We start from the raw sequence: 63,372 nt of genomic DNA, 5'->3' as shown, positions 1-63,372 counted from the left end.
AGGATAAGTTTATACTTTATACAACCTAGAGAGTGATTTTGTAATTCATTTTATTATTACACATGTTGTATCTTTTTTGCATGGTTATTACTGTAATTATGTTGCTTATTGAATCCAAAATCAATCATGGCCATTCGTTGGCTTTGATCTTGGCATCCTCTTCCAATCTTGGCCATAAGTTTTGAGCATTCTTCAAATTATTATATCTACACATAGGTGATTTTTGGCATTCTATCTCATTAAATTTGTCATACTATTTAATGTAATACATGTTTATATTCCCAATAAATTTAACGTTTTACATTTAAATATTAGTTAAGGTGTGATTTTTATTAACATTTATTTTTCGTATTCCATTATACTAGTGTTTTTTACCCGCGCGTTGCACGGGGAATTTGTTTATTGTATTTGAAACATCAATCAATATTTTAAATTATAAAAAATTTAAGATACTAAGAATGTAAGAACAATCATAATAAAGATGTAGATATTTAAAGAACATAAATTCAGACATTCAATTCTAGTGCTTTGTAAGCATATACTGAATTAACTAATATAAAGTGGCCAAAAAGATAAACTATCATTAAGACTTATTTTAGCTTCTAGATGTTGCATAAAAATTATATCAAAACTTATTTCTATATGCTCGTTCCCCTCGTATGAACTTTTAATTCTTTAAACATAAATAAATATAAATTATATATGTACTAATGTTTTCTAATCTCCGCACAAAAACATTTATCACCAAATTGAGAGTTGCCCAAAATTAAAAACATGATATTGTGCTGTATAATATTGAAATTATATCAAAACTTATTTCTCTATTAATTTTTGCATGCTCGTTCCCCTTGTATGAACTTTTAATTCTTTAAACATAGATAATTATAAATAATATCTGTACTAATATTTTCTAATCTCCGCACAAATATTTTTATCATCAAATTATCAAACAATTAATTATATTTACATCTAAAGTTGGTTTTAAAAACTAAAAAAATTACTGAAAAGGTATTAAAATTAATTTTTATGTTAGTTTTAACATGGAATTATTTGTATGCGAATATATTAATAGTTCTCTAGTCGTCGCACGACACATAATTTTAAATGTTACACTGACATTAGTTTATGGAGCATAAGCCATAAATTACATACATGGAAGTGAAGAGAGATTTTCCATGACATAATTCACTTTCAAGCAGTGGCAGGTGTGACTTGTCCATGCTTAGTCACCCCTGAATTTAGGAATGTCTCAAGAAAAAAAATTGAAACAGTGTGAGACTTGAAGGAGAGGAGGGAGGGGAAGGTTGAGTTGAGAGGAATGGGTGATCTCTATGTTGTTTGCGTTTCTCTTTCAGATTCAGTAGACATTCTTTTGAACCTCTGTGTTATACACTAACAATTGAAATTAGAAATAGATATTAGAGTTTTGTTACATATGGACCTTTTTTATTAGACGTGAAAGCTACTGGGTTGCACTTTTTTTGACATTAGAGTTGCACCTCTTTCCAACATAGTAATAAAAAATATAAAAGAATAGTTTTAACTTATACGAAGCATTTGATAGCATTTTTTGTGTTAATTTTTAAACAATCCTTTAAAACTGTTTGAAATCAATTTGAATTTGTGATATTTAAGGTAAATATAAATTTAACTTCTCAGTTAAAATTTGGTAATTACTTAATATCAATTTTTGTAATCTACTATATAATTTTTTTAAATGATATATTTAATTTATAGCGGCTATACCGGTCAGACCACAATTCAACTACGATTGATCTAATGAACGGTGAACCAATTCCCTCACCGATTTGATCAACGGTCCAGTTTTAATAACCTTGTTAATCAGTCTGATTATATGAGATTAAATTTGTGGTTCTTGTGTTTTGCTTGTAAAAAAAAGTTATAAAAATTATGCACACAAACTGTTTGTAAAATGTCCCCTTTAAGTTTTGGCCTTCAACAAAGGAGTTTTTTCTTAGGTTGGGCTGCTACTTCAATCTTATTTTGTTTTTTTTTTTTTTGCACATTCTTTAGTTGATAACAATTGAAATTTTCTTGCAAATTATGTTCTTTTATATCTTAGTCCCCCCTTTCCGCCCCAACTTTCAAGTCAAATAATATACACCATTAAGCTACCATTTAATAGTTAGATTGTCCTAATATTATGATGCACCACCGACTAATAAACTTGAAAGAAAAGAGCTAAGTTATTCTGACACAAAAACACAGTTCAGTGAAAATTTGTCTTTTAATAAAAAAGTATGGATTAAATATAAAATATGATACAAAACCTTCTATATTCTACAACTAAAAGAAACTACTCACTACAAATACCATAACAACTTTTCTTTGGACTTTGAGATGGGATCAATCCCCCATTCTCCCAAAACTTTCTTTCACCAGAAAAATAAAGTTTGCAGACCAAAGATCCAACCCAAGGACAATGATGATGATAGCATTTAAAAATTATCACAATACTTGACCAGACTCAACTTCCTTAATGCAAAGCAACAAAAAAAAAAAACCAGGGCCGCATAAGATGAATTAGTTTCAATTGCAAAATTCAGATAAGGGACATTTGAACAAATATATCAAAAGATGACGAGGAAAATAATATAATTACTGAATTTTCGGATTTTTATTTAATTAAGGATTTTAAGATAAATTAAGATAAAATCAAGAAATAAACAACTTAAATCCCAATCAAATCTAAAATTTAAAAAGGTAACAAATAAAGATAGATAAAAACTAAAAAAATCTGGCAAATCACAATAAAAACTCATAAAATCCTGAATTAAGATGAGAGACGTTAGAGAGAGAGGCTATGGTGGAGTACCACCACGGTCGCTGCCGCCGGCTAGGCAGCCATGGCAAAGGTGGACAGGGTGGCAGAATTATTCTAGGCAGCCATCAATGGGGAGATCAGGACGACAGATGATGAAGGAATGAGGGCACCCTCATCGCTGGGCAGCAAGTAGACATGAACGTAACATATTGCAACGTTCAAGCAATTATGGTGGATCCAGGGGGAGGTTTCAAAAGCAGCAGCCGCAGCGAAGATCCCAGCATGGGGAGAAGAAGGAAGACGATCAACGGAGGCCAGCTCAGGCAATGGGTTCGTTTTCAGTGTTTGTTGATGGCCTTAGTGATAAAGTTACAGTAGCAAAATTGCGTGCAATTGCTGGGAAAGCTGGGAGAGTTCGGGATGTTTTCATTCAACAGCGAAAGAAATATGATCGATGTTACTGTTTTGGATTTGTCCGTTTTCAAAATGATGAAGAAGCATGGGGGGCGATTAGAATGTTACATGGCTTGAGGGTGGAAGGAAATTTCATTGTTGTCCAGAAGGCGAGGTTTCAGCGACCAGCAAGGATGTCAAAGGTACCATCGCCGGGACGAAATAAGTATGAAATTCAGGGGAAGGTATGGCGACCAAAACAACATCAGGTGCGTGAACAGGAACAGGTGGGACTGCAGAAAAATCAAACAGTCAAGGTAGAGAGCAATTCACGACATCAGGAGGGTTCTCGCTTGATTTTTAGTGCGGCACAGTTGGATGAGGACTGGGTGCAACGATGTGCTCAGGCAAGAACACTTGAAACATTGCCAGTGGATGTTCTACAAGAATCATTCAGTTGGATTGGCCTGTACAATTTTCGCCTAATTCCATTGGGAGCAAATGAAGTGCTACTTGAGTTTGAAAATAGAGATGAAACGCAGGAGACAATTTCAGAATGTCGGTCTTTCTTGGAACAGAAATTGGCAGATATCAGACCTTGTACAATACTCACTTTTGGTGTTGCGCATTTTGTCTGGATTCGGATTTGGCAGGTTCCATTGGGTCTATGGACTGAGGATTTCTTCACTCAGGTTGGTAACAGATTAGGGTCTTATGTATCTTCTGATGCAGCAACGTTGAATCGGCATCGGGCAGATTATGCACGAATATTAGTTCGTATGCATCATCCTTTATTGAATTGCTTTACAATGTCTGTTGATATGAATGGGACTTCATGCATTGTTATGATTGAGAAGGATGCTAGCACGTATGATTACGGCAAGATGGAAAGCATGCCAACAACGCCGGTAAAGGTTTATAATTCAGAGGATGATGATGTTTCTGAGGACGAAGAACCTGAGGGTACTGTGGATACAACCATCGGTTTTGTGGTTGAGAAGGGTTACGAATCAGCAGTGGATGTGGATTCGGAAGACGAAAAAGAAGATGGTAGAGATGAAGGGCCGGTGGTACAGTCGCTCCCGGCGACGGAGACGTTCACGGTGGAGATGGCTGATGATGATGGTCAACGTGATTGTCTGTTGGGAGAGCCAGTGACGTCAGCAGGCTTAGGAAAGTTTCAAAATTTAAATTCAAACGTGCAGCCATCAAGACCAAGAGAGGAAGAAGGAAAACAGTTACAAGATTTAATTGATTCTGGTTATTCAATGGAGGAGATTGAGATATGGAAAAAGTCTTTAATTACTCAGGAAAAAACTGATGAGGATATTCAAATCTTGAGTAAAGAGCAACAAAATCATGCCAAAGATTTTGCCCAAAATTGTGTTGTTACTGGTTACTCTTTCAATACTCAAGATATGTTTCTGAATTCAAATTTTAATTGGCAACCATGGGACCCACGAAATTTTCATCAACAGAATCATGTAGGGACGTGTTTGGCTTCCCCAACAGCTTATCAAAACTCTTTTTTCATTAATCAGGGGGTGCCTTGTTTGGATAAATCTATTTTTGCAATTAAGGAGTTTGGAAACACAGAAACAATTTCACGCCAACAACAACAGGGTTTCGTTCGTACATCTCCTCACCAAATAATTAGGCAAGAGACGCATACAGCAAGTTTTTCCTCCCCTGCATGTGTTGTGAAGAGAGAAACGTTTGTTCAGCAACAAGGTGCGTCTCATGACTGCGACGAAACGACTACTCCTGTGTTGCCAGTACTGATTTCTACCCCAAATACAAATTCTTCACGAAAAAGCAGCTCTCAACGGGGTCGCCCTAAAGGTAGTAAGAACAAGCCTCAGCCGATGCCCGTTGATTTCTTGGAACCAGTTCCGGGAGAAGATGGTGTCACGACACGGGCACAGCGAACATGGCTGCTTGGAAAACAGCTGGGTTTGAAGCCAAGAGGTTCAGAAGCTTTGATGCTTAGAGGTTTAGAAGCTCAGATACGACAAAACCATCCTCATCTCCGTTGAGATACCTGGGCTTGTGGCTTACTTGGAACGTCTTTGGTTTAAGAGGTTTGACAAAGAGGGATGCAGTAAAGAAGACTATCTTGCATTGGAAAAAAACCAAGTTGGTGTAGTTTTGTTTTTTGGTTTTTATGCAGGCATGTAGGGGATTAAGGTTGCAGGTGCTGTCAAATATTTGTTGCTGTTATGTTGCTAGTGCTGTAGGTTTACTGGTGCTGGTGCTGATTGGTTTATTTGCTGCTGTTATGTTGCTGTTATATTTGGTTGTTGTTGCTGTTGTCACGAATTTGCTGTTGCTGTTGGCAGAAATTGTTTTTAATTTGGGTTGATGTTGCTGTTGCGAAAATTCATGGTTATTGCTGTCGGAAATTTACTGTCACGAAGTGGGGGGAATGAGGAGTTGGAGAAATTTGTGTTTTGACTTCGGACCAACAGTGACTCATCTTTTCTTACAATGTCCAAAGGTCGGGAATTTATGGATGGAGATTCTTGATAGGGAGGGGCAGCTATGGGTGGCTAATATCTTAAGGGAAGGGAAAGGGGAAGGGGATGCTTTGGCAAAGGAAGGATGTTTCCTTTTGGAGCCACTATGGTGGTATGCTGATTAAACCATGGGTTAAAACCAAGCTTGTGTGGTTTGATTTTATGGTTTTTATACAGCCATGTGGGGGATTAACGTTGCTGGTGATGTTATTTTATTTGCTGCTGTGGATGTTGCTGTCAAATACATGCTGTTGTTGTAGGTTTACTGTTGCTGGTGCTGTTGGTTTACTTGCTGCTGTTTTTATTGCTGTTATTTTGGCTGATGTTGCTGTTGTCACGAATTTGCTGTTGCTGTTGGCAGAAACTCTTGTTATTTTGGGCTGCTGTTGCTGTTACGAAAATTCATGTTTATTGCTGCCGGAAATTTACTATCACGAAATGGCTGTTGTTTGTGGGCTGGAGCTGTGTGTAATTTGCAATTGTTGCTATTGGTGGCTGTCCTATATGTTTTATGGGTGTCGTGAGGAGTACTTTCAAGTGCTTTCAGGGTAGTGGCGACTAAATGTACTGTTTATTTGTAAGGGGGCAAAATTGGCTATCCTAAGGATGTGGTACTCTTTTTCCTTGCTAGGCTTTTTTCCCTCTGGGTTTTTCTTAGCAAGGTTTTAATGAGGCTCATGCTTAGGATTATGTTCTTAGCCGTTTGCGGGGAAGTTGCCAGGGGATGATTTACTACCTTTGTTTGTTAGAAAAGTTTTAATGAGGCTCATGCTTAGGATTATGTTCTTGGCTGTTTTGCGGGGAAGTTGCCAGGGGATGGCTTTATAGCTTCGTTTGTTTAGCTATCCATGTTTTGAGTAGTAGTGTGCTTGTATTTTGTCTCAGCCTTGAGGATCTTTACTCATGGTTGCTTTATTATTAATAATATCATTTCAATTTTCAAAAAAAAAAATTAAAAATCCGAAAATTCAACAAAAATACCATAAAAATTAATTAATACTCTAAAAATAAATAATAAGATAAAATCATGAAATAAACAACCTAAATCCTAATCAAATCTAAAATTAAAAAATGTACTAAATAAATATAGATAAAAACTATCAAAATATAGCAAATCACAATAAAAACTCATAAAATCCTAAATTAATTAAAAATCTGAAAATTCAATAAAAATATCATAAAAATTAATTAATACTCTAAAAATAAATCAAAAATAAATTAAGATAAAATCAAGAAATAAAAAACATAAATCCTAATCAAGTATAAAATTTAAAAATGTATTTTTTTTATGAAAATTAACCTGAGAATGACACGTGGAATTTTTTTTTATAAACAACCTAAATCCTAATCAAATCTAAAATTTAAAAAGGTACTAAATAAATATAGATAAAAACTATCAAAATCTAGCAAATCACAATAAAAACTCATAAAATCCTGAATTAATTAAAAATCCGAAAATTCAATAAAAAATACCATAAAAATTAATTAATATTCTAAAAATAAATAAAAAGTAAATTAAGATAAAATTAAGAAATAAACAACCTAAATCCTAATCAAATCTAAAATTTAAAAATGTATTTTTTTATGAGAATTAACCTGAGAATGACACGTGGAATTTTTTTTATGTGAATTAACGTGAGAATGACACGTCTCTAAGAATTAACATGAGAATGACACGTCACTAAATCAGCCTGATAGAAGTTCTTCTTTTCTAATATATATTGATATTGATTGATATTGATATTGATATTGATTAATCAACAATGCTTTAACAAGCATGCACAGTTATTTTAAAAAATATTTTTATTTATTATGTGATTTTTGTGCATGATACAAATATGTTATTTTATTTATCACATAGTTTTATTTATTCTAAATTTTTAGAATTTTTATATGTATTTTTTTTCCCTTCCAATTTCGCCATTTGTCCAATCAAATATTTATATTTGTATACATTTTTCAAAAACAAAAAACATATTTTTAATTCATCTCTTATGAAATTGATTTCAAATTTTGAGAAAATAAATTTTTGATGTATAAAAAAAAATTGAGAACACTTTAATGATTTTATGACTTAAAAAAAATTATTGATCTTTTAATATTCTAATTGTTTCAACTTTTCTAAATTAATGATTCATGATTGAGTCCCCGCCTACACCTGTACCTTGGTTGGAAGCCTTGATGGGACGTGATAAGGTGAATGGTATCTCGAGAGTTCTTGGTTCAAGAGAGGGTGGCGATCCCAAGGAGGAAGCAATCGTGCAAGTCTCTTTCTAGGGTGACCATTATCAGAGGGATGTTTGATTCAAGGTGGTCTGGTCGGTGAGAGCGTGGTCGTCATTCAATTAATAGTCAAAGGGTAGCCAGAAGGGTAAAACAATACTTCAATAAATAAGTATTCATGAGTGCTAATTTTTGTGTGGTTATTTTTGTAAATTTGTGAATAATTGGATAAGAATCAATTTTAGTTGTCGATTGGTTTTAATCTTCAACGTTTATTCATTTGCATGGAATCCCAACATATGTTGATTCTCACTCACCGTTTTTTTCTCTCGCTCGATTGTGTTCCCCTCAGTTTTCCATTCTCGCTCTGTAATTGTCTTATCTCCTCGAAATGTGGCTGCGGCGATTACCACTCTGATGACATCCTCCCCTGGCTCGCTATTAACAATTCATGCCATGATTGTCGCCACGAATGGCCCTCAAAAGAAAACTGATTGAGCTGGGGGGTTTGAATAGATGTGAGGCATTTTGGAAATTACGCACTTTAAATGATGGTAGGAATAGATAGGGGGTCTGAATAACAATTCCCTAAGGTTTAAGCTATATGCTACCTCAGATAGCTTATTGAAAAACTTTAAGCTACTGAAATAAGTTCTTTTACCAAACACTTTTAAAGAGCTTTTAAGATGGTCAAATAAACGTTAACCAAGCTAAAATGACATGTCAAACATAGTCTTACACCCATAAGTTAATTACTTCACTCAATTGGATCGGCAACCTATGGAAGCAAATAATTTCTCATTTGCATGTTAAAATAAAATAAAAATTATGGAATATAATTTATTTTTTATTTAATTATGTAAATTTGAATATTTGTTATATAAAAATAAGAACTTTTCAGAACTTAACAGTTTTCTCTTTGTTTTTTTTCTTTCTTTCGTGTCTCTGTTTTTGTTGTTATTTTTCTTTTTATAATTTGCTTAGGATCTATAGCATGTGGATCTCTTCTTTCAAACAAAAATACAAAAATTCATACCATATATACGTTAATTGGTTCAATCAATTGGATCACCAAGCTAGGAAAATAAGGAATGAAAATTATTGAATGGATGAATATGTAATATAGTATGTGACTCATATCATGTAATAGTTATAATCATCACGAGGTGGCTAGCTATATATAGAGTTTAAGACATTCACCGTTCGTGTAAACAAATTTTATACCGTCATTCAATTGTATTCTGCCACATCATAAAATATATTTTTATTTTAATTAAAATTAAAATTTAAAATTATTATTCATCCTACGTATTCATAAAGAGTTGGCTACAATATATAATCACAAATTGCATTGTAGAAAATTACCATATGATCCACAAACCCTACACTTAAAACTGAAGAAGATCCATCTCTATATTTTCAATCAAATAATGTGTTAGAGACTAAAAACATATTTAAGGATTAAAAACATATTTAAGCTTTAATTTAAATATATTTTATTTTTAATCACTCTCTCTCAATATACCAGATTATGATTCATATTGTTGTATACGAACCAAAAATTCATCCAACAAGAATATACAAGGAGTTCTGATCTCTATGTCACTATATATATGACTCACGATACCGTGTCTAATTATGAGAAAGTTTGAAATGCAGAATGATAACTTCAAATAGTAGACCATGATTAACAATTATCCTTATGTTTCATAGTTCACTTATTTATGTTAGGAATTTTTTTTTTAATTTATAGTATTATAGCAGGGAATCTTTTATCTTGATTTTATCAACACACAAAGTAAGAGACCTTTTGGATTGATTTTCCAACAATATACATAGAAATGACATGTAATATGAGTGAAAAACTACACGTTAAATATTTGAGATTTAGTGTAAATGTGTCATGAATACACCGTTATACTAATTCTTTAGGATTAGAAACGAACAATATAAAAAATACTTGATATACTCATCCGTTATTAGCATTTACGAACCATGCATATCTATCTCCACGTCATATCCTAGCATGCAAACAATGAAACAAAGGACCACATGCATGGCTATATAAGCAGATCGATGGTATCTTCCTAATTCTTCAATCATAACATTCATTCCTATACAAGACAATAATGAGTTTGAAGGTTTCTTCCATAGATACTTTCTCTTTTTTTTTTTCTACTTGTTCTTCCCTTTATTGAATTTCTAGCTTTTGAAAAAGGAAAGGATGAGAGTCACAATGTTTATGGCACTAGTATTTTGATTGGTGACACTGTAGTTGTGAGCAAAGATGGAAGTGATAACTTCAACAATATCAACCAAGCTGTGGCTGCTGCACCAAATAACAGTGGTGTAGGAAATGGCTATTTCTTGATTAATATCAAAGAAGAAGTGTATGAAGAATATGTGTCAATCCCCGTGAATAAGCTGTATCTCATGATGGTTGGACAAGGAATCAACCAAACAGTCATTACTGGCAACCGCAACTATATTGGTGGATTTGGTCCATATGACTCTGCAACATTTGGTAAGAAAATACAATTTATATATATACTTTCCTTCTTTCTTTGTACATATATAAATATGCTTTTATATTATATACGAGAAGAAAAATATCATTAAATAAAAAAACATGTCATAATCCAACTTTTTGCATGTGTGTTTTGTAGTTGTGGCCGCAATGGGATTTGTAGCGGTTAATATCACATTCCTAAACACTGCTGGACCAAACAACCGACATGCAGTTGCATTAAAAAATGAAGCATATATGTCCACCTTCTACCGTTGCATCTTTGATGGGTACCAAGATACTCTTTATGTACATGCTTCAAAACAATTCTATAGAGAATGTGACATATATGGAACAATCGATCTCATATTTGGAGAAAAAGCTAAGATTGTTTTGCAAAACTGCAACATATATTCACATCTTCCTTTAAATGGACAGTTTCAATGCCATTGCTGCTCAGGGAAGAACATCCCTAGATATCGACTCAAACATTTCCATTCACAATTGCACTATTAAACATGTTAATGACCTAGCTTCAAACATTGAAAGTATGAAAACCTACTTCGGAAGGCCTTGGAGGATGAATTCGAGAACTGTTGTGATGCAATCCTTCTTGGACACTCTAATAGACCCCGCTGGTTTGTCTCCATGGAACGATAGAAATTTCACACTCTCTACGTTGTATTTTGCAAGTATGACAATAGAGGACCTGGGGCAAACACTTTCAATAGAGTTACATGGTCTGGTTACCATGCCATAAATGCTATTGATGCTGTAAATTTTACTGTGGCCAATCTTCTACAAGGCGATGATTGGTTGCCTCAAACTAGAGTGCTTTACATTCCTCGACTTATATGAATTATTTAATTTTATTTAATTGGCAATTGGTACGTATATAGCATTAATTTACGAATAATATATGAAATTTTCTACAATTTTAGCGTAGGCTCTGTGGACCACATTGTAATTTTATGCAATGCAATTTTTGATCATTCTAGCCAATCTTTATGAATAATATGAATTCTAAAATGAATTGTTTTAATAGTAGATTCTTGACTGATATATAATCAGCTCGTGATGATTAGATATATTACAATATATAAGTCACATGCTATAGTACATATTCATCCATTGATCACTAACTCTATTTCTTTATTTTCCTAGCTTTCTGATCTTATGTATTGAACCAATTAACATTTATATATGGTATGAATTTTCTTGTCAACATGTGTGTGTGTGTGCGCCCCCGCGCGCGCGTGTGTGTGTGTGAATTTTCTTATCAACATGTGTGTGTGCGCGTGCGCACGTGTGTGTGTGCACGTGCGCACGTGCGTGTGCGTGCAGGTGTGGGTGCGTGTGGGTGTGTGTGGGGTAAGAACTTTGTTTTTTTATTTTTTGTCTGAAAGAAGGGATATCACGTGCTATAGTTCCTAACCAAATTATAAAAAGAAAATTGAACCCCTAATAAAGTTAATTAAGAGTTTGATCCTTAGAAACCTCTATTTTTAAAAAGTATTTGGTATTTTACCACACTAATTAGGTTGTACAATAATTTTCTTAGCTTAAAGAAGATACTTATATAGTTAAAACAAAAATAAACAATGAGGTAATTAGTTGCTTCGTAAGTTTTAAAATGGGTTCACTTTGAACCCAAGTTTTTTAAGCCAAATAATAGTATTAAAGAAGTACTAGGTGCACTTCAAACCAAAGAAAATACAAAAGATAAATATATACAGAGGATAGGAGAGGAACAGAGAAAATAACAAAAACCAAAGAGAAAGAAATAGCCACTATAAAGATGAGAAATAATAAGGATTTTATTATTGTTATACAAAACAGTTTTCATATACTGACTTACGTGATTTGTACTGATTATAACCCCAGTTGATGTGAAAATAGTGTGTGAATAAAACTATGACATAGATGATACTGTATGACGTCTTCCCCCATCATTTGTGGTAAGATGAGGTTTTGTTTTTCTCAATCTACATGAGAGGATTGTTCTCATGATTTACTTTATTTATCAAATAAAATCCAAGATTAATTATTATTTTTTTCATTCTGGAATTGTTCTCATGATTTACTTTGTTTTTCATTTGTTTTACACGTACAATTTTTTCCTTGACTTCATCACTTTGTCTTGTGGGCTAAATCAAGCTTGATATATTTGACAATTTTGCATTCACCGGCCATTTATAATAATAAGATACTCATATATGCCCAATGGTGCTTCTTTTCTTTGTCATCCTTTTACGGTCAAGATCCAAACAAGATTATATATAAAAAAGAACTTTAGTCAAATACCAAAAACACTTTTTAACCATACCTTTTTAAAAATAAAAACTGTTTTTAATAGCCAATTTAAGTTACTCTAATATCAATATCATTCATGTCAAATTATTGCTTTATACGGTTTTAAAAAAAATTCCCTTTTGAAATAAGTCGCATTTTTAAGATGAAAACAAAAAACGTTTAAATAATTAAATACGTGAATCCCCTTTTCCTTGGTTTTAAAATAATTTCAAATTTTAAAATGATAAAAAAAGGTATAAAAATTTAATTGCTTTTTAAATTCGGTAGCCAAGTTTTATATAAGGAAAAATATTTTCGAAATTAATTATTTATTTCCTTCCATTTCCTTATATAAACCACTTAATTATATTAATTTCCTTATTTAAAATCATAAAAGACATTAAATACTTTATGCAATAAATGTTATTTTCGTTTTTTTTAAATAAGGAAATTTAATATAATTAAATAAATTTTAATGCATTGACAATTTATTTAAGGAAAATATTTTCGAAATTAATTATTTATTTCCTTCAATTTCCTTATATAAACCACTTAATTATAGTAATTTCCTTATTTAAAATCATAAAAAACATTAAATGCTTTATGGAATAACTGTTATTTTACTTTTTTTCAAATAAGAAAATTGAAAATATTGAAATTTTTTTAATGAATTGACTATTTATTTAAGAAAAATATTTTCCAAATTAATTATTTATTTATTTCAATTTCCTTATATTAACCATTTAATTATATTAATTTCCTTATTTAAAATCATAAAAGACATTAAATGCTTTATGGAATAAATGCTATTTTCGTTTTTTTTAAATAAGGAAATTTAAAATAGTTAAATAAATTTTAATACATTTACTATTTATTTAAGGAAATATTTTCTAAATTAATTATTTATTTCCTTCAATTTCCTTATATAAACCACTTAATTATATTAATTTCCTAATTTAAAATCAGAAAAAGTATTAAATGCTTCACTTGTTTCCTAATTAATTGCTATTTTGTGGCGAAAGGATTGCTTCACTTGTTTGAGGAGGGTTCTTGGTAACAGATATATCATTCTTTTCTTGCGATCAGTGGGTACTTTGGAGGAATGGGTGGTGTGTAATGTTTATGGACCACATGATGTCATAAATCGTGGGGCGATGTTTGAGGAAATTGGGGAAGTCCTGGCGGTTGTGGTGGGTAAGGTGGTGGTGGGGGGAGATTTCAACACTATTTTAAATGATGGTGAGAGGCGTGGAGCTGGGGGTGTAACAGTGGGGGATCCAAGCTTTAAGGAATTTGTCCAAGATAATTATCTCATTGATCTGCCTCAACAAAATGGGGATTTTACATGAGGTTCCACTCGGGGAGATGGATTGTGGAGTCGTTTGGATCGATGGCTGGTGAATGAGGATGCTATTCTGAATTTCGATGGAATCACTCAAGTAGCCAACGACTGGGGGCAATCTGACCATAGGGCGGTATCTCTGTGTTGGGGCGGAAAGGACTTTGGACCAAAACCTTTTACATTTTATAATTACTGGTTGATGGAAGCGGGTTTTAAGGAGATGGTGGAGCAATGGTGGGACTCTAATGTTGTCATAGGCTGGTCCGGCTATGTTCTGATGCGAAAGCTCAAGGGTTTGAGGGGGAAGATTAGGGACTGGTGTAGAACAAGAGGAGCTTGGGGGTCGGCGAAGATTGTTAGCTTGGAACAAAAAGTTCATGATCTTATGGTTATTATGGAACGTGATGGGGTGACGGAGGAGCTGCGGAAGGAGCGGCTGATGACTCTAAATGACCTTTGGAAGGAGTACAGACTTGAGGAGAGTATGTGGCTCCAGAAATCAAGGATGAAATGGGTCAAGGAAGGTGATAGGAATACACGATTTTTCCATCGAGTTTGTAAGGAAAAAGCATCTAGTAGGAGTCTAGTGAATTTGCGTGTTGATAATCAGGTATGTGAGGAACCTGGGATGATAAAACAAGCAGTTTTTGATCATTTCCAAGCTTTTTTCAAGGCTGGTGCAAGGGGCAGTTTGCGGCTCACCGGTGAGGGATTTTGCAAAGTAACACCGGAAGATAAAATCTTGTTAGAAGTGGCTTTCATTGAGGAAGAGGTGTGGGCAGCGGTGATGGCCTGTGATGGTAATCGGGCACCTGGGCCGGATGGGTTTAATTTTACCTTTTTTAGGGAATTTTGGTCGCTAATCAAGGACGATATAATGCGGTTGTTTGCTGAATTCTATGACTTCGGGAAGCTGGTTAAGGGATTAAATGCTGGGTTTATTGCTTTGATACCGAAGAAGAACATTCCAGAAGAGGTAGCTGATTATAGACCTATCAGTTTAATTGGTAGTGTTTATAAGTTGATCGCCAAAGTTTTGACAGCACGGTTACAGCAAGTGATGCAATATCTTTTATTGCCCAATCAGTTCTCTTTTACAAAAGGTCGGCAGATAGCGGATTGTATTTTAATAGGCAACGAGGTGGTGGACTCTTTGACTCGACAAGATGCTAGTGGGTTTTTGCTAAAACTGGATTTCGCAAAGGCATATGACAATATAGAGTGGAATTTTCTTTTGGATATGCTGGAGGACTTGGGTTTTGGTGTGAGGTGGCGATCTTGGATACACTCATGCATTACTTCAGCGACACTTGCGGTCTTAGTGAATGGGTCTCCAACAGAATTTTTTGCCATAGAAAAGGGTTTGCGTCAGGGTGACCCGTTGTCTCCGCTATTATTTAATTTATGTGTTCATGGGCTGTCCATTATGTGGTCCAGATTAGCTACACAAGACAGGCCGTGTGGTGTTAGGCTTGGACCGGGGTTGTGTCTTAATCATCTGCAGTTTGCGGATGATACTCTGGCTTTTTGTGAGAATGATGGAGCACAGCTGGAGGAGATGTTTGATGTTCTAATGGTGTTTCTGTGGGGTTCGGGTTTAAAATTGAATTACTCAAAATCAGTTTTGGTTGGGTGCAATGTGGCAATGGATTCAGTTCAGCGTTTGGCTATAGTTCTGGGAGTGGAGGTTGGGACCTTACCCCTGCAATATCTGGGATCAGTTCTGGGTGGTGATCCAAGGCGAAAAATATTTTGGGCACCGGTGATCGAAAAGGTGCGTCTAGCATTGGGGGCTTGGGGTTCAAACTCAGTATCGCTGAGTGGTAGGTTGGTTGTGCTACGTGCGGTGGCGAGTGCGGTACCATTGTATCATATGGCGGTGTATAAAGCTCCACTTGGTGTTGTTACTGACATTGAGAAATTAATGAGAGGCTTCTTGTGGGGGAGAGTTGGAGGGGGAAGGAGGATAGCATGGGTGGCATGGGAACAAGTTTGTAAAGGAAGAGATATTGGTGGGTTAGGAGTTGGATTTTTGAAAATTAGAAATAAAGCTATGTTGCTTAAATGGGCTTGGAGATTTGGTGTTGAACATGATATGCTATGGCAGAAGGTGGTATGTGCAAAATATGGTATTAGTGTGAATCCACTGGTGCTACACAGGGCATGCATGCAATCCCGTTCCTTCTCCAGGTATTTTTTTGATATTATTCACGTGCTGCTTGAAGATACAGTTTTGGGCAGGAATTTTCGCGACCAGTGCTTTTGTGTTGTGGGTTCGGGCAACCGTATCAACTTCTGGCATGATTCTTGGGCTACAACAAAAGCCCTAGCACTCTTGTATCCAAGGTTGTATGCTATGGTTTTGCACAAGCATGCGCTTGTGTCGGAGTTAGGGAGTTTTTCAGGTGGGACATGGAATTGGCAGATTGAGTTTCGAAGGAATTTTTTTGACTGGGAGGTGCAGTTGTTTGATGAATTTTTGGCGAGGATCAAGGCTGTCGTTCCAGCCATGGATGAGGATCATTTGTTATGGCTTGGGGACCAAAATGGTTATTATTCTGTTAAGGTTTTTTGTATGCAGGTTGAGCTTCAGCTGTATGGAGCACCAACGTGGGTGGTCCCGGCGTATGTGCGCAAGATCGTTCCGCCAAAGGTCGTTCTGTTTTTATGGCAAGCAGCAGAAAACAAAATTGCCGTGCTTGATAATTTACATAGACGTGGTGTAGCGGTGGATGCAGAAGCGGCGTGTGCAATTTGTGGGCAAGCGTCAGAATCTGTTGCACATCTTCTACTTCACTGTGATTTTATGTGGGGACTCTGGTCTCGTGTGCTGTGTAGGGAGGGTGTGGCTTGGTGTGTTCCAGCGACGGTGTTAGGGCTGCTGCAGGAGTGGGAGACTTTGCGGAGTGAGTCGGATGTGGGGTTATGGAAGGTGGTGCCGTATGCACTCACCTGGTCTACATGGTTAGCAAGGAATGGTTTGATTTTCAAAGGGGAGGAGGTAGCTGTGGAAGCTGTTTGGGACATCCATTTAACTAGAATTTTCTGGTGGTTAAAAGCCTCTAACCAAGATTGCCCTTATACGTTGTATGATTTCATAGTACAATTTAGGGAGGTAAGGGTAAGTCGACGCCGGAGGCAATCAAGAGTGGTTGAGTGGGTTTGCCCGCCGGTTGGGTTCGTCAAATTCAACGTGGATGGGGCGGCCAGGGGTGCACCAGGGCCTGGAGGCATTGGCGGAGTAGTCCGGGATTCGAATGGAACAATTATTGGTTATTTTTCCATGAAAGTAGGTACTGTTTTTGCGCATGAGGCAGAGATAAAGGCCATAAGAATGGCTCTGAAATTTTGTAAAGAATTTGGAGTCCGACAGGTTCTTATTGAGAGCGATTCAACGCTTGCAGTGGGATGGGTGAATCGACGATCATTGAGGCCATGGAAGCTGCTCTCGGACCTGCATGTCATTGATCTTTTGAAACCTGAGGTGGAATGTGTTGATGTTTATCATGTGTATCGTGAGGTGAATGTACAAGCTGATTTTTTGGCAAAATCTGGTTGTGATAGGGAGGAGGATTTAAGGGTATATTGTTCAGCATGAGTGTGTGCATTGTGGTGATTGGCTACTGTGAGAATTTTTTTTAAGGTGGCAGGTAGCAGTACATGGGTAGCAGAGTTTTAGAATGGCTTTTGATATGAGTGCTAACTTGGCTAGCTTGTGAGGTGTGTACTCTTTTTCCTTGTTGGGTTTTTTCCCATTGGGTTTTGCTCACAAGGTTTTAATGAGGCACTCTCTCAAGTTGTTTTCTAGCTTAGTTAGTTAGCTCCTGTGTCATGAGGTCAAGTTGTGATTTGTATCTTGACATGAGGGCCATCTCTCTTTGTCATCTTTGTTTTTGGTTTAATAATACGAGCTCTCCTTTTCTTTCCAAAAAAAAAAAAGTATTAAATGCTTGATTGAATAAATGCTACTTTCATTTTTTTTAAATAAGGAAATTTAAAATAATTAAATAAATTTTAATGCATTGACTATTTATTTAAGGAAAATATTTTCGAAATTAATTATTTATTTCCTTCAATTTCCTTATATAAACCACTTAATTATATTAATTTCCATATTTAAAATCATAAAAGATACCAAATGCTATTTTCCTTTTTTTTAAATAAGGAAATTTAAAATAATAAAATAAATATTAATGCCTTGACTATTTATTTTAGGAAAATATTTTCAAAATTAATTATTTATTTCCTTCAATTTTCTTATATAAATCACTTAATTATATTAACTTCCTTATTTAAAATCATAAAAGACATTAAATGCTTTATGAAATAAGTGTTATTTTCGTTTTTTTTAAATAAGGAAATTTAAAATAGTTAAATAAATGCATTGACTATTTATTTAAGGAAAATATTTTCAAAATTAATTATTTATTTCTTTCAATTTTCCTTATATAAACCACTTAATTATATTAATTTCCTTATTTAAAATCATAAAAGACATTAAATGTTTTATGTAATAAATGTTATTTTCGTTTTTTATTCAAATAAGGAAATTTAAAATAATTAAATAAATTTTAATTCATTGACTATATATTTATGGAAAATATTTTCGAAATTAATTATTTTTTTCCTTCAATTTAGTTATATTAACCACTTAATTATATTAATTTCCATATTTAAAATTATAAAAGACATTAAATGCTTTATGGAATAAATGCCATTTTCATTTTTTTTCAAATAAGGAAATTTAAAATAATTAAATAAATTTAATGTATTGACTAATTATTTAAGGAAAATATTATTCAAAATTAATTGACTAATTCCTTCTATTTCCTTATATAAAACAATTAATGACGTGAAACGCGTTTTCTTTCTTTTAAAATAATTTCCATTTTCAAACTAGATAAAAAAACATTTAAATAATTAATTACGTATTAAATAATCGATTTCCTTATATTAAAAACTTAATGACATGAATCCCCTTTTCCTTGATTGTAAAATAATTTCAAATTTTAAAATTATAAAAAAAGATAAAAATATTCAAAAAAAATTTAAATTCGGTAGCTAAGTTTTATGTAAGGAAATTAATTTTCAAAATTATTTATTTATTTCCTTCAATTTCCTTATATAAATTACTTAATTATATTAATTTCCTTATATGAAATTTAACTGAACTTCCGGGATGATACTTGGTTCAATCAAATTAATGATTTTCTTATAAGTCGCTTACCCTACTCTTTTATCCGATTACCCGATGTCCTAAACCTAGATGTAATTTGAGTTTTAACTAAAGTTGGAAGAGTTTAAGAATTCAATGTTCACGAAAAGGTCGAGAAGATCGTTCAATTTGAGCTTTCTGCAGCAGGGTAACCGTATTGACCTTGATGTGAAAATAATTTCAATCCTTTTTCAGACCGAAAAGCCTAATGTATTTCATTATTTGATTTTGTAGAGCCAAAATAGAATGTGCTTTGATAAGGAACTTTGTAGATGAATACATTGATTTCGTCTCCACTGGTCGTGCACACGGAGCAGTAGTTTTGATCCAGCTTGGGAAAGTAAAGACGCACCCACGTATGTTGCGTGTACAATTTTTCATTGCTAAATTATTGTTTTCAAATTTACTATTTAGTTATTTCTTAATTTATAAAATATATGTTGTCCACCGATGTAGGCACTACTGACAGATATATAGCTGCAATATTTGGTCCAACCAGAACTTTTTATCGAGCAGATATTTGAAGAAAGATTTAATGGTGAAGTAGCGCTCCCATATCGTTGTCTTCAACTTAACAGAATGAAGACCCAATTGTCTTCATAAATTCCAGCAAATTTAGCATTTGAGTTGTAGTGAAATTTTGATGAACTTTGTTTCTGTTCTTCACTATGATAAATCTAATTCATTTGTCAGTACTATTATGAAGATCTGTTTCGTTTCTTAAGGAGTGCATCACACAGACTTGAACTAATTTTTTTTTAGACATTGATAAAAACAATGATTAGTATAGCTCAATCATTTTTTATAAAAACAATACATAGTCACGCATTTAATGGTTTTTTTCTATATTAAATTTTAGTTAATTAATAATAACACGCATTTACAATTTTTTAAATTCAAAATGTTAAATCAAGGTCTTTATCAAACTTTAATTTATAGAAACAAAAAAATATTTTAATTCTTGAATGTTTTTTACTATTATTTGTTAAAAAGGGAAATAACATTATTGTAATTACATTACAATTAATTTTGTAACCAGTTTCAAAACAAAATGTGTAACCAAAAAAAATAACGTTCACTTACATTCAAGAAGGTCGTAAACTGTAAAAAAAAAATTGACGTTCGTTTTAATGCGTAACAAAATTAATTCTGATAATTTGTTACAAATATTACAAATTTACTGCATTATTAAGTAGTTACATTGAATTAATTACATTGACAAGCATCTTCAGTCTAATGGGAAGTTTCTAAAAGAATTTACATGTTTCTTGGATATTGATTTTTCCGAAGTTATCCAATTCACACCCTAAATAATTCTGTATTTTATGAAATTTGTATGACGGTAAAATTTATGAGGCATCACAAATTTACATAAATTAGCCAAATGTGATTGACGACATTAATTAATTTGCTTGACAACTCTATTTTATGTTGTTGTTATTATTGGTTTTCTTTATACGTTTTGCTTCTTTACTAATTGTCCAAAAATATTGTTGAACAATCATATCGAAACATATTACACTGCGAATTTTATAATAAATAAATTAAAGGAGTGATTAAAAATCATAACTTCTCACTTTACAAATTAATAAACGCATTTTGATGACTTTTTCCTACATTTACTTTTATTCCTTAAATAATCACGCGCATTTATGTGTTTTAGTATTTAAAAATTTAAATTTAAATAAACATATTTTTCAACTTTAATTTATAGAAAAAAAACTATTTAATGCTTGACTTTTTTTAACAATTTGATTACTAAACTTTAGAAAATAAAATTACTAAAATTTTAATTACTTATAATTTCATTCAAGGGCGTACTCCTGTTAAAAAAAAAAAGAAATTACATAACTATAATGAAATTATAATTTAATTAATGTTTAAATGCGTAAAAAGATGAATAATCATCACTTATTATAAATATTTCAAATTTATTGCATTAATAACGAGATATTCTAAAATAAATACAAAAGAACAAAATAGTTTAACAACATTGATTACGTTCAATTATTTTTATAATGAATCCGTAAATTTTATTATTAATTTAGTTGACTAATCTTTAATTACAATGATTGCATTAGATTTTTCTCTTTTGAAAACACAATGATTTAATTATATACTTTAATAAATGCTTAAACGTGAAATTAGTCATGCATTTTATGATTTTTTACTGCATTAACTTTTAGTCAATTAATAATCACGCGCATTTATGATTTTTAACATTTAAATATTAAAAAAGATATTTTTCAACCTTTAATTGGTACAAAAAAAACTTGATTTAATGCTTGACTTTTTTTAACAGTTTGATTATTAAAATTTATAAAATAAAATAATTTCATTTAATTGTTGTTACTCCTCTGTTACTAAAAAAACTACTTAACTACAAAGAAATTACAATTTAATTAAGTTTTCATGGTTAAAAATAGTAATAATCATCACTTATTATAAATATTCCAAATTTATTGTATTAATTACGACATATTGAAAAATAAATTAAAAATAACAAAATTGTTTAATTGCATTAATTACGTTCAATTATTTTTAGAATGAATACTTAAAAGTTTTTCATTAATTTGGTTGACTTATCTTTAAAAATTCATGACAATATTTATTTTATTTCCTTAATTACAATGATTTAAATATATAATTTAAGTTACGTTTACAAAAAATTATTAGTCACGAATTTAATTATTATTTTCTGCATTAACTTTTAGTCAATAAATAATCAAGCGCATTTATGATATTTTGCATTTAAAAAATTAAAATTTAAATAAAGGTATTTTTCAACCTTTAATGCGTAAAAAAACCATATTTATTAAAGAAATACCAAATTTATTGCATTAAATTCAAAATAACAAAATAGTCTAACTGCATTAATTACATTCAATTATTTTTAACAAATATTTCTTACAAATATCTTTCCTTAAAACAGTTGACTGCTATTTAGGAAAATCGAATAAAAATACTTTTAAATTAGAATTTAAAAAAACAAAATTAATAACATTATTTAATTTTAAAATTCATCCATCACAATTAAGTATAATAATTACATCGATTTATTTTTAAAAAATCAAACAGCAACTTAGTAATAATTCCTTAATTACAATTACTTGATTATATACATTAATTATACAAAATTGTGTGCGTTAATTAAGTAAATAAAACTTACATACATAAATGAAAAATTTGGAATCAAGTAAAAAATTGAATAGCGCATTAAATTTTTAAAAATTTTCAACTTATACTAATAAAAATTCGAGCTTCAACAAAAAAATAATCAAAACAAAATCAATTAGGAATCATAGAAGAGCAATAAGTCTATATATATGCTTTAGTACACATCTCCTTTGATACACAAGTTTAGGCCAAAATCAACAGACGTTAGTTTTCATCTCCAAAACTTCCATGCATCATGATTGGAATATTGTCGTTCGAGTATTAAGGGCGTGGTTTGCTGAAGAAGAGGAGGAAGAAGATGAGGAAGGACACGACGGTTCGTTCTATAATCTGTTGTTGATGGATCGAAAGTTATGTAAACCAGAAACAATTTCGCTATTATTAAATATGTAATTGTATTTTAATTTAATTCATGGACATAAATTCATATGTATCTCCTTCATTTCTAGGGTCAAACAATCCATGCGGAGTGTAGGCGTAACCTTCATGACGTTTTGCCAACAGAATCACGGAAGGTTTGGTATACCGTTTTGAGTATTTCTGGGTAAGGCATAATTTCCGAGGTCTTAGTGCATCTAGGCATATCTACGAGATACACTTGCAAAGTAGAACAATGATGGTTTCATATAATAAAGATGTGTTTCCTGTGCGTGATATGATATTTGACAACGTGCATGAAATTCTAAATCCTGACTTTGACAAGCGGTTCTTAGTTGGTATGTAAATGCCTTCATTTAAATAACTTCAAATACATCAACACTTTCATGTATTGACATTACCATTAAAACAGATGTTATGGGCGAAGTAACACACGTCGGAAATTACAACGAATTAGCAGAGACATTGAAATTGAATCTCAAGGGTAAATTTTCTTTTTTCAATAACAAATTAGTATTATTAATTTCTATAAATTCCTACGGAAGAAAGTTAACAACTTTTATTTAATTTTTTTCCAACAAAAAAATTAAATATTTTTTATACGACCAATTTAGGAACGAATTGGATGCACTTCTAAATACAAAAGACAACAAACATGTTATTATCATATTGTTGGGAGTTGTAACAATTCATCACGGTACATTTAATTATTTTGAGGAACAAACAAACATAAACTTCTATATAATAAATCAACATGTTCAAACTTAAACTTAGAATCGATCTAACTGCTAGGTTAAACTGCACTAAAGTAATGTTCAATCCTGACATTCCACAGGCAGTGTCCTACAGAGAAAGGTATGTATGTACTGTGGATTTCATATTACTTTAAACAAATTTAGATGAAAAATAACAACATAATTTTTGTTTCTTCGCAGATTATTTGAGTGTGATGCAGTTCATACTCAAGTAATGAACGTTGTGATTGAAAGATTAAACGTTACTGAAAAAGATGAGTTCCTGACGCTTTTCCTAAGCACAAGTATTAAAAATTTGGTTACTTGCATATCGGTATGTTCTCATCACTTTTAATTTAATTTATTAGACTTTTTTTATTAAAAAAAAACGGGCATTGATTTTCATTCCACGTTTTAATTAAATAAAACAATTACTTATTATATTATTAACTTAGTATTAATGAATAAATTATTAAATTAGTAAATAAACATTTAATGTTAGGATTACACTAAACAAAAATGTGTTCTAAATACAAAATTTATAGGGTTAGAGATTTTTAAACACTAACTACAAACTTAAATACTTATTAAACTAATTTAATAATCACCTATTATGGGAAATTAACAACACATGAATAATGAGATAAAATATCAATTAATTAGACCATAGACTCTTATACTCTTTCATTGAATTTAATTGCTTTAAATTCATAACGTTATAATAGGAAAAAAAAGATTTTGATACACGTTTTGAACATTTTTAAAAAAGATTAATTCATAGTCAATAGTTTAAACAACAGCTACTATATTCAATTCTTAAAAAAAAAAACGGTTTAATTTTTTTTGTAAAAAAATGCTGGAACACTTATTTAATTTAAAAAAAAACTTAAATTTTAATCACTTTAAAAAAAATTTAAAATTAAATACCGTATTTAAAAAAGAAAATAAAAAAATCAGCTACTTAAAGGTCTTTTAACGAGTATATTAATTATCATTTAATAAATATAAAAACTCTTATATAAACGTATTTAATGGATCTTAAATAGTGTGTTTTATATTGAGTTATAAAAACAGTAGACACTATAATCCCTCCTTTTAGAAAAATAAAGTTTACACTATACAAATTTAATTACTTTTTCTATAAATAAATTACTATCTAAAAAAATAACAACAAAATCAAGTACAATCATTTCTCATTTAAAAAAACATGTTACTGAGTATTCACATTTAAACGTATTACATTTACATATGTTATTATCACTGTTAATCAAACAAGCAGTTGCAACTACGATTTTTTTTCTTTTCATTTTATTCATTTCTACAACGTACAATATTCATTATATATATGTCACGATTAAGAAAATTTAGAGCACAAATGATTGGTATTACCATGACTGTGAATGTCACTCAGCAATATACTCTGACGGAGCACAATATTATTGTGAAAAATGTAACAAGCATGTCACTCCTACCATACGGTAATCTACAAATTCGATAAATAAATTAATTTGTAAAATGTTCAGTTTATTTAATTATTAATGTTTACATCAGGTACAAATTGTTGCTTAATATTGCTGATGATATTGGATCTGCAACGTTTACCGTTTTTTATCGCGAAGGTTGTTATCTAATGAACAAAAAAGGCAACGAGATATTGGAAAAAAATTGAAAAGGTTAACATAGTCATGTCAAAAAAATGTACATTTTCATTGCTCACTTAATTCATAATATATTAATTTTTTTCATTTTAATTTAAATTCAATGTAGACCGGAACATGGAAGACCCCCCACAATAAATTGTAGATTTAGTGCACAAGAAATTTCTTTTCAAGGTTGAAGGGAATGATAGATGCGGAAGGTGAAGGTATGAAAAACGGTAGAAAGGGGGGGGGGGTTTGAATAACGTTTTCAAGATAAAGCTTCCACCTTAAAGATTTTGACAAATCTTTCGAGAACTTAAGTGCTAAAGATAAGAGATAGAAAAGCACACAAGGATTTTATCCTGGTTCACTTGATAAATCACTCAAGCTACTCCAGTCCACCCGTTAAGGTGATTTCTTCCTTCTTAGAATGAAGGCAATCCACTAATCAGGTAAGAGTTACAACTGCACTTGAAACCTACAAGTGACTAACAATTACACTGACTAAGCTCACACTAAGATTCACTCTCTTAGTCTTCTCTAGGATCCGATCAACCTTGATCTCCTAAAGGAACTAAACAAACTGTTTATCAAAGAATTGTTTACAAGAGATTTGCTTCTAAAAAGCTAATAGTAAACTCAATGAATTTCAGATGAAAGAAGGCTTAGAAGAATTTGAATTTGTCTTGCGCGTATGTGAATGCTTCTAGCCGCTTCTTTCAGTCTTCAGCCTCTTTATATACTCCAAGGATTAGGGTTGAGCGCTGCATGGGAAATGCTACCGTTGGAGGGCAGTTCTGGAAAATCCAGCTTCTGCTGTGTCTGAGACTGTTAGGTAGGTCGTCAGGAAGGTACAGTTGCTTTTGTACTTGGATAGCGACTTGACCTTTAAACCTAGGAGACTTCTGATCAGGAGAAAGCTTCATGTTGGAACTTGTGAAACCGGTTGATCAGAGTCAGAGGGAAAGCCCAAATCCTCTGATCATTGTTTCTTCTGATTCTGAACTCAGAGGGAAGTACATGGTCTTCAGAGTATCTTGCTTCTGGACATCAGAATTTCACTAATCAGCTTCTGGATCTTCAGAGTCTTCTACACCATCAGAATATCTGAGCCTTCAGTGTTTCTTGGTTATCAGACTTTCTGAATCTTCAGAACTTCTAGTGACTGAGTCCACATCAGAGTTTGTATAACTTCAGAACTTCTGAAGCTTTTCCACTGTTCATACTGAACATGGTGAATGCGAAAGCGTTGCTTGGGTCGCTCTTTATACACAGTGCTTCTGATTTGTGTGAGATTGAGTTGAGGTCAGAGCCTGTAAATAGCACACTCAGAAAAACACGTTAGAGTACCACAATTGTTCATATCAAAAGGTTAACTTGTAATCATCAAAACATAGAGTTGTACTACTAGATCAAAACTTGATCTTACAATCTCCCCCTTTTTGATGATGACAAAACTAAGATTTTTGATGAACAATTCTTAAACATTAAACTGAATTCACTCAGAGTTTAGAGATATAGAATAAGACTTATCCTAATGTGAATAGTTTATCTTGCTCATTCTGAATTCAAGTCACTGCTTGATTCTGAGCTTAGCTCCCCCTGAATCTAATACTTGATGAAAACATTAGTAAAGTCTAGATTCTGAGCTAAATGATATAAGAGTTCAAAGTGAAAAACTTATGACATAGATGAAAATAGAGTAATCAGAGCGCATAAGTAATCAGAGTCACGGACAAGGTATCAGAGTCTTGGGTATCGGAGTCAAATTAGAATCACTTCAGAGGAAGTGAAATGTATTCCTTGTATTTGCCTAGTGACACATCTATGGTCATAAAGGTGGAACTCTTAAATTCTCCAAAAGAAAAATAAATCACACTAACACATCTTACACATCAAAAACTGGGTTTACTCCCCCTTTTTGTCATAAGCAAAAAGCTTGGGGTGTGAAAAACTTAGCTTGAAGTACAAGGTACTCCCCCTTAGAGAAGGTCTAAGTTTAAAGACAATTAAAACGATGCATGAATCAGAGTTAGGCGAAATAAATAGAAGAGTTAATGCAAGAGAAGAACGTTTACCACCGGCCAAGGGAGTAAAGAGGAGGGTCAGTTACCAAGAACTTAACCTCGAGAAACTGTAGGAGCATTAACTTTCAGAGAGAAAGTGAAGCCTATATAAAGCGTTGGAGAGAGGGGTAAGCTTCACAACATCATACCAGAGAAAAATGGCATCATACATGATCGCATTAGAGGAGCTGAGAAAGAGAGCCTTTGAGGAGGACTTGTTTCTCAACATTAGGCATCCAGAGGGTACAACAACCATCTCAGAGCTAACACGGACACTGCTGGAGGAGGACCTGCGTCCAGAGTTGAATAGAGACTTGAGGGAATTTCTTGCCTTCGTGGAGGAGGTGCAAGAACTCAGCCAGCTTGAACTAAAGCTGCTGGAAGAAAAAGAGATCTTGGAAAAGAAGCTCAAGACTGCAGAAGAGATTTTGGAGAGGGATGAGCTAAAAGACAGGCTCAACAACATCCAGTATGCACTGGAGCGTCTGGAGAAGGAGAGGTCAGAGCAGCGCCAGGAGTGCAGAAGAATGAGGAGGGATCCTCCATTCTAGGATTTTAGGAAAAAGAAAAAAAATGTATGATGTAAAAGCGGTTATGATGAATAATAAAAAAATTTGCAAACATAATGTCAGATATATAGATATATATGCATAGATAATCACAAACGAGCAAAGTAAAGATTAACAAGAAAGAGCCAGAGGTTAACGAAATAAAACACAGGTAAAGAAAAAGAAATCAAAACGAAGAGATCCTAAAGCTAGGGTTTATCAGATCGACGCAGAAGTTCCATCATCATTTGCTTCATTTCAATCAGCAGAGACTCATGAGTGTCAAGACGTTGTTCCACAATGTCGAGTCTGGACGAGTTTGGCTGTGTAGAACTAGAAGGAACATTCTGAGCAGCGTGAGGAGCTGGAGTGGAAGCAGAAGCAGCAGGAGTAAAAACTACGGGTGCAAGTGCTTGGCATCTAAGAGCTTCAGCCTCAGCTTCAAGTCGTTCTGTCTCTAATCTGGCTTGTTCAGCTTGAGCTGCTGCTTGACGTGCAGCTTCTTCTGCTTGTTCTTTCTTTCTTTTGGCTTCTTCAATAGCTTCAAGTAGCTTATGTCTCTGTTCTTGTTCATGAAGATCCACCCTTCTAGCAAACCTTTGCTTTGCAGCCTCGATCCTTTGACTTCCCTCTGCATTCAGTAGCTGCATCATAACGGGAACTTGAGCCACTAGCCAAGTGCTCAGATTGTTCCACTCTTCAGCCACATGTTCAGCATTCTCGCTTAGGTCAGTCTGACCTTGCACATTGCGTAGCATCAATGAGGCTTCATGATGGAAAATATTGATGCACTCAGAGAGAGATGTGGGTTGGAGGTGAGTGTAAGGAATTATAGAGAGGTTGGTTTCAGGAGAGGCTGGGTGATTGCTGCTGTGAGCTTCAGAGGCACCTTGTGGAGAGCCAATGTTAAACATTTGAGCATTTGGTTCAGAGGTTCCAAGGTGAGGTTCTGAAGTTTCAACCAGAGGATGGGGTGATCTAACTGAGGAGTGGTTAGACACAGATTGTTCTGGTTCAGGTTCTGGTTGAACAGGCTCTTGTTGGTCAGGGGAAGGGTGAGCTTGTTGAGCCAAAGGGTCTGCCTCATGTAAAGGATTGGCCAAGATAGGTTCATCTGGGTCAACTAGACGTTCAGGTCTAGGGACAGGATATCTCCTAGGGCTTGGACAAGTGAGATAATATTCTTCTAAGGTAGACACCTTTTCTTTTCTAACTTCCATGAATTTTCGAAGGGATTCAGAGTTGTTGGAAGGAGAAGAGTCAGCAACATTTGTTGGGAAGGATACAGGTGTAAGGGCTGTGGAAGAGTCTGTATCCGTGGTTCTGGGAGCCAGACGTTCTGATGCTCTTGGGACAGAGTGATCAGAGGTTCTGGGTCTAGGTTCTGTTTGGTTAGGCTCTGGTTTCTCAGGGATGATGGGTTCAGAAGTTAATGGGTTGTACTGGATGGTAATGGGAGAGGTTGGTTCATCTGGCCTAGAGGGTTGGTTCTGGAGCAAATTCCAGAGAGGTGCTTCAGTAGGAGAAGGTTGGAAAAATGAAGACCTTGGGGAATGTGGTGGAGAGGTGGTTTGTGCAGCTGGTTGGGACTCAGGAATGGGAGTGAGTGGATTTGAAGATTGTTTGAGCATGGCTGATATGGGGAGTGCATCAAATAAATTCAAATCATCATCAGAAGCAACTGCAGACTTACTTGATTGTGCTGATGATCTTGTCACTCTAGCAGGAGTTTCAATCCTTCTGATCACTTCAGCAGCTGGTTCCACCTGAGTAGGCTTCATCACAATTCTGACCTGCTTCTTCTTCTTCTTAGGAGAAGGAGGACCATCCTCATTATCACCATCATCACCATCATCTGGCTTGCTGGTTTCATCATGTATTCTCTTGGATTGACCAGCCTTCTTCCCTTTGGTCAGAGGGACATCTGATTCCTCAGAAGATTCTTCTAGGATCATCTTCCTCTGAACTTTCTTCTTGATAGGAGAAGGAAACTCTGGAGCAGGCAGCAGTCTGCTGAAGAATTCATCGAGATCAATTTCATAGCCTTGAGCCCTTAGGTCTTCAACATAGCACCTAATGGCTTCAGGATTGTCTGCCTGTGTCCACAGAGGGTAGTCATTCAGAGGCACCCTTCTACTTCTGATTTCAGAAGATGTGTCTTCATGGGCAGGAGCAATCTTCTTCTTGACTAGGCCCATTTTCTTTAGAGAATTCGCAGTGAAGACATCACTGACAATGGTGGTCAGATCCTCTGTGCATCCAGCATTGACCAGATCTTGAATGAGGCCACTCTCAATGAAGAGATCAGACAACAGTCTCCCAAGGGGGATATACTTGATTGCTGACTTGATGGAGGCAGTAGTCCTAGACTTCCGGATACACTCCTTCAAGTAGGAGAACAGGAAGTAGGGAAGGCAGATCTTCTTCTTGTCTTGGATGAAGAACAACATCGCCTTCTGGTTGAAGTTGATGTAGTCTGGGGAACTGCCCTTTGGTCTCTGGTTTATGCAGTTGAGCAGAATCTTGTGTCAGATCCTGAGCTTGGGATAAAGGTCCATCACTTTGTAATTAGTCTTGCCCGGTTTGTAATTGGTGTACAGGGCCTTGTTGGTCTCATCCTTCGTCTTGGGTTTCAGCTTCGATTCAGTGAATTGGAAACGATACCCAAGAGCAGTTTCTGCACCCAGCAGATTCACGAAAGACTTCTCTGTAATGATGATCTTCCTTCCAAGAATGTGAGATACCACCTGAGTATCATCGCAGTCGGCGTGCTTCCAGAATTCCTTGATCAGTTTGTCATACACCGGTCCTCGAAGCCTGTTGAAGTAATTTTCCCAACCTTGAGCTTGGACTTCAGGACGAAGATCATACCCATTTGTAGCAAGATTGTCGAGGTCGAATCTCCATTCTGCCAGTACTTGAAGTTCCTCAGGAGCATATACGCAGTGAACGGTACAGCCCCGTTCTGCAATCGGAATAATCTGCTCTTGAGCTTGACCTTGATCTTGATTCGGATTCTCAGGACTCCTTTGACCTGTTGCTAGACCAACTACCATATGAGGGAACTGGGTTGCATCTGCAGTAGCTCTTCTGGTTTGACTCACCATTTTTTGGAGCGGTTGAAGGTTTAGGTAGAAGATGAAGGTTGAAAGATGAAGAGAGATCGAGAGAGAAATCGAGGGTAAGCGGTTTTGAAATAGCAGAAGAGAGAGAGAGTAAAAACCGAAAGTGAAGGAGATCGTGTGTGTATAGTGGGTTTTGACAAATAACCGTTGTTGATTCAAAAAGCAATTTAAAATCAACGGTTGAAAATTAAAGATAGATAATAACAGTAAATACACATATCACACACAGGAGAGAAGCACATCTACACGCAACATGACAGACTGTCACACGGGCACAAGGAACTATGCATCAGAAATACTGACACACGTGTTGCTATCTCAGCTTCAGAGTCAGTACCAATGGGTACACACACTCTGATTGAGTTACCTTCTGGACTAGACATCTTCTGATCAAGAAGTATCATAGTCAGAGGTTCTGATCCATCTTCACTCTGGACAAAAGTCCATGTTCAGATTTTTCAGAATAAAATTAAATCTATCCTCTGCTAAGGGCTTTGTAAAGATATCTGCCCATTGATGGTCAGTATCAACAAACTTCAGAAGAAGTACGCCCTTCTGTACATAATCTCTAATAAAGTGATACTTTACCTCAATGTGCTTTGCCCTTGAATGCAAGATAGGATTCTTACTCAATGAGATTGCAGCAGTGTTATCACAATAGATTGGGATATTGCTCTCAAGGATCTGATAATCCTCCAGCTGATGTTTCATCCAGAGCATCTGAGTGCTGCATATTGCTGCTGAGATATATTCTGCCTCTGCAGTTGATAGTGCAATGGTTGATTGCCTCTTGCTTGCCCATGAGACTAGATTGCTTCCCAGAAATTGACAATTTCCAGAAGTACTTTTTCTCTCTGTTCTATCTCCAGCATAATCAGCATCACAATAACCTGAAAGCTTATACTCTGATGTTTTCTTATACATCAAGCCAAGGTTAATGGTGCCTTTCAGATACCTTAGGATCCTCTTAACAGCAGTTAAGTGGGTTTCCCTTGGATCTGATTGGAAACGAGCACATAAATGAACACTAAATAGTATGTCTGGCCTAGATGCAGTTAAGTATAGAAGTGAACCTATCATGCCACGATAGAGCTTATGACATACTTTACCACTTTTATCTTCTTTGACCGTTCACTCAGAACTTCTGGTCTTCAGATTAGAAGCACTTGGTCTTCAGAACCAGATTTCTTTCGGTCTTCAGAATCTTCAAGTCTTCAGAGTCTTTGACCGTTCACTCATAACTTCAGAGTCTTCAGCACTTGATCTTTAGAACCCATTATCAGAGCTTCATCTTCAGAACTTCTGAAGGAATAATCTACCGTTCATCAGAATGTAGCGAGTGCAGGAGCGGATTAATGGTCAATATTTGGTCTTTGACTTCTGATGTATTCATCTTTGAATTAGAATCAGAACTTGTTTGTCAAACACTTAAAAGACAAACGTTAGAGTACCAAAAATGTTCATCCACAAATAAATACTTGTTATTATCAAAACCTAGAGATGTACAACAAAACCAAATCATGGTCTTACACACCCTTCTATATAATGCCAGATACTTCACCCCACTCACTCACGTCCTTTTCTTCAATCAAGTCCGTTTTCCCTTTCTTCACTCACGTCCCTTTCCCCCTCACGTCCCTTTTCCCGTTCTTGAATCCAGCCTTTTCCAAATGGACATTTCATCAGGAGAATCTGATTCTGACCATGCCGAAGACATCATGGAACCCGATCTTAGAGTGGGCGAACAACCTTTTGTCCCTGCGTTCAATAAGGACATAACATCTGCACAAGCTACCGAAGATCAAACATTGATTATTATTAGTGCTTGTTAAATTAGTGATTGTTATCTATCCACTACATTTCTCAGCTACGTTAGTGCTTGTTATCACAAAATTTAACATTGAAAGCATTGCTATGTTGTTTAACTTTGAATTGTGACATGTAGGGCATACCCGCTACCAAATCACACGAATCCAAATAAGAATATTTTATTTAAAAATGGACGGAAGCTGACGGAAGGACCTAATTAACACAAATTGATTTTTGGTGTACCAAAATTGCTCGTTTTAAATAAAGGGGGACCAAAATTACACAAGGAGTATAGATCAGGGACGAAAAGTGCAATTAAACCTACAACAAAAGATCAATCCTTTGACGCACAGTTGCCAAATCCTACTAGTCACAACCCGATGGAACTGCATCATCCGACCAAAAAATTGATACATATAGATTGTATCATTCAACTTCAGCCATGTGAAGTGTGTTCTAGAACACACTTGCCTTACCTGTAAACCTGGTGTAGCAAGTAAAAAACACATTGTGCAACTATGCACAAGCAAAATAAACTCCTCCCGTTGGTGCTCTTTTTACTGTTATCCAATTAGTATAATTTTTTACTATTATCCATTTATAATAGTACAGGTATGTTAAAAAATGAAAAATTGAGGGAAGTTATCATCAAATTAATAAATACTAAAAAAGTGGATGAGTGATTTTTTATTGAACAAGACAAACAGTGTACCTAAGTTTTATCCAAAACTAAAGGTGAATTCTGTGGTGCCGGTGGGAAAATGTGGGTGTGGTGCCTCCATGTGGTTTGTCAAATAGGAATGTGACATGTGGCAATTATTATACCAGATTTTTTATTTTCCATCAATTTCCGTTTTTTTCTATAAATTCGAAATAACTTGTGATATTAATTTTGATAAGGGTTTTTTAGCAATGGTTAGAAAGTTGCCTATGGTTAATATGAGTTTTTACCTTGAGTGAGATTTAGTTTGAAGATTGAAACATACATTACTGGTTCATCTTCTGTTGTTCTTGGTTCATCTTCAACACATGAAACCCTAATCTCACACTGCTTCTGCCACGTGCTGCGACGCCTTCTCCTTCGCCATCGCCGTGGACACCCTCTGCTTCTGCCACCTTCTCCGCGACCCTGTCATCCTCGGTTTCCCTCTCAACACGACGAGGCTCCTCTCACTCTCTTCCGTTTGCCCCTCCACCGCTCCCAAATTTGTCTGCTCAGGTTCGATTCTCACTTGTCAGTTACGATCGATTCACTCAGTTACTCAATTTGTTACTTTGCTAACAGAATTTCATTCTTGTTTGTTTTCGTTCACTAAAGAATCCCTGGCTCTGCCTCCTCTCAACAGCGCACAAATTATAGGGATCCCTGCTTTCGGTGAGTAATTTTTCTCTTCTGTTGGGTAATTCATTGATTGAAATTCATGGGACACAAATCTATGTTTTGTAAATTTTTCTATTATTGATTCAAATTTCAAAATCTGCGTGTAAGATTTGATTTGATTTTGAGAAAATTGCCTTGGAAAGAGTTTTTAGGTAGCAATTTTCAATAAATTTTGCAGAGAATCACAATCACAAATGATGAATTTCACCATCAAGAAACACGACCTTTTGTGTGATGTTTGAAATTAATTAGCATGCAGGTGGTGGATTTAATCTCAGTTTATCTTGTTTTCCTTTAATTTCTGCTCCTCCTTCTCTGTTAATTCACTCCATGTTTATGTGGGATGGTGTGGGTGCGAAGAGGAAAGGTTATGTCTTTCATTCTTTGATGACTCAATCTGTATTCTTTGCTTTATTTGATATCAGATCTTGTTTATTTGATTGAAGGCAGTATCATTGGTTTTGAATACATGAATTTGGTTATGGATGATGCTGAAGAAGTAAACGTCAAGAAAAATAGCAGAAAGACATTAGGGAGGATCCTTCTCAAAGGAGACAACATAACTTTGATGATGAACACGGGGAAGTGATGATAAACACAATTGGACAGTGGAAATATCCAACAAGAATGCAGATTTTTCTTCCCCTTTTCAGTTTAATCACTATTTCTGCTGTTAACATGTTGAGCATGCTGTGGTAGAAATATTATCATGTATGAACAATGTGAAATTTTTATCCCATTAGATAAGCACTTAGTTGAGCTGCTCAAGATATTGGTTTGTTGATGCACTTGGCTAGATGCCTTCATTCTGCCTGTGTGAATATCCAGATTCCAACATGAAGGCTAATTGTTTTATCTTGCAATTTAATACTTCCATTGCAGTGTTAGTTTGGATATGTTCAGACTGGATAATCTTTGTTTTTTATTCATCAATTTCAATTGGTTATATTGCAGAGTTATTTGCCTCTGTTTTGTGTAAAAAATCATGATGTGCATTAGTGGCGGTTTTAAACCCCCACTGCCATGCGTTTCAGCCGCCAAAAATTGCAGATAATGGTTTAAATAGAAACTTGTGGATTTTGGTGATGGGGAAGTCCTGGTGAGGAACGACAATGCAAGATGGTGTTAAAAATTGAAGGGTAACGCTTGGTATTAAAAAAGTTAGCCCCGAAGGATCGAACCAGGGACACCTAAGACACATACATTTCTTACAACCACTAAGCTAGAAACAATTTTAATAATCAATTGTCAAAACATAATATTAATTGGGTTCATGACTAACTAGGAGTCATGTTGGGCCACCATTCTTCCTTATGAGGCCCAGTAAGGTCCAATAAGGTCTTTCTTCGACTTTCCCATCACCGGGACTAATGTTGGGTCATTCTTCCTCATGAGGCCCAATAAGGTATTTCTTCGACTTCCCCATCACTTGGACTCATGTTGGGCCACCACTCTTCCGTATGAGGCCCAATAAGGTCCAATAATGCCTTTCTTCGACTTCCCCATCACTTGGACTCATGTAGGGCCACCATTCTTCCTTATGAGGTCCAATAAAGTCTTTCTTTGACTTTCGCATTACCGGGACTCATATTGGGCCACTCTTCCTTATGAGGCCCAATACGGTCGTCATTCAGCTTCCTCATCACCGGGACTCATGTTGGGTCATCACTTTTCCTTATGAGGCCCAATAAGGTATTTTTTCGACTTCTCCATCACTGGGACTCATGTTGGGCCACTACTCTTCCTTATGAGGCCCAATAAGATCCAATAAGGTCTTTCTTCAACTTTTCCATCATCGGAACTAATGTTGGGTCACTCTTCCTTGTGAGGGCCGATAAGGTATTTCTTTAACTTCCCCATCACTGAGACTCATGTCGGGCCATCACTCTTTCTTATGATGTCCAATAAGGTCTTTCTTCGACTTTCCCATCACCGGGACTCATGTTGGGTACTCTTCTTTATGAGGCACAATATGGTCTTCATTGGACTTCCCCATCACCGGGATTCTATTTGGGCCACCACTCTTCCTTATGAGGCCCAATAAGGTCCAATAAGGTCTTTCTTCGACTTCCACATCACTGGAACTCATGTTGGGCCACCACTCTTCCTTATGAGGCCCAATAAGGTCCAATAATGTCTTTCTTCGGCTTCCCCATCACGGAGACTCATGTTGGGCCACTCTTCCTTATGAGGTCCAATATGGTCTTTCTTTAAATTCCCCAAAACCAATAGTAACTTTTACCTTTACTGGACATGATAAGGAAGGGTTGACTCAATGAAGGATGATCCAATACGAGTCTCTGACCTAAGGAATATATAAATGAATTATTTTGACCATTTTTAAGTTGTTTATAGCCTCAACATTACTTTTCAATAATACTTGTAAATTATTATTTATTATTTTTTGTCATTCACAGGTTAAGGGATACAGTGGTGGTCTCTCTCGACAAATGATTTCACAGGGTTCGATCTTATGATATCACATTTACAAGGAGAGCTTGTTTACCACTAGATTAACACCATATTAGTAATTGCAAAATATTTAGCTTGCTCATGTTTAAACTTAAATTATTTCATCATAAAATCTAAGTAAAAATTTAATTATCATTTTTTAATACTCTAATATATAAATATTATATTAGATATATAATATGTTAATACAACATATAATATAATATACGTGAATAAACTTAACTAAATTATTTATTTGCCTTTTGTAGGAAAAACAAATTATTTGAAATTATTCTGGCAAAAATATGATTCGCGGTTAGAGGTCAGTTTCTAGCGGCCTTTAACCGCCACTAATTGCGCAGAGATAGTTTTACAATTCTGTGCCACATAACTAACTGCCACAATTGTTTAATCAGTGCAGAAGCAACAAAACTATCCACCCACTACTTTCTTCAAAGCACACGAATGAATTTTTACTCCCACCCGAATTTGTCTACCATCATTAAACTCTTCCCACACACGAAAACATCCCAAAAGCTTCAAAGCAATTCCCAGAGTCCCACAAGTCTACCCATCACAGTTCAATTCCCAGAGTCCCACAAGTCTACCCATCACAGTCATCCAGGAAACCACATCTCTCAAGAATATCATCAAACAACTTGTGTGCATGAAACCACATCTCTCATAAATATCATCGAACAGCTTGTGTGCATCAAGCATGAGACCATATCTCACATGTATAAGCCAAATCCTGTTCTGTATACACAGACTTGTTTCAAAATTTGTTACTAAACATGATAATTTTATCTGAAACTAAATATGTGTATCAAAATTGCAAACCATGGGTCACTGGAAAAATAGCACTATAGCACATGCTCTCAAAATTTAGTTTGTCCATACCATATGATGTGCATGCAAATTTAATCCAAGTGATGCCATTTGAAACAAAACCTTGAAAAAAAGCCTCCTGCAACATATTAGTGAGAGTGTGCAATTCCAGGCTTCATTTTCAGCCAAAGCAGCCAAAAGAAGATAGAAGAACCAAGACTTTGAGAAATCTTGACTAGAAACCAACATTATGAATTAAACCACTAACACAACCTGGGCCCAAAGAGGATTCAGAGAGCAAAATAAACTATTTAGTTCAATTCTACAAGTCAAGCTAAACATAAGCACTGAATTAAACTAAGAATTATCTCTCTTGGCACAACACTTGCCAATCATGAGAAAAATCCACACAACTTCATTTTATTCTATACTTAGGGTACATCCATCCAATGGAATGATTTAAACAAGTTATGCACAGATTAAATAGAGCAATGAGTGATGGGTTACTCCTACATACATGCTACTTCACAGAAATGGAGCTAAATGATAACTATGATTTTTGTACCAACATATGCTTCCTATCCTAAGCATAAGAACAAGATTTGAACTAAAAGATGTAAGTTTTAGCTAAATGGAACTTAATTGTCAACTAGAGTAGAACAGAAAAACACAACTAACCAAAGACAGTATAAACCCAACACACATTCATCCCAAGCAACAAGACAATAATTCAACAGAATCCCACAAACCAGAAAAAGAAGGAAAAATACTGCATTTTAAGACTGCCAAACCTGTAAAAGCAAAATGAACAGAACCAATATGGCCACAAAAACCCACCCAATGACTGGTGAAAACTTTGACACAGAACAAGGTTTGTTCGAAATTGGAAGGTGATTCAAATCCAAACAAACCCACGGGTCAAGAGCAATGGTTTGGTGATGGCGTGCTCAGCGGCGCCGCATCCTCCACCATCAGTGAACCACCAACCCCAGCCGAGACAAATCCTAATCCCAAGCGAACAACAGAGGCCAAACAACCACTTTATCTTTCCGACTCAGCGTCGTCCAAATCACCAACATCGACCACTTCGTCGCCGATACCTTCTCAACCTTCAACAAGCCTCGCCAGTCTCTCTCTTCTGTCCTTGTCGAGGAGCTCTATTTTGCCAACTCCACCACCAGCGCAAGGTCCTCTATGAGGCCGCAACTCTGTCGTCATCGGAATCTGACGGCGGAAGAGAGAGAATATGGGATGCGCGAATGAGAACGAGATGGTTAGATTGTGGTCGGCAAACAGCGGATCTCGTTCGTCACAATGGATGGGCTGGCGGTGGCGGACCTCTCCATGGGTCTCTCTCAAGATTCAAGAAGAAGAAGAACTCAGGGGAAAGGTCTCAAGAAGAACAACACTTGAACATTTATCCTCTTTTTTTTTTTTAAAGAGGATAAATCTCACTTTTACTAATAAAGTAAGGGGCCATTTAGCAAATAATAAAACTTTTATTTTTAAAAACAAAAATATTAGGAAAACATTATCACGAAAATAGAAAAGTCACCTCATTTAATAAGTGGTTATATTCTACTGGTCCAACGAGGCGGAGGTACCACACCTCCAACTGTGAGGAGGCACCACAGCAAGCACCAAAACTAAAACTACAAAATATTACAAACAGAGGAAATACTACAATACAAGTTCAAGCCAATATTAATTATTATCTTATTAGTGTTTAGTCTCACCGCGACATAGTGGCCATCGCGAGAATGCCAAAGCGGCGTTTTTTCAGATTCAGAAATAGTGGAATTTTAGGAATCTGAATGTTTTTTTTTTTCATTTTTGAGGGTTTTTAAATATGGTATTTCTTTACTAATGGGCCACCGACTAATTCCCCCAATTAATTCCCTATTAACTCTTTTTCTATATTAATGCTTCATCGTGAAGAAGATTGATGGGAGAATTGAAAAGCTTCCAAATTCTCCTTCTCCTTTCCTCTCCTTCGAACTCTTTTCCTCATTCTCCTTCTTAGAGACCTAGGCTACAACACAGTAGCACACCTTCTTAAAGTTTCAGGTGAGTAGAAGAAACGTCATACTCTATTTTTCGTATGATCAGTTTTTTTGTTTGAAACTTATGCTTTGTTTTTTGAAATATTTCTTCTATATTTCACTATTTTCTTTTTCTCTGTTTCCCGTTGTTTGTTTATTTCAAATGTTTCTTCTTCCTTTTCTCTTAACTTGTAATATCTTCAAATGTATCTTATGGCTAGTTTAACGGTTTTCTTCTCAGTTACTACTTTTTTTCACAGTCGGTGTCATCTTCTCTTTTTCTTTTCTATTATTCTTCTTCCTCCGATTCTTCTTTTGTTCCTGTACTATTTTATCTTAACGTGTAATGTTTTATTTTGAAACCTCTGCACAAGGTTCCAATTCAACCCCAGTTCTTGCAGCACCTCAAAGGCCTGACCCTGGATGGAAATTTTGTAAGCCATTCGATGAGAATGATACTAGTCTATGTGTTTGCAATTTCTGTGCTAAAATCACAAAGGGTGGAATTACAAGAACGAAGGAGCACTTGATGGGGAAGAAAGGAAATGTCACACCTTGTCCTAAGTGTTCGAAAGAGGTCCGAGATGAATTGTGGGGAATCTTGAAGGAAAAGAATAAAAGACATCGAAGCATATGAAAGGGTTCTCCTTGATATTCTTGACAATGGTTGCTACCGCGGTGATAGTGATGAAGAACGTGCTATGGATGAAGAACTCGAGATTGCAACTAGCCCTCAGAGAGAAAATAAAAAGAAAAAGGTTCCTAAGGGCCAAATTGATTTGTACCTCCGAAAACCAGAAGTTCCATTGCAAAGAAGAAGAATGAGAAGTTAAGGTAGGAAAATATAAGAGCCTCATGTGATAAGAAGGCTACAACAAGAGTTCATCAGTATATTGCCCGCTTTTGGTATCAAGTGGGCTTGTCTTTTAACATAGTTAAGTTGCAAAGCTTTCATGACATGCTTGCGACTGTTGGAAGCTTCAGACCTCATTTAAAAGCGTCTTCATATCATGACATACAAGTTCCACTTCTTACAAAGGAAGTAGAGTACACTAAGGATTTGTTGAAGGTCCAGAAAGAGCAATGGAAAATATTTGGTTGCTCTATTATGTCCGATGCATGGACTGATTGAAAACAAAGATCAGTTATTAACTTCATGGTGAATTGTTCAGCTGGAACAATGTTTTTGAAATTGGTTGATGCCTCTGATTTTGTGAAAACTGGTGAGAAATGAGCTGTTTGACTCCATAATTGGTGAAGTTGGGGAAGAGAATGTAGTTCAGGTTATAACCGACAATGACCGCAACTATGTGAGTGCGGAAAAGATGCTAGAACAAAAAAGACCTAACTTATATTGGACACCATGTGGAACTCATTGCATAAATTTTATTTTGGAAGACATTGGAAAGATCGCTCTCATAAAGAAAACAATGCAAAGAGCCATATCTCTTGTTGGTTACATCTACGGTTACTCTAGTACATTGAGCTTGTTGAGGTTCTATACCAAGAAAAGAGAATTGGTAAGACATTCTGTTACATCCTATCTTACATTGAAAAGATTACAGAAGGAGAAACGAAATCCGAGGAAGATGTTTGTGTCAAACAATTAGACAACTAACAAGTTGTCCAAAGAGGAAAAAAGCAAGGAAGCAACAAAAACTGTTTTTATGAACTCTTTCTGGAACAATGTTTGTTTTACACTAAAGGTAATTTTGTTGTTTCTGTTTTTCTATTTTTCTTCACATTTTACTGTTTTGGACAACAATCTGTTTTCAATTCTGAAACTTTTTTTTTCCCTTTCTTTTTTCCTTATACACTCAAGGTCATGGGTCCACTGTACTACGCCTAGCGGACATCGAGAAGAAACTTGCTATGGGTTATATCTATGAGGCTATGGATATGGCCAAAGAAGCAATCAGAGCTTCCCTTGGTGACGACAACAACAAATATGGAAATATATGAGAAATCATAGACAATAGGTGGAATAGTCAACTACATCGCTCATTGCATGCTGCTGATCACTTCCTGAACCCAGAGTACTACTATAATGATCTATAATTGGACTATGATTTTGAGTGCAGAAAGGGATCTATGACTGTGTAGAAAGGTTGTCGCCTACTGATGAACTAAGGAAGAAGATACTTACAGAGCTACCAATTTACAAATCTGGTGGTGGCATGTTTGGAACTAGATTTGCAATTGAACAAAGGGGCGCAATTGCACCAGGTGAGCACAATTGAATATTTTTATATGTTAATGCAATTGCATTGCATAACATTTCACATATATTTGGACTTCTGCTTTTGTAGCTCAATGGTGGAGAATGTATGGAAAATCAACACCGAATTTGCAACGGTTGGCAATAAAGATCTTAAGTTTGGCTTACAGTGTTTCTGGGTGTGAACACAATTGGAGTGTGCTTGAACAAGTAAGCTCTTCAACTCCACTATTTGCTAATATTTATTCTTGTATTTGTTAACTTTTAACATGTCACTTCAAATTTTAATTTTATTACCTTAGCGTCTTTATAGATTCATACAAAGAAAAGAAATAAGCTTGAGCATAAGAGACTTGAGGACTTGGTGTTTGTCAAGTATAATCAAGCACTAGTAAGAAGGTACAATATTAGAGATGAGTTGGACCCTATCTCCTTGGATGACATTGATAAGAGCAATGAATGGCTAGTGGGGACGATGGATGAGGATGGAAATGATGCTGAAAATGATAGGGTATTTCCGAATGATGACCTCACTTGGGATGTTGTTTACCAAGCTTCAGGAATTGGAGAGCCTACTATTAACACTAGGCGAAGAACTAGAAAAAGAAAAGAGGTCCCAACTGCTGCAGATACTTCATCTAAGAAGAAGAAAGGTGCTTCCAAGAAAGGAAAAGAGGTGGTGGTTGTTGAAGAGGAAGAAGAAGAGATATTAGACAATGATTTGGAGGACACGTAAATACAAGTTAGAAGGATATGTTTCACTCTCTGATGATGTGGGTGATGAAAATTCTGGGAGGAGGAAGAGGATAATGAGTTGAACTGTCTTTTGTTGCATTTACCTTTTACTATTTTGAGACTTGAGTTTAAATTCTGTTGTTTTAAGTCTTTAGTCGTTTGATTTGAGCCGGTGGCAGCCTTGAATATTTAACATTTTGCTATTAAGAATGATGATTTTATGCATTGCAATACATGCCTTATTTTAATTGTTATTATGTAGCAGATTTTTATTTGCACAAACAACTTGTGATAAGAGCTGTTTTTTATATAATATTTTACTTATTTTAACCGCTATGTGGTTACCGCTATTTGCCCACAACGCTATCCGCTAAATGAAATTGCGAATTTTGACCTCACGGCAATTTGACAACATTGTATCTTACCAATTATATATCTTTTTTTTTTGGTGCATACCAATTATATTTCTAAGTTCACACAATTCTTAATTATTTTACCCACTTTTTATGAAATTATTCATAATAAGAGAGATATATGATATAATAGGAAAATAAACAACAATTTTAATAAAAATGAGAGCATTAATTATATATTTGCCAATGCTTACTATTCTTGATAATCACATCACATACTTCACAAAGTAAATCTTAGCGTTACAAACAGTGACACGCTTTTGTTTGTTATGTACAAGTTATGTCACAAAAGAACCTATGAATGATTGATGATCACTCTCACTAAGCAGATACAGTGACTGTGAAATTGTTTTCTCAAACATCCCTTACCTTCAGGCTTATTTCTGAGTGTGGATGGAGAAGAGGCTTCTTCGGACTTAAAGGAACAGTTGAGAATTTCTGAACCAAAAATTTGAAGCATGGTAATAGTACTATGTACAGAGTTCCCAAAATAAAAGGTGATGCAACCAGCCACCCTAATAACTGCAAAAGTTCAATAAACAAATAATTATTCATATTTGATCATTGTATAAACTTTCAAAAGGAAATCAAGCATGTAAACTTCATTGCAAAAGGGAAAATGAATCAAGCTAATTATTGAGCCAGAGAATTACATGATATTAGAAATGAGTAAGAAAAAATTAGAGACAATCAGTGGCATATTGCTAGATGTAATATTACAAGCAGCCAGATTTAAGCATTCCACAGAGGGGAACCTCTCAATCCTTGCATGATGCTCCAGGACTTGTAATTTTTTCTATTTTTATTTTTTTGTCTTTGACGGATGTTCCCACCCGTTCAGAAAACTGTAGCCATCTCTCCCAACAAATGACTTTCCCGGGGTTCGAACTTGTGTTCTCACCCTTATATTGGTCCAGGACTTGTAATGTGAATATGAAACCAAACAACCATCTATGATTCAGATGAAGCTATTAATGGCCTCAAGTAGCTCCATTAGGTCCTTCAACGCTACATGGTCTTGGAATTTTGGCTAGGCCTAACTCCAAAAATAAACTATCTGAAAGGATTGCTCTATGCACATCTTAGCCAGTGTATTTCTTGGTAACGATCCATTGAATTCCTAAATCCCAAGACAATAAAGGATCTGCTAGCGTGTAACTACACCATTTCTTCTCACTTTGAACAAATCCCAAAGGGTCACGCATTAGTGGCCAGTATATAGAGGTCACTAATTCAGTGACGGGATATTAATTACTGGCATCATCTGATCCATAACATTTACAACATAAACAATTTTTTACTTCAAACCCTTCATCTAATGAAATGCCAGATCCTATATAAGGAAGCTAACCCTCCAACCCCACCCAAAGGGAGAATATGAATTTCAGAAAATGTTGATTTCTGCACTATTTGGTACAAAAGCACACCAAAATACAGTATGGTAGGGTCGCATGCATAGAAAGATTAATAGTCAGAGTATCACAAAGAAGATTAAGAGGTAAAAGTCAATCCCATAGTGCATAACTGTTGTCTATAATAATTAGTTCTAAGAATTTCAAAAGAAAATGCTTATATAACGCATAAATAAAATATTGCCCGTTTGAGTGCATTGAATAGTACCTGCAGTGATAGTAGGTAACTAGGTATTATCTATAAGGGGTTCTAGAGACTCAACAAAGAAGAAGATAGAGATTTTAAAGAGAAATCGTAAATGAAGTTGACAGAAGCAAGTCCGGGCAGGGATAAAAATTTGAAGACATATACTATAAGTTGAGAAGAAATTATTTATATTAACCTAGACTTAAACAAAAGTGTTTCTTAAGCATCACCATATGATACAAGCAAGACATATCAACTCACTTAACTCGTAAAAATGAAAAGGTTTGAATCAACCTCACTTACGACGCACCAGATGGGAACAGAATTACAAACTCCTAATTCTGTAAGGATTGAGACTTTTTACTAATACTAAATCCATCAGAAAAATCTAAGCAATAAAACAAAATTTATTACCAACTAAATAACAGACACAACCACGGATATAGAACTTAACAAGGGAATGGCATACAAAACAAAAACTCACTAAGATTGAAAGTAAATTTAATTTAAACTAAAAGACCATATTAAATCCTAATAACCCTACGCAACTATAGTTTATAACGTTTTTGTTATGCTGAGATGATTAAACCAGAATATTGACATGATTATGCCTTTAGAATTGCAGTTTTTGTTGCCTAAATCATAACTTCAATATGCCATCAATATTTCAGTTTGAAAAGTGAATTATAATCATGTTTTCACTTGTTTTTTCTCATTATTTGAGATGTCCTTTCTCATTGTCTCCAGACTCTTCACCCTCTACCCTGTTTTTTCCCCAACTACTCTGTCATCCCAACACATCAACGTAATCAGTACTTGGCTTGTCCGGCATCAGATTGCCTCCTCTGTGACTCCCCATTGGAGTAACTACTATTTAAAAAAGAACCTGGGAAAAAGGTTCACTCTCCATTTTTAACACCATTCCTCAATCCAGGGAAGGCAGAGAAGGACTTAAAAGCTCAAACTTTAACTTGCGTGAAAAGGCAGATCTAGGAAAAGGAGAAAGAAATGGATGTTTTGATTTTATATTTCATGTACACATCTATATGCACAGAACGATCAGTCTTCTTCAGATAAATGCATATAAGAAAATACTATGGAACATGGTACCTACCGCATGGGCAACACTTAATAAGACTTCACGTGAAGCTTGACCAGTAAAAACTTTCTTTAAAGCATCAGATGTCAAAGGGAAATGAGGTCCACCAGAGATAACTTCACCAAAGCGTAGAAAGGGTACAACCAGACTGAAATTTCAAATAAATCTTTAATTAGCAATATCAATGCTGCTGATGCCCACTAGAATAATATCAACATAGAAATGCACATGTAATCTAACCAATTATGAAACAAAACAACATTTCCGTGTAAATAAGTAAAAGAACATAAATGTCTATCACAAGAGAAAATAGGGGCATGAAAAGACATATGAGCATAATTAAAAATTTATGCATGTTCTCATTGTTTTTAAGGGCTCACAACTTGCACAATAAAATTGATGCAGAATGGATTTCCTATGAGAAACTCTTTCTTAAAAGTATAAACATTCTTTCCGTACTAACCCAATTAACACCATACTAATTGTCCAAATCTCCTTAACTCTGAACTCCTAGGATGCAACATCAATATTCAAACCCTATTCCACTAGAAAAGGTTGGCTACATGGACCAATCAAGACCGTTTGATACACTTATCAGGAGCCTCTCTGACACACCTTGATTGGAAAATATATGTTTTCCGTGACAAATTTAAAAGGAAAAAAAAAAAGACTCCCTCCTAACAAAGATTGAGCCATAAAGAAGTACTTTACAATATATTTGCACAAAATATCTTGATTGTAACATGATCAACAAAGTACAAGTACAAACATTCATCATAGAGAATTAGAGAATAGAGATAGAAAGTAAGATGCATGGATAGCATTGAATGCATATTACCTCAACTCTATTGGCGTAGCAACAAAGTTAGCAAGCATCACAGTTGGAGCATGGCAATATGATCCAAGCAATGCAATAGCCATTGCACAGAGGAATACAGTGACACCTATTTAAGAAACATTAGCATGTTTAACAAATTGTAGAAGAACTGCTGCATTTCATGTCAGTATGCTTTCTCAGATATCTAATCAACAGCGTACTTTCCTTCTTTTGAATGTTTGGTGATGCATTTGGTTTGGTAAATTAACTCGGTTTAGATTTAATTTAAATACGAAGTTGCTCATCCATATTAAATGAGATACGGTTTTGAGCTTATGTTAGCTAGATGGCTACCAATACTAAACCATGGTTACCTAGATATGGTTATGCAAGACTAGTTAACTGAAAATTGACAGTTCAAAGTTCAAACCTCATAGAAAACATATGAATGATGTGAGAGAGCAAACTGAAAACCTAATCAAAGACGGTAATCAGGATGAATGAAGACAGTAATCTGGTGGAAATCACTTTTAAGGAAAATTCTGACAAAGAAAGGCAGTAGTCCAAGGAGCAATCAATTTTCATAATTGGGAAATAGACCAAGCCTGTAAGCGTGGCTAAGTTTAGGGCATTTTACATGTTCAACTTATAATCATACTTATCAATTAAGAAAGATTTAGAGGTCAATGGTTTATCTTTAAACTTAATAAATGACAGGACATTATGAAAGTGTATGATCTAGGTAGCTGACACCACTTATTGGTAATTGGTAACACTGTAAAAGGCTTGGTTGTTGTTGTAGAAGTTGTTCACAGTTTCTTCAACTCTTCATTTCATTCAAAGACAATGTAAAGGTAAAGGGTCTCCACTCTCCACTATTGTGACACATGTATCCCCATTAAAACTTGGGAAAATCAATTGAAATTTGTAAATTGTTGAGCATATATGCTGGACATCAAAGAGTATAATATTCAATCAACATGTGTGAAATCAATAAGATCTCAGTTCCAAGAGTAGAAATTCAAGTACACAACTGACAACATGATGAATATAAAGATCCTCTGCTTCATTGGAATGGATTCCTAACATAAATGACAATATAATTCAAAGTGGGTTAGTTACAACATACCACATATAGGAAATACTCCAAATGTAATGCCAAGAGCAGCAGAAAAAGCCAACTGGTTAGGCTCAGCTCCTCTGAAAAAAAAATAGCAAATTTATCTAACCACATCAGTCTTTACTCTTTAGAAGCCTAATGAAAACAACTCATTCCAAAACATGACAACTTCTGTTCCATAAAAACCCATTTCATATTTTACTTTTCAGCATAAGAACACACATGGCTGCCCAAAAAATGAAGAAAATAAATAACACTACAGATACAACAACAGCAACAACTTGGGAACAAAACTAACATCAATAAGTTGTTAGCTACAATAACTTTTTTTTTCTCTTTCTTTACACCATATACCCAATAAATTATACTTCAAATTCCAAATTTATTTAAAGGGTAATTGAAATGAAGAACAGACTTCAAAAAGCTAACCATTGGAGACTTTTGAAACAGATCTTTGCACTGGAAAACCAAAGCTAAAGAAAAAAAAAATTAAATTTTGCAGATGAATCATCACAGCTAACAGTGATTAACAACAAAAGAATAGTAGATCAGAGCTAAAAAAGTGAAAAGGTTAGAACTTTACCGGCGAATAATGGAAAGAAGGGGATCAGTGATCTTCCTGTGGAACCAATCGGTTATTCCCATCTTCCCAATCGCCATCTTTGGGCAAAGTTTAGAACTTTAACATTCAACTCTGAAGGGTAGTCCAGTAAATTGAGATCAGAATCAGAGTTTTTCTCTCACCACAAGAAACCCCAACTCTGAATAATTATATAGTATTATTGTGGTGCATAAAAGAATTTTAGAACTATAGTTGATTGATTATTATGGAAAACAAAGAAAGAAACAGAGAATCTTTGATTGGATTATTGGGTAGTATGAATTTGATGTCAAGGTTAAAGGAACAGTAGACAAAGAAAGGCATTGCCATTTGCCACCGCCACCATCCACGTGCAACCAATTTGGATGATTACATGGATTGGATTGCACACTAGGATAGGATAAGATAAAAGAAAATCATTAATAACATATTTTTGGTAATGAACAAAAATATAATAATATTATTTATCATTTTTAATAAAGATTAAAAATATATGATGGGCAGCAAATGTAGTAGCACAAACATACTCCATCATGGCTGCTAGGGCTTCTGAATTAGTGTCTTCATCATTGTGGGATAATCCATCTGATTGTATTGCTCATATGTTACTTGCTGATTCATCTTCTTCTCAAGATGATGAGCTTTCCCTAAAACTAAAAAAAAAAATATAGGATGGAACTTGTTCCATGCATGTGTTCTATTTTTTGCTATCACATGAATTTAGTTGCCATTATATATTTTATATCATGTATAAATGATGCTACCACCAATATATTCCGCGTTGAGCTTGGTTCCGAGATGTCAGTCTACTTCCTTAATCCTAACATCAGCGGTTTCGGAACCATCAAAGAAAGACATATCGATGGGTTTTTTCTTGTTGCCTGAATGAAAATGCGTCTATTTATTTCAGACCAAAAAAAATAGATGTAGGCTTAACTAAAGCCCAATGCCAAAAGATTAAATTCAATTTTATATACTTCTACATATAATAATTAACACAACTAATTAATTTTTTAATTTTTTAGGTACATTAGAAAGATAAATTATACCATCCAGAGATTGATCTATGAGTCTTCTCCCCAATACGTATGTCACCTAACTCTTACCACTTGAGTTGTCTTTCGAGGACAAACTTTTCTATTAAATTAGATAGTTTTTCTTTTCATGAAAAAAAAAAGAAGTTTTTTATTAAAAGAGTACTTGACAACTATGTAATTATTTACTATTTTTTTAGACTACGTGTTGTAAATTGTAATTTAAAATTATCTAATATTAGTACACAACTAAATATTAAATTTCCTAATAATTTTGTAAACTAAAATAATAGAGAAATAATCTAATGGGCTCAGCGAGTGGTACACATGAAAGAAGACCATGGTGCTATGGTTTTCCAGCATATTTATAGAGAGGCGAACGCACTTGCGCATTATTTAGCCCATGTGGGTTTAGAGTTTTCTTTTGAATCACATTGGTTGGACTCACTGTTTGGAGAGTGCCATAGATTATTATCTTTCCAGCATATTTATTAATTGTTTGGAGGCTTCTCCCTCTCTTTCTAGGTTTGCGTCGGTGTAGCGTGTTTTGAGGCTTAACCCCTCTTGTTAAAAAAAAATCTAATGCGCTGAAACCATTAAAATAAGGGAAATTCATATACGTTACCAAACAAAAAATTGCAATCTCAATTGAATAGTGATCTATAAGGAATTTGGAAACTTGGAATTATGATGAAGGAGATAGATAGGAGTATATTTGCACTTCTCTATTCAATAGGGTTCATTTGCTTCCATAATATTACCATCCGGACTCAAGAAAAATAATTTATGAGAAAGATATGTGTGATCTAGATGGGTTCACCTAACAAGTTTTTCTTTCTGTAAGGTTTGCACAAACCAATTATGACCCGCTATAAGATTTACCAATTAAGAATTTATTTTAATAAATAAGTTATTCTAGTTTAGCCCAAATCTATTGTAAATTATGTTAGGATCCCTCGTGAATTTAAAAAATTCAATACATTACTCCCTCCGTTCCAAAATGTAAGTTGTTTTAGAATTTTTACTATATTTCAAAATATAAGTTGTTTGGCAAAATCAATGCACTTTTTCTCTCTTTCTTCATTATATACCCTCATTTAATATTATATATCTTAATTACCACCTTCAATTTTCACCTATCACAACTCTCACTATCCACTTAACCAATAATAACATTTCTCTCTCCTTAATATAACACAACTTTAAATGGGGGTATTTTAATAAAAAAATTGTCAATTAATAAGTTTTAAAACAATGTACACAACCTAAAATAACCTATATTTTGGAACGGAGGGAGTAATTAACATCATTACATGTTTTTTAATAAGCATAATTGTCACAGAGGACTGATAGTCTGATATAGTCTTGAGGGAAAAGTTATGCCACACAATAGTTAAAGGCACATTAAATTGGTGAAATAAAATAGCAAGACAAAGATAAAGAATAGTTCTAACTAATTGCAGCTGCAGCATGATGGATACAACTAAAAGATACCAAATATTTCATGTCAAACTAATTAACTTTACATGATCTGGAGACAGTTGTAGTCTTGTAGAGTTAAATAGATTAACAAAGCCCTACAGTAAACGCAGCACACAAGCACATAGAAGAAGGTGGTAAAAGCTAGGCCTGGGATGGCGATGCTCAAGCCTGCTGATACAAGTGGGTGGTTGTGAGGGAACCTCATAAGAAAGATGAGACACATTACAACAAGAGATGAATGCAAAGTGATAGTGCCTGATATCATGAATTTTGCAAAAGTCCAGGGCTCCAGAACAGCCATCACAGGAGCTTCCACACCATCATCTCCTTCTCTGGCCACTGCAGGCACAACGCACATAGAAGAAGATGCTAATAGCTAGGCCTGTGATGGTGGTGTACATACTTCTTATTATAAGTGGGTGGTTGGGAGGGCACCCCATGATCAAGAGACAAAATACACAAAGAGATGAAGTGAGAGATGTGGAGTTCCAAAACAAGAATTTGGTATAAGTGTCCTGCTCCTCCACAACATCCATGACAACATTCAAACCGTCATCTGACCTGAAGAAGCCAGTTGGTGGATTCATGAATAGTTGAATGGTTATATTGGAGATTATCATTGCAATCACAATAACGATTGTCGTCATGTCTTTCTCGCTATAAGCAGTGAACCCCATGGTGTAAACAAGAACCGCCAAAGTTGCTAAGACACCAAACATCTTAGACAACAACAGTAGCATAGTGAAGAGAAGATAACAGAAGAAAGAAAGAAAGAAAGAGGGATGTGATTTTTATGCAGTAAGTAGCAGAGTGAAGAGAAATTGCATGTGTGCACTGTTAACTATGTTGTATAGCAAGCCAGGGAGGGAACATAGAAATTAAAGAGAATTGAGGAGGTTGAGGAAGGAGGATTGATGATATATGCCAGTTTTCTTGATCTGTTTTCTCCATTAGTCAATCAAATTAAAGAAAACTCATCAATCACCCTTTTTCTTCTTCTAGCAAGTCTTGGGGGAAAGTGCTACCCTAGATACTCACTACCCTTTTTCTTCTTCTAGGAATACTGGACTCAGGACTAGAAGGTGAGAGAGATGGGAAGGCTTTACACTGAAATGGAGGCCAAAGATGATAAAAGTTGAGAGAGGTTTATGGTGGAAGTGTGGTGTAGCTTGTCACTACAAAAAAAAACGTTTTTTAGTGGGGTTTTTTTCTTGCAATTAGTGGGGGTTTTCAACCCCCGCGAGTTACTTAGCGGGGGTTTTGAAAAATCCCGAAGTTACACTCGCCACAAATTATTAGCGGCGTTTTTCAGCAAACCCTGGTACCTGCATATACATTTAGCGGCGTTTTTTAGCGGGGGTTTTAAACCTCCCTTATCCGCAAGCTTTTTTTAACGGGAGTTTTCAACCCCCTTAAATGCAAGAGATTATTTACAGCTTTAAACTTGCCTTGGCTACCAAAGTTTATTCTAGGGACATTTTTAACCTAGAATAAGAGCCAATTGACACATTACAAATTGAACATCATAGAAAAAATAACAGCAGAGAGAAGGGATAAGGAATCCATAACAATGAAGATGCATGATTTTGGTGATGATGTGCGACCCTTTGTAAGGTTCCCTGTGAGCAATACCTTGAAGGTATTGCATGTCATAGAAATCAAAGATGCAATAAGTTAAGTAGCATTACCTCTACCAATTATGGCAATTGAAGGGAGAGTCAGTAGCTAGGGTGCTTGTCCAAAAACATCAACAGACAAAGGTCTAGTACATAATAAAACCAATGTTGCAGCAACCATAAGCTGCATTCAATAGAAAATCATTCACTTTCAGAAAATAACAAAAGCACGGTTTTGACATGTCACTTATAGTATGTTTGCAAATCATTCTACTATTTATCGCAAAGCCAAAACCAGTTGTGGGAGAAGCTTATGGGTGACAGAATTGATTCTGAGGAATCGAAATATGTTATTACTTAAAGAGACTTGTATGTAAGCATCAAGTAGTCCAAAGAGTAGTAATAGATACCTTGTCAGCTACGGGATCTAAGAACGCACCAAATGAATATTTTAACTTCATCTGCATTGCAAATATAGAAAAGACAAGTGATAAACATCTCAAACATGGAACAATGAAAAAGGAATGTCTGGTACGTATTTGAAAAACACATTGGATCTACATACCAACAATTCCAGAACAAGTTGTAACAAATTTCAGTCCACCTGTGGACTTGTTCCCCTCATTGATACGCCTCAACAGGTCAGAACATTCACTTTCTGTATACGTGGTTGAATCTTCGCACACATTTAACTCAGATGGATCTTGCCGATCAATCTTTAGCACTCTCCAATATGTCCTGTTCTTTTCCCTTCCTATCATGTAAAAGTTCTGTGGCACAAACATAAAAACAAAAGCACATCCAAGCACGTAATTCAGTATATCTCAAATGGGATATCAAGAGTTAAATATAAACATTGGATTAGACAGGCATTGTAATTCTAGGGCCATATTTCCAAACCAAGTATCTAAATCATAAACAGAGGCCAGAAGATAACCCCTTCCAAATTTAAGGCAAATCCCATTTCAAGGTCAAATAGAAATAGGAAGTATTCGCATAGATGCTCACATTGCCAGGGAATAAAAGTTACATTCAAATTCACTTTGGAAGTAAAGGGTATATGTATATATGCTTATTGGAGATTATCTACTAGAAAATGCACTAAATAAGCTCCAATAAGTGCTCTTTGGTTTGCATCCAATCGGGTACGTATAAAAACATCAAATTAGTGAAAGAATGAGAGCTAAATCAGACAATGGAATTAGTTTACCAATTTATCTACTTCTGTCTACTTAGTCAACTAATTCTCGTCCTGTAAAATAGTGAACCTATACATTGAGGCCTGTAACAAAAGAAATCCAATGATTACATAGTTTCCTGATTCAAACATTTAACATTGCAATTTCAAAACAAAGAAGAACCACCAATGATAATAAATTCACTAGAATACTTAATATCCACAAACACTAGAAAGAAGAATAAAAGTGCATAGCATCATACCGATAGAGTCTCATAGAGCCTAAACTTGTTCATACAGGAAGGTGTAGAAGCAGAAGGAGAAGAAGACTGAGAAGAAGCCTCATTCTCTGACGACGCCATGGCTATAGCTACTCTCAGATCCCCCGAGCCACAGGCTCAGAGGGAAACCATCAAAATTGCATGCAAACAGTAGCCACCTGAATTTCCCTTCACAAGATCACCACCTCTAACACAAGGTGGAGGAGGAGCCACAGCAACAACCACACACAGAAACGCAAACAACCAAATCAAACAACAACAACAACTCCATGCTCTGCGAAATCCTAGGCTGCTTCAAATACATCATTCTCTTCTCCGATCACAATTATCCACCTCTCTTCCCGTTCCAGCTCCTCCACCAACCGCCGCCGCTATCGTCGCCGCCGTCCGCGGCCGCCTGAGATATTCACCACCCAAGCTTGACGCGAAGACTCGGCACAACACAGATCTTCAAATTGCGAATCGCAATTCTATGGAAATGGAGAGGAATGTGCAGAGGAAATTATCAACGTTTGCGTAGAACCCTAAATCGCAATCTGAAAGAGAATTGAGAAGCGAGATCGAAGAGAGTGATCGAAGGGAGCTCGAAACAGAAGAAATCGGTGGAAATCGGGAGGTTGGAATCGGTGGAATCAGGTTGAAATCGGTGGAAATCAGGTTGAAATCGGTGGAAATCGAGATCAAATCGGTGGAAATCCATGGTTGAACGAACGAGTGAGAGTTGAGAACGAGAACGAACGAGTGAGAGTGACTGAGAGTGATGGAGAACGAGAACGAGGGGGTAATTAATGAAAATTTTGCGGGGGTTATTAAAACCCCCCTTAACTATTAAAAAGCAACGACATTTGCAGGGGTTATCAAAACCCCCGCTAAAAAACCCCCACTAAATAACATTTTTTTTGTAGTGTGTCTAGTGGAATATGCCAAAAATGATGAAAGTAATCTAGACTCCTGCAGTCCCTTGCTTCTCCTCTAATAAGAAAAAAGAAGTCCTTACTAGAAACTTTAACAACCCTGTTTCTTTTCTGATTGGCAGCTCAAAAACACTTTATTTTTAAGTTCAAATTCCAAACCTCTGTTTTTACTTGAACAAACATGACCATTTGTTGATTTCCACGCAACTCCTTTCTTTCGCCTTTACTTTTACTTTCACCCAATCATGCAATGAATGAGCTTCTCCTAACTCTTCGGGCTCGTTTGGCACGCCGTATTAGGCATGATAGTATAAGCTTATACAATACATTATGAGTTTATCCATTGTTTGGTGATGACATTGTATTGTATAAGCTTATCCATCAAAGTCCCCTTATACGTTAAAATGACGTATTATTTAATCCATCATGTGAGTGATGGATAAGACATGATAAGGTTGTGACGTATAAGTCACCATCACCACCACCCTCTATTGCTGCCAACTTACACCACCATTGGCACCACCACCCGATCACCGTCGCCGCCGCCACCACCGCCCTACCGTCACCACTGGTGTTGCCACCACCACCACCATCGCCGCCCTACCGACACCACCACCATAATCACCGCCACCACAACCTTATCGCCACCACCACCATAATCGCCGCCACCACTCTATTGCCACTACCGACACCACAACCACCACCCTATCGCTACTACCACCACCATTGCTTCCACCCTCCACCGTCGTCACCACCCTACTAAGCTGCCACCGCCTTACCACCACCACCACACCCTATCGTCGCCAACACCACAACCACCATCGCTGCCACCACCGCCACCACCCGATCACCACCACCGCCACCACCACCGCCGTTGCCCTACCGCCACCACCGACACCACAACCACCACCCTATCGCCACCACCACCACCATTACCTCCCACCACCGCCTTACCACCACTATCGCTGCCACCACCACCACCAACCTATCTCCACTGTCACCAACACCAACCTACCACCATTGCCACCACCACCACCAACCTACCACTACTTCCATCATCACCGCCACCACCGTTATAATCACCTCCATATTTGATTTTTATTATATATCATTATTCAATACTTCATTAAACATAAAACTGCATTAATTTAAACGATATGGTAAATTATACAGAGTATGTCCAAACGCTGGATAGTATAAGAAAGTTATCAGGGCTTATACTATCAGGTCTTATACTATCAGGCCTTATACTATACGTCGCACCAAACGGACCCTTCCTCTACAAGATCCTCTCCTCTGTCTCTTCCTTTATTAGTGGGAGAGAGATAGAAATAAAATGGAGTTAGCTTATTTCGTACATGGAACTGGCTTTTATAATCGGACTTCACAAAAACAAAGCAATTAAATATTAACTTAATATTGATGAAAGCATAAAATCTAGGCTTAATTGCACTTTTGGTCCCCCAACTATGGCCTTCCTGCGAAAATCATCCCTAAACTTCAAAATTAGCAAAACTCGTCCCTCAACTATACACACAGTTGCACTTTTGGTCTTCCGTTAGCATTCCGTCAGAAATCTAACTGAAAATGATGACATGGCCTTTCTTAATTAATTTTAACTGAAAAAAAAGTTTTTTTAATTAAATAACAGCATGGTTTGACAAGTTGGTTTTTATTATTATTATTATTATTACTTAACTCTATTATCAACTGGTTTTATTGACAAGTGCTTTATTCAATCAAAATATTCAGTGTATGAAGGAGACGAGCAATGCAACAAAACCATCCTTGATTAGTAAACTTCCATACTCGGAAGAAGTTTCTTGTGGTGGCTATCACACCTGTGTCTTGACAAGTAATTCATCAGTTTTTAGCCTAACGCAGGGTTTAACCCATCTTCTCCATCTTGGTTCTGCTCTGGGTTATACCCTCCGCCACCTCCTGAACCAGATCTGCGTGGCGAACCAAAATGACAGTGATGAGATGGTGAAGCTTGCGGCCATGGGAAAGGGAGGAGCTTGGTGGCTGGCTGTGCAGATCTATGGATGGGCTGACTGGGTTCGATGTATCTCAGAGGTGATGGTTGGCTTCTTGTTGTACCACTGATTCTCATCTCTCTGTGTTTGTGCACCATAGCAGAACCAAGATGGTTATGTTTCTCTGAAAATTGAAGATGGAACAGCCAGATCTAGTTCTATCGCCGCCACTACTCCTTGGTACCATGTTGTGGTCGTAACTCGTCCCTAGAGGGTTTTGGGGGTTGCGGCAGGGATGAAGTTTTGGGTGATTTGTTTGGGGTGATGATTCTGGGTTCTTCATTCTGGGTTTTGGATTGAAGATAGAATTTAGGAAAAATAACTTAGATTTTTTTATGACAAACACGTATTAATTTCCTTTTAATTGGTCTGGAAATTTCATCTTGTATATATGCGGTGATGATGATGGGTATTTTGATGATGATTTTGGGAAAGGTTCCAGTGATGTTAGGGAAAGAGGTTGATGAAAATGCTCACTGTAATATTGAGGAAGATGAAGAAATTTGGTGACTGAATTGTGAATTGTGACGGATTATCTCCGTCACTAGTCCCAAAAATAAAAATTCTATTTCTTAATTATATTATTAATATTTTTCAATTAAAATATTATTAAATAATACCACATCAGCAAAAGTGCAACTGTGTGTGTAGTTGAGGGACGAGTTTTGCTAATTTTGAAGTTTAGGGACGACTTTCGCAGGAAGGTCATAGTTGGGGGACCAAAAGTGCAATTAAGCCTAAAATCTATACAGCCCATGATATGCAGTGCGGTAATTATCTTCCTTTTGCAGGGGCTGCTCACATTCTGCAAGTGTTTCATATTTCTAGTCTACCTAACTTTTGAAACATGTGTAAATATTATGTGTCATTGTCTAATTTTTAATACACCCAAAAATTGATTAAAAAACAACTGGGCCCATTAAATACCCCCAAAGGCAAAATCTAAGGCCTGCACGATATTCTTTGGTTTTTTCCTGCTTAACATCAATTTGCAACTGAGGAAAGGATGGAGTTTACAGAATGGATTACAGTTTTGAATTTCACAATTCACAAGTCACAAACATACAGAGGCCATCTTTGAAACAGAGCTCACCCTCTTGAAATAAATGTCAGTGGGTTAATGAATAACCTTCTTCGAGACATTGTGTTCTGGTATCTTGCATTAGGCGCTGAAGTAAAGTTGGGTCGCCCGTAACAATAGCATCAACATGCTCAAACAACATCTTTTGCATGGATTCCGCATCATCAACAGTCCAGGCATACACCCTTTTATTCCTTCTGTCAACCACAATGCAAAATATGATCAATACAACAACACATCCATGGAGCTAGCTGCTGCTAGAAGCTTTAATAGAAAATCATACCTGCGCAAAACCCTCATAAGCTTTTCATCAATCAATGGGTGGTAGACACCAACAACCTCAGCGCCTTTAATCCGCAACAATTTTGTTCTCGCCCCAGTGGAAGGCTCCCTCATAACAATGTAGCCAACCTGCATCACGCCAGACTGAAGTTGTGAAAGTTGAAAAGGACAATAGAAACTACGTGAAAGGGACAAATCCACAGTAAAATTTAAGCTGGCTTCTCCGTAACCATTAAAATGGCTTCTTATCATCAATAAATACAAACAAGCATGGCCTTTATTTTGCTAGCTTCCTTCAAATCCAGCTTTCCCTCTCAAGTTGAAGTCTTTTCATTTGTACTGAAAGATTTAATAGGATTACCACCCAAAAGGCCAAATAACTAAAACTCTCTTGTAAAATTGTGCTATGCTCTTCTCCTACTCATGCAGCAAGTCATTTTAGACCGACAGTCACTGACTGACTACAAGCTATTTGTAGTGTAGGCTAGAATTTTTGGTAAACATTGGATTGGTCTAGACTCTAGACTCAGTTTTGAGCACTAGCACTCAGTTCAGAAGATTTCAGACGAGTTAAGAGGACAACTTTCTCGAAGTGTATAATGTGTGATTTTTAGGGATAAGTATTTCCAGGGACGCAGGTCACCGGCTATTCTAGAGGGATTCGTCAGTTAGACATGTCGAAAGACTACCAGGCTTCACAAATTAGATGTGCTATACTAGTTGTCTAGTTCAGTTCTATGTTCTTTTTTATTCTTTTAATTTTATTTCATTCATCCTAGGAGGATATCTATTTGTATCCTCTTGTCAAAGTATTCCTTTTATTGCCCCCCTGCCCTGATAACGTCACTTCTGTAATCCAAGGGGAAAAAAACTTCCTATGAATAGTCTGATTTTTCCATTATTTGATTCTGAATTTACAATGAAATTGAAAAGCATCAACTACAGTACTGTTTAGTTCTGCAGTGCAACTATCAGAATTTTGTAGAGACTTCAACTTTTTTCCACCATAAAAGACTCGATGCATTTTTATTGTGAAAACTCAATGCATTTTTTGGGGTCAAAAACCCATGCATTGAATCAGCAATAAAGACACCCGTCCTGTTTCTTTCCATGCTTTGCTGGAAGATTTTTGTTGTTCATCATCACAACTATACCAACTCTCAGAAGCATGACTTTATAGTTTGAGTATTGCTTACATTCTTCCCTGTTAATAGTAAATCACTGGCAGCCTTAAAAATAAATGCTAAGTAGGTGTACAGGTTAGTTAACAAATTGCAGGCAAAAGCTATGTACAATTCATTGTCCTTATGCTCCCCGGCCAAGCAGTTGTTTAGAACATAAATGACATTTCTTTTCCACAGCCATTTTAGATAGCAAGGAGGCCTAAAGAAGAAAAAAAAAGGCTTAAATATAATTAGTCCCTAAAAATATGATATTTTTAAAATAGCCCCTCTTTAATTTCCATTTTCATTTTTACTCCATACTTTCACAAAATAGTGTGATTTAGTCCCTCATTTGAGAGAATAAAAACACATGATTCTCATATTTTTATGGAATAAAAAAATGATAAAAAAAAATTAAAGAGGGGCAACTTTGAAAGAACATTCTTACTGACCAACATATCAAAGCCTTTCTTTTTTAAAAATTCCACAAATTTTCCAATAGGTAAAACATTCTAGACACAGAAACATGAAAGATCCATGCAAATATTATTATAGCTAAATTAGACAATGACCTGCACGGCGGATGGAATTAATATATTATTAAGTAAAGACCCTTAATTTGTAAACTTGACGATACGTGTTGTGACTTCACGACAAGAGAAAATATGATGTGATTTCATAAAATCAAGAGTTAGGGCTCAAATTTATTAATATATACGGGTGGATTAAGATAGGCATTCTTATGAGATGAAATAGAGTTTTAAATTTATGACCAAAAGTAATCAGGATATTGAATTATAATTATGATAAAAGTTATAAGATGATCAAAGGAATTTAAAGGATCAAAAGAATGTTGAGATTCACGTCTCACCTGAAAAGCTGACATGGTAAAAATATACGAAGTAAATAATTGAAATGTGATTGAAGTGGCAGCATAATAGTCCACGACTCCACGCTTCAGAAATTATATGTTATAAATAGATAAACTGCTTCTTACCGAAATTTCTGACGAGAGCTTAATTACATCCCTTGCTAAATTGTCACTTTTAGCCCATACGAGGCAGTTTCTGCACTCTGTCTTCTCCACCTGAAAGAGACATTGTATTGAGACTTGGAAATTACATAAGCTTCAAAAGCAGAAAATATTTTGAAGACAAAATAAGGCCACTTACTGCTGGGAAGTTACCACAATTTGTTTCAGATGTATTGGATACATCAAAGATTATAATTACTTTAACCATGTTTATCCTTTGATGGATTGTCTTGGAACTATGACGTCTAGAAAAGAGATTCTGCTCATCTACCATATTTTCTTTCATGCACACTATTTTAATTTGAGCCATTATATGGGGGGAAGGGAATAACCAAAGAGAAGGGGAAGTGGACAATGACAAGAGGGCGATTTCAGTCCATCACAGTTGAGTTGAGAAACTAGCATTTCCACTAGAACCAAAGCATAAGGGTTTTTTGTAGTATTAAGTTCGTGGTAGTACCGTGAAGTTTCAGGTGGTGAAAAATGTATTTTACCCATGAGGAAACTACATCGACAGGAACAAAGTGAACTTTACAGCTAAGACAAGACAACCATATAATTCTTCAAAATTTAACATGGAAAAAAGATGGGGAAAGAAATAAAACTTATCCCAGACGTAAACACTATAGCCCACATGCTCAATATCAAGGGAATTTTCATCATGCAACTTATAAATACTTTCAGCAGGTCATTAACTCAAAGACAGGAGAAAGCTTTTAATATATTAAACATGCCAAACAGCAAAGGGAAAAGGGGCTGACAGTGTAAATAGACAGTGATTAAGTGCTGAAGGAAAAGGGACAGGATCATTATACTTACAATAGAAAGAATGTCTTCAGCAAGTCCTTTCTCATAAAATGGGGGTCCAACTTTAATATCTAGGACTATCTGTCGTACTGCATTTGCAGTCAACTAAAAAAATACAGAACTGCAGTCAAAAAATATGCTCTTACATAGAAAGGACAGGTAAAAACATTTAAGCAGATAATTATCAACAGTAACAGAAAATAAATATGAAATCAAAGAAAGCAAGCAAGCAAAACAAAATAGAGTGGGATAGATCTAAGTAAAACCTATGAAGCACAGAAATTTCTTCTTGAGGTTTCAGACACTTTTCTGACATTGACACCCGTATGACACATGTCAAGTCAAACACTCCACATCAAGTGTCCTATTAATATAAAATTTTGTTATTGGCTTTGACACTGAGCACTGAGCCGACATCCTAGAACACTTAACTGAGACATCTGAGACACTTAGTAGACACTATTTAAGACACGAAATTTGAATGACACAACTCATTCAATTCTTTTTTTTAAATATCTTTAAAAAATTCAACTTAAATTATAAAAAAAAGGTCAATCTGAAAAATGTTTTAATAGGTCACCATCACACTTCATTTTAGATTGTCACTTCTTCCTATGTTCACCCTAGTACCCCACACAGTGTACACAGACACACACACACACACATATAGGTGAGTATCAAGTGAGAGCATCAGAAGTGAGAACAGCTAATCTTGACAATACAATTATGCATGAATAGTTAAGATTAACTCGCCCCTCTGCCATACACAAACACAAACACACACACACACATATGTATAGATGCAGTGTCTTGATGTCCTATACTTTAGACATTAAATGTGTTAGTGTGTCAGTGTCGTGTCTGTAAACGTGTTTCTTAGTCTAAACTCAAACTATTCAATAAAATACCTACTAGCAAGACCTTTAAGGAAGAAAAGGAAAATCCTTTACTGCATCCAGGAATCATACCATCAGAGCATCTTGAATTGTGGGTATACTTTCATCCTTAATCTTCTCAATTGACTGACCAGAAGCACTAAGCTCTCTTATCTACAGAAATAAACTGAACACAATTTTAGTCAACTTTACTCTTTATAAGCCTCAAAGCATTCTTATTAAAGGGGAAAAAAAGAAGAAAAAAAATTAAAATGCATCTGTCAACTAGTTTTACGATAAAATGATCACATGAGTTTTTTTCTCTATTTTATTTAATGCAAATAACAAGATTGCCAAAAGAAATCCCAAGAACCCTGGTGGAGGATAATATACTACGCTAGAACACCTTTTCCAGTTAAGTTCTAACCAATATCTATGAAAAAATTCACATGCTAAAATTTACAGCTAGATCAACTAGAGCATTGAGAAAATTGTTTGCCAAGAACCAATTATCCCTCAGGTAAAGGCCTGTGAATGGTTTTGTGTCTAAGACACCCATGCAAGAGCTCTTTGAGGTTGAAGCAAAGGCACACCATACCTTGTATCAAAATTAAACTTATATCTGGAAGGATGGGGGAAACAAGGATCAAATTCTAGATCACATAGTCCTAAATCCTAATGGCTTTGATGCTATGTAAAAAATGAACTATACTCAAAGGTTAAACAGTTATATGATGACACATGAATGGTGTTTTAGATCTAACATTTTTTAAACCCAAATATCTCCACATCTGACAATTACTTTCCAGATATCAGTGCATGAGAGGTGATTATATCATATGCACGCGAGTGTACATTAGCAGATAAAAGTGCCCGAAAAAGTTTTCATATTCATGATTGTGATAATGTTACGGAGCTACCATTGAGGCTTTATGTCAAATGAACAGTTACTTTTGTTTTGCTTTCAGGGTGAAGGTGAAGAGTGGTTGTTTTCTTTGTCAATACAACAATTCTATGAAAAATAACGAATCAGGAAACTTCACTTTAACACCACCAGGTTCTACTGACTCAAACACTTAAGCAAACAACTAGCAAATAGAATGACATCTGTTTTTTTTCTTTCTTTTCTTCATATGTATTAGCAACTAGCTTTATAGAAATGGTAAGTGACCAAACTCTAGTTAAGACATTATTTCATATATGAAAATGAGTTTGAAACAATGAAAGTGTAGCAATAATGAACTTAAGAGTTCAGAAGACAGCAAGACCTTCTGCTAGTCTCACCTCTTTGGAGCTCATGTGACCAACTTTAGCACTAGTGTTTCCAGACAACCGCTGCAGATCCCTGCCTGCATCATGTGAGAATTAATCTCAAAGTGACTATAAAATTACTAGAAGTTACATAAATAAAAACTTGGTCGCAAATATTTCTATTTTCATCATTTATTTTGATTAATAATTACAAAAGCATCATGCCATCATCTTATTTTCAAATAAGCCTTTTCCCACTCGATACGGCTATATAAATCACACAGCAT

At 35.4% G+C, this 63,372-nt stretch overlaps 4 protein-coding genes, 1 long non-coding RNA gene and 1 pseudogene across 10 annotated transcripts in view; 3 read left to right on the top strand and 3 right to left on the bottom strand.

The window, feature by feature from the left end:
• Nucleotides 1-5,690: 5,690 nt before the first annotated feature.
• On the top strand, nt 5,691-11,281 carry LOC130744630 (probable pectinesterase/pectinesterase inhibitor 7; annotated as a pseudogene).
• A 2,996-nt stretch (nt 11,282-14,277) lies between these two features.
• On the top strand, nt 14,278-17,655 carry LOC130744629 (uncharacterized). Its single transcript, XM_057596800.1, has one exon. The coding sequence runs from the start codon at nt 14,278-14,280 to the stop codon at nt 17,653-17,655; it is 3,378 nt and encodes a 1,125-aa protein (XP_057452783.1).
• A 19,147-nt stretch (nt 17,656-36,802) lies between these two features.
• Nucleotides 36,803-38,842, bottom strand: LOC130745585 (uncharacterized). Its single transcript, XR_009021816.1, has 2 exons — nt 37,482-38,842; nt 36,803-37,337 (listed from the first exon to the last, which is right to left on the bottom strand). It is a non-coding gene; the product is annotated as an uncharacterized LOC130745585 (long non-coding RNA).
• A 295-nt stretch (nt 38,843-39,137) lies between these two features.
• LOC130745584 (uncharacterized) lies at nt 39,138-42,572 on the top strand. Of its 3 annotated transcripts, XM_057597917.1 has the most exons (6): nt 39,164-39,476; nt 39,826-41,157; nt 41,274-41,430; nt 41,533-41,677; nt 41,761-41,879; nt 41,983-42,572. In XM_057597917.1, exons 4-6 carry the CDS (start codon nt 41,629-41,631, stop codon nt 42,403-42,405), a joined length of 591 nt encoding a protein of 196 aa, XP_057453900.1. In that variant the 5' UTR covers nt 39,164-39,476; nt 39,826-41,157; nt 41,274-41,430; nt 41,533-41,628; the 3' UTR covers nt 42,406-42,572. The 3 variants fall into 3 exon arrangements, 2 of the variants coding, with proteins under 2 accessions (XP_057453900.1, XP_057453898.1); XR_009021815.1 differs by having other exon boundaries at nt 39,138-39,476; nt 41,274-41,677; nt 41,972-42,572; XM_057597915.1 differs by having other exon boundaries at nt 39,165-39,476; nt 41,274-41,677.
• A 393-nt stretch (nt 42,573-42,965) lies between these two features.
• Nucleotides 42,966-48,344, bottom strand: LOC130745583 (uncharacterized). Its single transcript, XM_057597914.1, has 5 exons — nt 48,036-48,344; nt 47,462-47,532; nt 46,354-46,459; nt 45,531-45,663; nt 42,966-43,339 (listed from the first exon to the last, which is right to left on the bottom strand). The coding sequence occupies exons 1-5, from the start codon at nt 48,110-48,112 to the stop codon at nt 43,172-43,174; spliced, it is 555 nt and encodes a 184-aa protein (XP_057453897.1). The 5' UTR covers nt 48,113-48,344; the 3' UTR covers nt 42,966-43,171.
• A 9,087-nt stretch (nt 48,345-57,431) lies between these two features.
• LOC130745579 (glycerophosphodiester phosphodiesterase GDPD4) overlaps nt 57,432-63,372 on the bottom strand; it is a 6,698-nt gene continuing 757 nt past the window's right edge. For 2 of the 4 annotated variants that reach the window (XM_057597909.1, XM_057597908.1), the window contains exons 3-8: nt 63,119-63,179; nt 61,928-62,008; nt 60,972-61,064; nt 60,117-60,206; nt 57,958-58,085; nt 57,432-57,871 (exon numbers count right to left, since the gene is read on the bottom strand). In XM_057597909.1, coding sequence (XP_057453892.1) covers nt 57,703-57,871; nt 57,958-58,085; nt 60,117-60,206; nt 60,972-61,064; nt 61,928-62,008; nt 63,119-63,179 — 622 coding nt within the window. In that variant the 3' untranslated portion in view covers nt 57,432-57,702. Of the gene's footprint in view, nt 57,872-57,957; nt 58,086-60,116; nt 60,207-60,971; nt 61,065-61,927; nt 62,009-63,118; nt 63,184-63,372 lie in introns of all 4 variants that reach the window. The other 2 variants (XM_057597911.1, XM_057597910.1) reach the window with 1 other exon arrangement.

Source organism: Lotus japonicus, chromosome 3 (genome assembly GCF_012489685.1).
Source record: "Lotus japonicus ecotype B-129 chromosome 3, LjGifu_v1.2".
Lineage (NCBI taxonomy): Eukaryota > Viridiplantae > Streptophyta > Magnoliopsida > Fabales > Fabaceae > Lotus > Lotus japonicus.
This window is presented reverse-complemented; position numbering and strand designations above follow the sequence as displayed.

What these genes read in the sequence shown, in the direction of transcription:
- LOC130744629 (XM_057596800.1), top strand. Translation starts at nt 14,278, where the DNA reads ATGGTGGAGCAATGGTGGGACTCTAATGTTGTCATAGGCTGGTCCGGC.
- LOC130745584 (XM_057597917.1), top strand. Translation starts at nt 41,629, where the DNA reads ATGTTTGGAACTAGATTTGCAATTGAACAAAGGGGCGCAATTGCACCA. An exon ending in AAGGGGCGCAATTGCACCAG is followed by an intron (nt 41,678 to 41,760) that starts GTGAGCACAATT and finishes CTGCTTTTGTAG; the next exon opens with CTCAATGGTGGAGAATGTAT. An exon ending in ATTGGAGTGTGCTTGAACAA is followed by an intron (nt 41,880 to 41,982) that starts GTAAGCTCTTCA and finishes GCGTCTTTATAG; the next exon opens with ATTCATACAAAGAAAAGAAA.
- LOC130745583 (XM_057597914.1), bottom strand. Translation starts at nt 48,112, where the DNA reads ATGGCGATTGGGAAGATGGGAATAACCGATTGGTTCCACAGGAAGATC. An exon ending in CTTCTTTCCATTATTCGCCG is followed by an intron (nt 47,533 to 48,035) that starts GTAAAGTTCTAA and finishes TTTTTTTTTCAG; the next exon opens with AGGAGCTGAGCCTAACCAGT. An exon ending in TGGAGTATTTCCTATATGTG is followed by an intron (nt 46,460 to 47,461) that starts GTATGTTGTAAC and finishes TTTCTTAAATAG; the next exon opens with GTGTCACTGTATTCCTCTGT.